This window comes from Opisthocomus hoazin, chromosome 8 (assembly GCF_030867145.1).
Source record: "Opisthocomus hoazin isolate bOpiHoa1 chromosome 8, bOpiHoa1.hap1, whole genome shotgun sequence".
NCBI classification, from domain to species: Eukaryota; Metazoa; Chordata; class Aves; order Opisthocomiformes; family Opisthocomidae; genus Opisthocomus; species Opisthocomus hoazin.
Window position 1 is genome coordinate 40,070,026 of NC_134421.1, and position 70,808 is coordinate 40,140,833.

General features: G+C 41.4%; 3 protein-coding genes across 6 annotated transcripts; 2 read left to right on the plus strand and 1 right to left on the minus strand.

Annotated features, from left to right (window-relative positions):
* The first annotated feature begins 416 nt into the window (after nucleotides 1–416).
* On the plus strand, nucleotides 417–18,635 carry TWF1 (twinfilin actin binding protein 1). The gene is made up of 9 exons (XM_075429265.1): nucleotides 417–482; nucleotides 3,616–3,693; nucleotides 6,157–6,335; nucleotides 7,740–7,835; nucleotides 9,827–9,931; nucleotides 12,860–12,985; nucleotides 13,179–13,329; nucleotides 13,760–13,881; nucleotides 15,555–18,635. Exons 1-9 carry the CDS (start codon nucleotides 458–460, stop codon nucleotides 15,723–15,725), a joined length of 1,053 nt encoding a protein of 350 aa, XP_075285380.1. The 5' UTR covers nucleotides 417–457; the 3' UTR covers nucleotides 15,726–18,635.
* A 408-nt stretch (nucleotides 18,636–19,043) lies between these two features.
* On the minus strand, nucleotides 19,044–35,350 carry IRAK4 (interleukin 1 receptor associated kinase 4). Of its 3 annotated transcripts, none has more exons than XM_075429263.1 (12): nucleotides 35,319–35,350; nucleotides 34,133–34,302; nucleotides 32,932–33,077; nucleotides 32,409–32,606; nucleotides 31,449–31,609; nucleotides 30,696–30,760; nucleotides 30,260–30,374; nucleotides 28,128–28,237; nucleotides 25,464–25,647; nucleotides 24,519–24,581; nucleotides 22,533–22,691; nucleotides 19,045–22,438 (listed from the first exon to the last, which is right to left on the minus strand). In XM_075429263.1, exons 2-12 carry the CDS (start codon nucleotides 34,291–34,293, stop codon nucleotides 22,406–22,408), a joined length of 1,395 nt encoding a protein of 464 aa, XP_075285378.1. In that variant the 5' UTR covers nucleotides 34,294–34,302; nucleotides 35,319–35,350; the 3' UTR covers nucleotides 19,045–22,405. The 3 variants fall into 3 exon arrangements, with proteins under 3 accessions (XP_075285379.1, XP_075285378.1, XP_075285377.1); XM_075429262.1 differs by lacking the exon at nucleotides 35,319–35,350 and adding an exon at nucleotides 34,529–34,710; XM_075429264.1 differs by lacking the exon at nucleotides 35,319–35,350 and having other exon boundaries at nucleotides 19,044–22,438; nucleotides 34,008–34,150.
* On the plus strand, nucleotides 34,644–47,920 carry PUS7L (pseudouridine synthase 7 like). Of its 2 annotated transcripts, none has more exons than XM_075429261.1 (9): nucleotides 34,644–34,799; nucleotides 34,990–35,885; nucleotides 36,572–36,731; nucleotides 38,475–38,670; nucleotides 40,927–41,025; nucleotides 42,545–42,626; nucleotides 44,094–44,371; nucleotides 46,090–46,143; nucleotides 46,783–47,920. In XM_075429261.1, exons 2-9 carry the CDS (start codon nucleotides 35,015–35,017, stop codon nucleotides 47,104–47,106), a joined length of 2,064 nt encoding a protein of 687 aa, XP_075285376.1. In that variant the 5' UTR covers nucleotides 34,644–34,799; nucleotides 34,990–35,014; the 3' UTR covers nucleotides 47,107–47,920. The 2 variants fall into 2 exon arrangements, with proteins under 2 accessions (XP_075285376.1, XP_075285375.1); XM_075429260.1 differs by having other exon boundaries at nucleotides 34,785–34,799; nucleotides 36,413–36,731.
* Nucleotides 47,921–70,808: the final 22,888 nt, after the last annotated feature.

Consider the following 70,808-nt stretch of genomic DNA (forward strand, 5'->3'; position numbering starts at 1 on the left):
ACTTCACACCACACTCAGGGCACACACCGGCAGCTCCGTGTCCCCCCCTGCGGCTCCCTCCCCGCCGCCCCAGACTAGGAGCGGGAGGTCTCCACCACCGCCGTGGGGCGCCGCTCCCGCCCCGCCCCGGAGGATGCCGGCAGGCCGCGGGTCGCGCCGCGGGACGGCGGGAGCAGGGGGGCGGCGGGCAGGGGGGGAGAGGACAGGGCCGCAGCTCGGCCCCGCTGGGACGCACCTACAGGAGCCGTCCGCCGGGGGGCAGCGGGCCCGGGGAACGCGACCCGGTGGGCGCCTCCGCGGCCGGCCCGGCCCGGCCAGGCCCGAAAGGCGGTGCGCTCCCTCCCGGCCGCTGAGTGGCGGCGGCGCGTCACGTGCGTGCGGCCGGGGCGGGGCGGGCGGCGGGGGTCGGGGCACGGCGTTGCCCCGGGCGCGGCGCGGAGGGGAGCGGCGGCGCGACATGTCCCACCAGACCGGCATCCAAGGTACCCCCGCGGCTCTCCCGGCCGGGGCTGACTGCCGCCTCCGCGCCGCGGGGCCCGCCTGCCCTCCTCGCCCCCTGCTTGCCCGCCCGTCCGCCGGGCGGGAGGCGGGCGCAGCGCCTTTCCCGGGGGTCGGGGCGCGTTTAACGGGCCGTTCCCGGCGGAATTTTCTCGCCCCCCCCGCCGCACTCTTTGTTCGCTGCTGGAGGGGCCCGTCCGGGATGGCGGGGGAGGCTGCCGCTTGGCTTCGGTCCCTGAGTTGAGCCCAGGGCTTCGTCCCCGCTCAGGGCGAAGACCGGCGGGGTTTTCCCGCGCGGCTGACGGAGACCCGTGGGTGGCGAGGAGGGCCGTGTGTCCCCCTTTGATTCCCCTGGGGCGGGCGGCCCTGCTGCGGCCGGCTGGGCGGGGAAGTGGGAGCCGGGGGCTCCCCGGGCACCCCCCGGCCTTCGGAGGAGCCGCCGCCTGGTGCTGGGGGTCGGCGCGGCGGGTTCAGCAGGGCCGGACAGCACTGGGTCGCTGCCGGGCCCGCGGTGGCGGGAGCCCGGAGGAGAAGCGGGAGTCCCGGAGCAGGGAAGCCCGCTAAAAAGCCCATCGCTGGAGGCCACGAAGGGGAGAGGTGCGGGGGAACCTGTTTGTCCGCGTGTTTCCCGGCCTTGGAGGGTGCGAGGGTCGTTTAGGAGAAGACAGCGTGCTGTTTCTGGGTATTACCGGGCCCCCTGCATCTCGGAGCCGCTAAGCAGGGATTACGCTGCCGGATTATGGAGGGGCTGGGTTGCACTGTCCCGATTTCTGCGGTCCTGCTCGTTGGGTGGCTGCTGCCGCGCACTTTGCCCGCTCTGCCTTATTTATTGTTGGCGGTGACTTTTGTCCCAGCCACCGCAGCCCTTTTCTGCTCTTCTGTTCCCTGTCTCCTCCGTTGGCTGCGTTTGGTCTGCACCCCTTCGCCGCTCTTCTTTTCCTTCCCCTGCATGCCCTGCTTTGCTCTTTTTTTGCCGCTTCTTGAGTTCTTCGACGCTTCTCAGGCTAGAGGTGCATCTGGGAGAGCTTTTTCTTCCAAGCTGGGGAAGACTTGCGGTGGCTTTTCATTCCCTGGTTGCCACTCCTGGCAATGCTGGAGGGAGGAGTAGAGGAATGTCCCCTTGCTTACCGCAAGCAAGAAGAGTGGCTAAGCCTCTTCTGCCGCTCTCCTGCGTGTCTTTGAGAATCTTTTGTCCTCTGAGGAGAGCTGTGGAGGTCTCAGCAGCTTCGCTGCGCAGATCCTGCCTCGGCAAGCACTAATCAGGGGTCCTGTGTGCAGCAAAGCATCCACTGCTGCAGTTTGGAAGAGGAATGCACTTGTTGTGCCATTTTTGGCTGTAGCTACAAACAGGCTACTGTCACTCATAAACAATTGCGAGATTTGGCAGCATTTCTGGAAACAGAAATGAAGTCATGGGGACAATGGTACGTACCAGGCTGTTGCTAAAAGGACTAGACTTTCAAACAGGTCAGTGCGGATAAATAGTGTAGGAAGTCACAGAATGCATTGAGCTGTTGGGAAAAATCCATTAGAATATGTTCACAGTCTTCTAAATAATTTTGAAATAATATTTCCTGTAAAATATCTGTGAAACAAACACAAATTTTAATTCTGTAGGCCTCTGCTATGCAGGCAGTTTAAGTAGAACATAATAGCAGTCTTGTGAATTTTCAAACCTTTATGATAAAAAAAGCGCATCGATCCTGTGACGGTGAGATGGTTTCTTAGATGTCTTGTCTCAAAATGTGACTTCAGGAGCTGTTGCAGCTCTGATATTGGTGCAGGGACTGCTGTGTTTTGGTCTTGTTTTGGTGCATAGGGTTGAAATGGGAGAATAAAGAACAAGAAGATAACAGATGAGAAGAGGACAGTAGAAAGTCCTGGGGGAACCGAAAGGTCTAGAAAGTGGCACAGCGTGTGCATGCTGAATGGAATGGTGGGGACCGGCAGAGACGATTAGAAAAGCTGTCAGCAAATCACAGTGAGGATCTGCAATGATTAGTGGAAAGATGTTAGCTGGGATGAAGCTGGGGTTGGACTGGTAACCCTAAACAGTTCAGTTTGTTTAACACTCCCTTTCCCTCCCAAGCCATTTTTGGAATTTCAGAATGGGCCAGGGCATCACTTTGATGGGCATAGATTTAAAATGTTTTGAGTATGGGCAGAAATGTTGCTGGATACCATCTGACCATCTGTTCAGTTGGCTTCAACCTGACTATAAATAATCCATTTTATTTGTTTCCTGGTTTGATGTTTGTTTTGCTGGTGCTATGCTGTATGCGGTGGGATTACTGAAAGGACCAGTTTGCAATAAATGTTCTTCCATAAATGCTGTACAACCCCCTGTCTACAGGATAATTAAACTGATCTGCAGTTGGATTATTTAGCAGAGCAGCTGAGATAAAGATTTTCATGTGACTCAAGCACAGTTCTTCAGTGTGCTTAGAGAATTGAGTGTATCACATCTGCAGTATAGTGTCAATGTGAATTACAGACATTTTAAAATATTTTTTGTTACTTCTTTGTAAATTCATTATAAAGCTATCCTGTTGTGATAGGTCAGGGTTTGAACAATGTCATCAAGATCCAAACAAGGAGATAAGGTGATACGAAAGACGAGCAGCGAGTGGCAGCCTTCACTGGTGCTCTGCAGAGAGGTGTCCTCAGGAAAGACCAGCACTTTTCCCAGACAAACTCTAACATTTTCCTGGCAGGCGTAAAGCTTCTGTCTGAAAGTTTGTACTAAGCCTTGCAGACTTCGCGAAGCTATTGTAATTTGAGATGCATCATATTTCTATTGTGTTGCTGTGTTAAGTCTGAAACCTGAGAGTGATGATGTGATGTCATCTTTAATTTTCACAAAGTTGAAAATCATACGGTATGCTAGAAAGCAGGGCTGTTCTGTGATTTTGCCTGTCATCTTGCCGTGGCATGCCAGTGGCGGGAACAGTATCCGGCACAGGGGGAAGATCACTCCCGTATTCCATTTCTCAGTCCAACTGTGTAGTGAAGGGCCAGTTGTACACTTTTCCAGTGTTGTTCTGGCCTTTGTGAATATTCTTTGTCCTAGGGAAGTGAAATGTGTTAATTTGGTTACTTCTGTTTTCTCTTTTTCAGCTAGTGGAAGTGTTAAAGACACCTTTGTTGGAGCCAGAAATGGACAATACAGGCTTTTAAAAATAGTCATTGACAATGGTTAGTCAAATTTTAATCTTTTTCTCTGATTCTTTCAGATGTTTTCCTAGCTGTTTTAGTCACTTACATGTGCAATTGTTAAAAAAAACAAAACTCTGCAAAACTTACTGTTACTAATGCTTTTCATATACAGAAGGTAAGATTTAAGTTTTGGTGATGCTAAGCCATTCCATACGATGCTACTGTGTTTTTGCATTTGAATTTTTCTTCCAAATGTCATTTCGTATTTTACCAAGAACTGCAGTGTATTTCATATGGAGAATACAAGTGAGCTTACTCTTCCTTCCTTACGAAAGAAAGAGCAGAGGAAAAAAAATTCCACACCTGTGTAGTGTTTTGGCACTTTGGTTACTTTTATTAGACAGAGAGATTCTTATGCAGCAGCTAGTCACTTCAGATGAAGTATAAATGTTATCTGCCTGTATATTGTGATCAGCTGAATGTAGAAAGTCCTATTAAAGCATATTTTTAAGTAGTAATCTGGCTACATGGAAAATATCTGTAAAAATCTGTAACTTTGTACAAATTTGCAAAGCTAAAACTGTTCCTTGAATCTCACATGTGTATATATAAATAAAAAATGACATAATTTCTTGCAGGACTTGAGCTTGATCTTTGAACTTCTTGGCAAGTGATCAAGGCTGCAAACATTACAAGATAAAATGCATAATTACTTTTTTTTTTTAATAGCAGTGCTGGTTGACTGTATAAGACACTTCATAGTTTAGTCCATCTTTTCAAGTACATCAAATGCCCACCTTGGGTTTTTTCTTATTCCTAGAGTTCATTCATTTACAGTACACTGAAATACCTGTTAGGTGGAGGAAGGTACATGTGTGTACATGTACTTGGGTAAATAACCTACTGTTACCTTCTTTGTGTTTACTTTTCTTAGGAAGTCTTCTGCCATTTTTGTATTGCTTATATTAAAGAAGTGGCAATAGTAATATTATAGGCAGGTCACTGTGGTAAAGTCTCACTAGCACAGGGTAGCAAATGCTGGCATTACCGTCAACTTCCCCCCCCCCCCCGGAAAGGTAAAACAATATGCTTTTGTATGTATGCTACTTTTTAATACAAAATGGAGCCTAGAAATAAGATACAAATGAAGACATTTCCTATATTTTTTCCTTTGTGTGTGTGTGTATAGATATGCATTTTGTCGCTAAGTAGAAGCGGAATCCAGTCTTTGATACTATTTTCCACAGTTCAATAAGAAGCCTCTAAAACTCCTAGAATACTGGAAGAGGGACAGTGGCCTCGTCTGTCTACAGGAGCATTCAGCAACTGCCCTTAGTCAACAGACAATAGACAAATCGAGTTCTGCTAATCTGAGTGAATAAGAGAAGAGGTTTGCTGCTGGGCAAGAGTTCCTCTGATTGTATTTTTCTATCTTAAATCCAAATGAGTGTAAAGCCACTTAGAGTTCAGAATTGGCAAGTACATTCTGAATACTCGGGTCTAGGTGCATGACTTCAGCTGCTTTGCTTCTAATTCAGAGAAGGGCCTTCTCCCTGAGCTGTTTGTGTTCTGTGACTTACTGTGGTAGAGTGATTTACTCTGAAAGTTTTGCTGTAGAGGGATTTGTGTACTGTTGTACTTTTGTCTGAAGTTTGAGAACTTCGGTCCTAGACTTTCAAAAGATATTTTGTATACTAGCTGCTGTGATGGTCCTCCAAGTGTTGTAGGATCTGATTTAAACAAGGTATTTCTGTTTTGATTGTGGGGGCTAGAGACACTGTAGTAATACTTCCCTTTAGAAGCTGAGATGTGATTTATAAATCAGAGAAAAATCTTGTTGCCACAGCTGTTCACATAATTAAATCGCATCTGAAGTATTCTGTACAGACTTAAGCCAATTATACATAGTAAACAACTTCAGTCATTTTAAGAGACCATAGTTATCAAGCTATATTAGAAAGAGGTTTATCTATTTCCATGGTCAGGTTAAAGTGATTAGTGCAAGCATAGTAATTCCAAACTCTTTTCACTGTGTAACAGAGTTATTGACTGCTTACAATGAGTACAAACGCTAATATGTTAGAGCAAGAACATCAGTAATTCTAATTCTAAAATTTAAAAGCTTACTCTCATCTTGTTTCTGCTTAAGTATTCCAATTTATAAATAAACTAACTGGCAGAAGACAGTTTTCATTTCCGTTTTGTGTACATTATGCTAAAACCACTAACATCAGTATTATCCCTTCAGATCAAAGAATGTGATGACAACCAGCACATTACTTCTCAACTGTTTGTATTTGGGTTAAAGTAAGTTAAGGTTTGAACACACATAGCTTTTGTAGGAATTCACCTGCTTTCATGCTGACTGTTCTTGACTTCCATTCTTGTGGACATAATTATGAAAGATGAAGTGTCTGATTAACTGTGTATTGTAATTGCTAAGTTTGAAAAACAGCATTAACTGTCTTGTTGCTAACCTGTAGCTTTGCTTATTGGTTATAGAGCAGCTTGTTGTGGGATCCTCCAGGCGGCCAGCTGGATCGTGGGAAAAGGATTATGATCCCTTTGTCCTTCCCCTTCTTGAAGACAAGCAACCATGTTATATATTATACAGATTAGATTCTCAGAACGCTCAAGGATATGAGTGGATCTTCATTGCATGGTCCCCTGATCATTCTCCTGTAAGTAATAGTTATCAGAGACTCCATGTTAAGGATTTTTTAACAGTGCCATTTGATGTGAATCCTAGATAGGAAGGAAAAGGATTTGAGCAGTGAAGCATTCCCCAGCCTGAGAACACATCAGTCTTGAAGCTGACCGAGAGCAATATCAGTGGGTCTAGATGGAGTGCAGCTGATCCAGTTTATTTCTAGTCTGACTGGAGGAAACAAGACAATGTTTTTGCTCTGTTTGTTTAAGTGTCTTTCTTTCAATGTTTCGTGGAAGGATATGGGACAGAATCACAGAATGTTCGGGGTTGGAAGAGACCTCTGTGGGTCATCTAGCCCAACCCCCCTGCCAAAGCAGGGTCACCTACGGCAGGCTGCACAGGACCGCGTCCAGGCGGGTCTTGAATATCTCCAGAGAAGGAGACTCCACAACCTCCCTGGGTAACCTGTTCCAGTGCAGAAGTCTCAATGGGTGTTATCATAGAGAGAAGGATTATAGCGTGAGCTCAAGCTGTTGGTTCTGTTTGGCTTGCTGGCTTCCCAGCTGGTACTCGTGAATCTGTGACCTGCCATAGAATATACTGTTTCTTAGTAGCTAGAGAACATGGGAGGGAACTGAGGTTAGAGTTAAGGATTTCTAGGAGAAAGTAGGATACTGTGCACAGGATCTGGGGATGTGAGATACGGGAAAACAGAAAGTAAACTTATTCCAATATTCCTACGGGTTTAACTAGCAGTTAGAAAATAGTAAGGCATAGAGAGTGGCGTGCATAGAAGAGAGTACACGGGAAAGGGGAGGTATTGTGGTGAGGAGGGCACAACAGTGAAATAAGGTGGGAAGATGGGACTGTTGAGAGAGGAATAATCGACTATGTTAGACATGAGTTGATAGGGAGCAAGCGTCATTAGACCTTCTACTGCCAGAAAGTTTCATTTTTCCACTCTGTAGTTGAGCCAAAACTATTTGGAGTCACCATCAAATCAAAAATAATAATGAGTTATTTGCAGTCTGCTTTTTCTCTGTCTGTTATATCCATTAGTACACAGACCAGTGACAAAAGATCTGAACAAGTGTGGGTTTTCCCATTTTAAAATTAGTAAAGATTGTGTTGACTTTTTTTTCCATTTGGAAAAAAGGCTCATACTCTTACTAAAGCTGCAATTTAGTTTCGGAATGACTGTGATAATAATGCATAGTATCGTGCCCTTGAGAATTTAATAGTGTGTGTTAGTATCATGATCCAGTGCTCATTCCATGGAGTTTACTAAGAATTACAACTTCATAATGCAGCTTTGACACTTAAAATATTTGTTCAGGAAAGTTGTTTGTTAGTGGACTTGGTACAGCTAGATTCTCTGTGTACACCGCAGAAAAAAGAAGTGAGCCCAAACCAACACTCTTTTATTATATGCCAGGTTCGTCAAAAAATGTTGTATGCAGCAACCCGAGCAACACTTAAGAAAGAATTTGGAGGTGGTCATATTAAGGATGAAGTGTTTGGAACAGTACAGGTACGTTTTTCTTACTAAAGTCAGCATGTTGACTTTAAATACTAAGCACAGTAGCTGATGTCATTGGTATGAATTTGTGGTGTTTCTGCTCTTTTTTGATTCAGGAAAAAAGAGTTAAAAGTTCTGTGTATTATTGTAGTGTTAAAATGTAATTGCTCTCATTTGAACAAGTAACTAAGTATATTTAACAACTTCAGGCTAAGAAGTCCTTGCTTCAAATGGTTAAAAAAACTAAATAATCTGGGCATAATAGGAGCATCCCTTAATCTCACTGCATGCATGTGAATCCTCCAAAAGCTGTAACACTCTAACTTTCAGGCCGATTGTATACACAAGCCATTTTGGATGTATGGTTCTGAATCAGAAGCAGGCTAGAACAGCTATCTGTAAGCCGTTAACATCTGACAACTGTTTTTATCTTAAACCACGGATATTAAGCTGTCAGTTCTTTAGAATTTGACTTAGAGATCCAAATTATCATTCCCCTTTTCCTTCTTCAGCAAAGACAGAGAGACTGCAGCAGTTACCTTCTGTTTGGCCTGTTAATTACTTCATCATATGCACAATTCAGAACCAAAGCACCACCACTATTGATGCAGGGAGCTGGTGCTGAAGGAAGGGAAGGAGTTGGAAATTTGGGCAGGAAGAGAGGATATTGTACTAGAGAAAATCTGTGGAAGAGACATGAGCTGTTTTGGTGGACACACAAGTCCATAAGGAGGTGATGCTAATAATTCTGCTGCTCACCAAGTAAATAATTTGTTATATTCAGCATTAACCTGTGTTGGAGGCCTCATTATCCTAACAAACATACTAACAAACCTCTCTGGAGAGGCTGTATTCTAGATAAGTAGATAACCAAGTTGCTAAGAGGGTTTGCTGATAAAGGTCATGTTATTTTTTTTTTCCCATTTAATCAACGAATCTCTCACTATCACTTGCACCAAACCATTAGCAGTCTGTGTAATGTGTAAAATTTGTGCCTAGCCGTGCAAGTCGGAGCCCAAGTCTGAGCTTACATCTCAGTTGTAAAGAAGGAGCATTGCATTTGTCTATTACTGTTATTTCAGAATGTGCTTGGGGCACTGAGAGAATGGAGTCAATGTAACTCACTTTTTCCAAGTTCATTATGTTGCAGCTTATTGTATCTCTAAATTGTTGGTTTCAGTGTCTTTATAAGCTTCTTAATTGTAGCTAGCATCTAATGTTCATCTGTGTGAAAATCACAGCTTCTTCGAGGTACTCAGGTCGTCGTGTTTGGCAAGCTATGTCTCTTTCAGAAAGGGGTGAGCTAAGAAGGAGCTTTCTTTTTCTCCTCAGAACTTGAGTATAAAATCACATTTATATGATTACATAAAGTCCTGCCCTTTTCTGAGTGACCACCTTAATAATAAACACACAAGAGTATTTGCCTCTGCTGTCAACCTCTTTGGAGAGGGCCAAAACTGACACTGAGGATTAATGAATTCCCCAGAGTGGTTATCAGAATTCATCACTTCTGTGACGTTGCGTTCTAAACTATTTGCAGTATCATGTGCTTACTTCCTGACCTAAGGTAGCATTTCTATCTCCCATTTTTTATGTAGAAAACTATCAAGAAGTTACCAGTCTGAGCATGCAAATTTTATAAGAAAATAGATTTATTATTATTATTATTATTGGTTATTAGAATTGTGGCAATTCTGTGAGGTTTTGACCAAGAAGGCTGAATAACTTCATGCATACAGTCTTCCTTAATGCTAATTTTTGAATTAGCAAGGTAATTTGGGGCTGATTGTGGAAATGCTGCCCATGGTACAGTCAGGTACAAGAGCAGCCCAGTGGACCCTGCTATACAGGAAGATGAGCTGAATTTGCAAATGCACCTACACTTGCAATCTGTTCAAATAAAATGACCATGACTGTATGGGAGGTAACTGCTTTTTTATGCTGCATCTTTGAAGAAAACTTTTTTTATCAAAAAACTATCAATACTGATATTGTGCTTTCAGGATGATGTTTCATTGAATGGATATAAAAAATATTTGATATCACAGTCCTCCCCTGCGCCTCTGACTGCAGCAGAAGAGGAACTTCGACAAATCAAGATCAATGAGGTACTGATAATGTCTTCAAGCACAGGTGGGAAACTGGGTGCAGAGTTCCAAACGTATTGTAGGGACAAAGTCTTTCTAGGATAGAAAAGGGCAGAACAGAAAATGGAAAGTTTCAGAAGGTTTGAGCAGATGAGAATATAAATTTATTTCTCAGTGAGCTGAGACTGCAGGATGATGATGGCTGGAGTTGAAGAGGCATGATCTTGCTGAGTTTGCAAGGCCTAGCGTCTGAGTCAGAGGCCTCGCAACTGCAGAGCTTTTATTGTTGCAATTTTGGCCCTTAACAGGCTTTTAATATCACTGAATGTGTCTCATTGTGAAGGGCAACCAAGGTTGGTTGGCACAGGTTTCCCAGAGAGGCTGTGGAGTCTCTATCTTGGAGATATTCAAAAGCCACCTGGATGGAGAGCTGGGCGGCTGGCTCGATGTGGCCCTGATTGAGCAGGGGGTTTGGACAAAATGAGCTCCGGAGGTGCCTTCCAGCCTCAACAAGTCTCTGATTGTGCACATACATTTCCCATGGTGGAAAGAATTGTAGACAAAACACAAAATAGTAACCGTTGCAGTGAATGATTGCCAGGAGTATTTCAGCAGCCTTATTCCTAGAGGAAATGTCCTCCAGCGTCAGTGCACTTGTCTTTAAGACTGAGACAAAGTGAATAGAATTCCAACAAAAATAAAATAGAAATCCAAAACAAGAGACTGATTTGCTTTTGCTACGTATATGCTTTATAGAAAAACCTCTAACAAATGCCTTTAACCAAATCATGCGATGATTGCCAGCTAGCTAGTGACTGAGAAGTTTCAGAGGATTCTTTTCTCATGTTTTTCCTTCACTTGATCATTGTTTGTGTTCAGACATGGAGTAAAATGGGTCATAGGCTGATCTTGTTAGTTCTTTCGGTTTGTATTTTACAGCCATGGTACATGTGTTTGAAATACGGTTTGTTTCTGCAGCTGGATACCAGCAAATCATCATCTTAAGAGAAGATACAGAGCTGCATTTATGTTTTCACTCTACTGTGTTTTTGCTGCAACCTTGTTGTTTATTGACTGGGGTTTTTTTCCCAGTGCTGTCTTTTGTTATTTTTTCCATGTCCAATTTTGATTAATCCAGTGTAGAAATGCATTCACCATCGTCAGAGACTGCATTTTATCTGAACAGCTTTAGAAAAACCCAAACACTAGCGAATACAAAACTTCTGTGGTATCAGTGGTCCCTCCTGTTATTGGTATTATCTCTTATGCGCTGTATACGTTGTGTTTAACAGCTGACTCATGCACACTAAAATGTTATGTGCTGTTATAAAACTTCAGCAGCAATAGCTGTGCTTTTCAGAGCTACATAAACGTAGATTGCTGCCATTTCGGCTTTGTTTGAAGCAGCTTGTGACACATTAACTTACATAATTTCTCTCTTCATTGTTTCCGCCATTATGAAGCCTGTAATTAGACTCGGAAAACTAAAAGGTTTCTGATTAAAAAAAAAAAAACAAACCCAACAAAAATACCCAAACAACAACCCAATTTGAGTTTTCCGTGTGTATATTCTTTTATAATTACCCTAAGAAATATTGTCCCTGAGTGAACAACAGCAGAAATCTAGGAAGGGTGAAAGAGCAAGGCAAGGCGGCTATGATAATTCCCTTGAACACTTTTCTGTTGCCTCAGCGTTTGCAGGTGGGGATCTTCCTGAGCAAGCGATGATGTTTTACTATATAGTTGTTCTTAATGGGTTTTTCATCCGTCCTCTAGTCTTGTCATTTTTATACATCCACATAAAGTTTTTGTTGGACACAGACCCTATGGTAGTGTATTCCACAGCTTGACAAAGAACTATGTAAAGAACTACTGCCTGGTATCTACTAGTTTATTCTGATATCCCTACAGATTGTATGGGGAAGGCAGAGAAAAGTCATTAAGTCATTCCTCAGTTTCCCGTCCCCTTTGATCAAGCCAACCGTATCCCAGAAGGCCAGCTGTGTCCTGGGTTGCATCACAAGCCGCTTGGCCAGCAGGTCGAGGGAGGCGATTCTGCCCCTCTGCTCTGGTGAGACCCCACCTGGAGTCCTGCATCCAGCTCTGGAGCCCCCAGCACGGGACAGACACGGACCTGTTGGAGCAGGTCCAGAGGAGGGCCACAAAAATGATCCAAGGGATGAAACACCTCTCCTTTGAGGAAAGGCTGAGAGAGTTGGGGCTGTTCAGCCTGGAGAAGAGAAGGCTGCGGGGAGACCTTATAGCAGCCTTTCAGGACTTAAAGGGGGCTTGTAAGAAAGATAGGGACAGGCTTTTTAGTAGGGCCTGTAGTGATAGGACAAGGGGTAAAGGTTTTAAACTAAAAGAGGGTAGGTTTAGACTGGATATAAGGAAGAAATTGTTTACAATGAGGGTGGTGAAACACTGGAACAGGTTGCCCAGAGAGGTGGTAGATGCCCCATCCCTGGAAACATTCAAGGCCAGACTGGATGAGGCTCTGAGCAGCCTGGTCTAATTGAAGATGTCCCTGCTTGTTGCAGGGGGAATGGGCTAGATGATCTTTAAAGGTCCCCTCTAACCTAAAGTACTTTATAATTCTGTGAAATCAAGCTCTTTCTTCCTGGCTTACTGTATTTTTATACCAGAATTTAACTTAGAGCTTCTTCACTGACATTTGTGCCAGTTTTCCCTCTGATGATTCTGTTGGCTCTGCAAAGCGAGCAGTTTCAGAGATATGAAACTGTTTTTAGGTTAGCAAGCAAACATGACCGGTAATTAAAAAATGCAAATCTGTTGTATATGAGGATGATGGTTTAGGGTAGGTTTTTTCTGGAATAGCTACTGCTAACTCTGTGTGTAACCATATGCAATGCATTGTCAGGGATTGTACGAAACCAAACAAACACTTGCAAAGGTTTCTGCTTATGTCTCAATTGACTTGTGTTCCAGGTGCAGACGGACGTTGGTGTAGATACAAAGCATCAGACATTGCAAGGAGTAGCATTCCCCATCGCTAAAGAAGCTATTCAGGCTTTGGAGAAATTGAAAAATAAGAAACTCAATTATGTACAACTGGCAAGTATAAAATACTTTACCTGTTAGTGAGTATAAAATAGATTACCTGCACATTAAAACCAGTGTGCGTTGATGACATACACTGATAAACTACCATTCTGTATTAGATCAGTTCAGGTTTTTTTCCCTTCCTGTCATGTTCTCTGTTTTGTTTTCTCTGTATTAACTATATTCAGGTTTGCTTTGTTAACAGCAAATTGATATGAAAAACGAAACTATTATTTTGGCCAACACACTTCATACTGAACTTAAGGACTTGCCAAAAAGAATTCCAAAGGATGCTGCGCGTTACCACTTTTTCCTGTATAAGCATGCCCATGAAGGAGACTATTTGGAATCCATAGGTATGAGACAATTTCCCAAGATGAAACTTCATTGGCTTGTTTCAAGTAGTTTAGTAATTTTGAGGCAGAGAGAAAAATGTGTCATAAAAGTAATCTCTCTATTAGCATGATCCTAAATTTCAGAGTCATTTCGTTGTGAAACTGACTTCTGAAGAGTCCTTATGTTTAGAAAGTAGAGAGCTATCCCTTTTGATTATGAACACCCATAAATCAGTCATCGTGAAAACCTGAAGACACTGGCCATTCTCTCATCCCCCATTTGAAATGAACCACTTGCTGAAGCAAAAGAGATCCAGAAGGGTGTTACGTTTTTTCCCTTTCAGACTGCATAATTGGATTTGCAATGCCTCTCTGCTGTAAATGATTTTATGATGCAGGTTTTGATGGAGTGTAGTTATGGTCTGATTTGTGGTTTTGTTTTTTTCTGCAGTTTTCGTCTACTCTATGCCAGGGTATACCTGTAGTATACGAGAACGAATGCTCTACTCTAGTTGCAAAAGTCCCCTGTTAGAAATTGTAGAAAGCCAGCTGTGGATGCAGATAATTAGAAAGGTAAGTACACCGGGTATACCAGTATTTTCTCCATCCCTCTGTTCCCTTATTAATATCTAACTGTAACTGTCTCTGCCACCACTTTCTCTAAGCAATGAAAAGTGTTGTGTAACTATTGAAGTTTGTCCTGGACAAGAAATACTTGTGGATAAAGCTTCAGCTACAAAGTTAAGTCATGCAGGCTTTGCTCTGGTTCATAATTTCTGCATGTTCATAGCTCTAACAAACATCTCCTTGTGCATTGAGGGAGTGTTTGACAGTGCTTTGAAGGACTATTTAGAACTAACATGATTTCTTACTAAAAGGCCTGTCATGTTTCGGACGACAACACATTGCTGTTGTTGAATGCTAAGTTCCTTTAAAGCCAAGGTTATTTAAGGATTTTCAAAATAATTTGAAGCTGCAATTCTGGAACTTAAGACTGCTGTCTTAGGAGGCCTTGATGGGGCAAACAAGGATTTGCAAGTAAGCTGATCTTTTCACACTGTATAGATTTTAACACTATGCAGTAAGTTGCTGCTCACCTCCATAGGAATGGTCCATTTGTGGAAAATGTGACCTATGGTTCCATTATTAACACTTGTGCTGTAAAGTTAGAAAAATTTTGAGGCTTATTTTCTGTGGGTATTATGTCTACCTAAAAGTTAATACTAACTGTTTTTACTGAGGTAAAAACAGGTAGATTATCGCTACATATTTTTATATGTAATTATTGCTCAGAAATTTCCTTTCTATAATGAAATAAATGCACCATGTGACTTCTGAAATTCCCATAAACATATTTCTAAAGCATGTACTTGTAACAGCAATACTGTGGCTGGGAAGTCCGTCAAGTGCTGTGGTTGGCAGGCCACGAAGTGTTGAATGCTCAGCAGAACGGGGCCAAAGCATTTCTCGGGATTCTAAATTCCTGCAATTCCAAACAGTGGGGTTTGGTTCGAGAAAATATTTTCCTTCCATTCAGGCTTATATGCTTAAATTTTAAAAACAAAACCACTCCCCTTTTGTTCATTAAACTTATTTTAGCGTTTCCCTGGCTTGGAAACTTGCTGAGTTGCAGTAGCCAGCTAACTATATATAAGCTGTTTGTTCCCCCCCGTCTGTCTCAAGAGACAACAGTAAGTACGCACATTGCTTTTACAATTAGTGTTTAAAGCATGTTTTTGTGAAAAATTTTAATTCTTAAAACGTGGAGATCACGTTGGGACAGTGAAAAGTTTTTATTTTAGACGGGAGAATAAAGAAAGAGAATTGTAGTTCTGAAAGATCCGCATGCTGCTTTCTTACCTTTTATTAAGGAAGTTGCTTTACAGATGAGTGAAGAAGCACTTGTTTCCACATGGAATGTGCAGTCCTAGTTAGTGTTAACATCCACGCTGTGCTAAAGCTTGGGACAGGTAAATTTTCTTCGTGTATGTACTGTGTAGTTGGGCTTATATTTCAGGAAAAATACTTAAGTCACACAATACTGGGAAGAGTATAGTGGATTCTCAGAAAAACTCTCAAAGAATGCTCAGGGCATTAGGCACGAGTTGGAGAACGATTCATGCTGGACTCTGAACATTATTGCACATATGGTTTTCATATAGTATTTAGAGCTTCAGCAAACTTTCAAAATGTTTTGAAATATGTCTTTAAGATGAATATTATAAATGCTGTGGTTTTTTCCCCAGATTGAAATAGATAATGGTGACGAGTTAACTGCTGACTTTCTTTATGAAGAGGTTCATCCGAAGCAACACGCTCACAAACAGAGTTTTGCTAAACCAAAAGGTCCTGCGGGGAAGAGGGGAATACGACGACTGATTAGAGGTCCAGCAGAGACTGAAACACCTAGTGACTAGAAACTGTGGTGTGCATTTGTTATAAAATATTACAGTAAGAAATGAAATTCAGGCTTTTGGTAATGAACTGAAATCATTCCATTCATAGATGCTAGGAAAAAAAAAAAAGGCTCTTTTTACTCTGCTCTCTTCTGACCTAAACACTTTTTATATTGTTACATGATTATATTTGTTGACCATGTTTCATGACATGTGGAAGAGCTCATTATTTTAAAGCTAGAAGAGGAAAACTAAGTCAGTACCCCTTTATTTTAAATTAGAATCCGTTATTTAATAGCTGTACATGTGATCATAAACTTTGCGGTCATTAAGACTGTTAACCCCATGTATTCTTGGGTAAATTGCAGCTGTACGCCAGGGTAACAAACCTGTACTCTCACGAGTAGCCGATTGAAACCCCTAAGAGTTTCCATGTGAGAAGAGCTGCAGGACTATATAGCGTTAGCCCAGATAAATCTTTATTTTTCCTTGTAGCTCTGAAGTACAACAGGAGGTTTTCTTATTTTCTCTCTTGACATGATGCATTGTTGGGTTTTGTTGTTGTTTTGTTTTGGGTTTTTTGTAATAGAGAAGATAAACTAAAATCAGTTATCCATCAATTAAGTGTTCAGGAATAGCTGGATATTTTCCCATGCAAAAGCATGGTCATTTCAAATTTATAACTAATTTTGTGGACTTGTCTTTTAAAGAAATCTGACATAACACCACTGTAGCTTTTTCAGACTTCTGTACCACTCATAAGCCTTACATAGTGAGTACTGAATGACCAAGTAAAAGGTGATTAAAAGTGCATGAGTTAGTATACTCAATAGTTACAGAGCTGCTTTCAAAGCAATATGCTTAAAGTTTCTACTAAATAATGGATTATGTGTGCACTTGGATCTAAAACTGTGCAAGTTCAGTAAAAATTGAAATAGACTTGCTTCATCATGGCGAGTTATTCTTGAGATCCTAGTGTGTTTGCAGTATCTGCAGTTTTAACTTTCAATGTATTCTGACTTTTCCTAAACGTTTGAACTTCAATAGTAACTTAAATCTGTAACAAAATCTAACTAGGACTTGAATAACTGCTGGCAGCACCTCGTCAGGATTTTGTGGTGTGTTTTTTTTTTTTTTTTTTTTTTCCTCCTTCTCCAAAATACTAAAATCGCCCAGAATAGCCTAAACTTGATTGAACTATGAGTAATGTGTTTAACAGGGAGAGGAAAGATAGATGATTTTCCTAAGTGGATTAAAGAAGAATAAGATGAGGAAATCAAGTATTGGATGACCTTAAATATTTAAAATTTTGTAATGAGGCAAATGCTAGTGGATAGATTATATTCCCCAGTGAGGACTTGGTTTTTAGCGTCCTGTATGTGAGCTCTGTGGGTTTTGAATTTGTTGTGTTGTTTTGTTGTTTTGTTAAAGCTACATGGGAATTGCAGGTCTTGGTTCACTGTGTGTTATTATAGGTGCTGGGTGTACACATTATATAGCTGAATCATGTGTTCACCTGGTGGAAGATAGATTTTAATCTAGTTTTGTGGGGAAATAATGCTTTAACACTATGAGTTCATGATAAAATTTGGTTTATTTTATATATTATTTTGTTTGGAGATTACTAGCTTGTTACTGACATCTGAGATTGCACTATATAATGTGAAGATTGCAATAGTTGTTGGTTTAACTGTTTTTTTTAATATGCAGTAGAAATTTGCCACCTCAGCTTTTCTCATTTAATCTTACACACTATATCAATCCAGTTTGATAGCTCTTGATCCTCAGCTAATCTCCTGCTTGCCCTTAGCGACTGTGTTCCTACGCTGCCTCTTGCCTTCTCCCTCTAGGGCAGGGAGCTGGGCTTGGAAGTGTCTTCTCTGTGTGCTACCTGTCGGGCTTTGAGCATAGCAGTTAAAACTTATGGCTAGAGGGTTTGGTTTGAATTTAGTATTCCTGCCCACGTGTCAGCCATACCAAGAGTGCACATACATTCTTGCACTTACTTGAGCCAGTAAAGTAGTTCAGCTTTTTAATACCAAATGTTTTAAATAGTGAACGATTTGACCTGATACAGTTACGTGTGTGTTTGTTTGTTTAGGTTTCTTCCTAACCCTGCCCTAGATAGATGAGGATAGGAGGTAGAAAGCTTAATCTGGAGGATGGTGAGAGCTGTTTAAGTGATTATATGTGAGGGCATTTATAATGAGCTGCTTTAGAGTTTGGCCCAAACCAGACTTTGTCATTAGTTACCTTACTTGAAAATATTCTATGTGGGTATACAGCCCCCTGACCAGCCAGCAGCAAGTCACGTCCTGAACACATTTCCCCCTCACCTTTCCCCTAAAAGAGAAATGTCTGAAGTCTTGCACTACCTACTGTCTCCTCAGGCCTCTGGTAGCTGTTCTCACAACAAAGCCGTAAGAAGCATCTGATCTTTTGGTGACATCTGTCACGTTTACATCTGCGTGGTTGCCTCACGTAACACTACTCCTGTTAATGAATGTGCAGAGCCAGCACAGAATGCGGGCATTAATGAAAGTCACTTCTTTACCGCCTCTGATCATTTAATAATTGAAAGTGTCCCTTCAGAATTGTTGTTGGCCTTCATAAAGCCCAAAAGCAATGCAGCTGCTTGCAGTCCATTCACAAGCTATTACATAGTTGTCAATTACCATCACAGGTAATTATTTTTGAAATGTTTATCTTGCAAGGTAGGGAGAATTTGATGTTTTAAAACACTCCTAGCAGAGGTTTGTAAAACTAATCAAGGTAATAATTGCTCTATTACTTGGATAAATATGTCGATAAAGGAAGCTTTTGATTTATGGTGTCTGTGTATTAAATGAAAACCACCTTCAGATGCTAAAATGAACTAGGTTTACCTTATCTATTTTGTAATTTACTTTATAAATAAAGATTGATGCTTTAGTTTGGTGTTGTCTGAATAATAACCTCTGTAACAGACCTGTATTCTAACTTCATGATGTGTAAGTAACAGGCAGTTCCCACAGGACTAGAAGGCAGTATAGTAAAAGGGATCGCGGGGTAAGGCGGGAGGAGGGCAGAAACAGAATTCCTGGCTTTTGCGACTGGAGAACCACTGCTATGTTAGAAACTGCTGCTTTCCTGTTGCCTTACAGAGGCAGCACAGAGGCCCCCATGGCAGGAACCAAGTGCCTTTGTCTCTTGAGGTTTCTATGCTTTCAATAGTAAGACCCTTCAAAAGTTCTGCTGTCCTTTTAAAAGGCTGAAGCGGTTGATGAGTGATTTAACGGTTCTGTTGTTACTTGCTCACACTGAGGCTGTACAGTTAAACTACCCAAATGATGTTGTTCCATTAATGTTTTTTTGTCTAAACTGGAAGTAGTTTTAAGTCTTCCTATTGCTCTCAAAATTCAAGCCAAAAAGAACTTTTAGTGGTTTGGCTTTTCTTTTAACTGTCCTGCCAACACATCCCCGTGGGGAAATTGGCGATACGGCAGTTCTGCAGTGGAAAGAAGGAAACTTGAAGATGTGCTGAACGAGGATTTAAGAATCATTTTAATGCAAAACGCTATGCAGGAAGCAAGCTATTCGTGTCAGAGGAGCAGGAGCAAGGTAAGAGGTGGAACAGGTGAGGCCTCTGTGTGGCCGCGAGTACCAGCAGCAGTTTTGTTTGCCTTGCGGTTGGTGGATGTTGCATAAAACTCTCAGCTGGCCAGCCCAAATAAAAGATGAGGCAGTTCTTCCCACTTCAACAATATGAAATACTATGGCTGGTAAAAGGTGTGTTGGCTCAAAAGGCAACTGGACAAACTGATCAAAGAAAATGTGACAGAAGCTTAATAACCAATGAAGGCCTTGGCATCCTTTTCAAAGTTAATGAGCCGCAAACTGTACAACGCCATCAGATGCCAATGTCATCTCTCTACACACGTGTCCTGTTCCTGCCCTCTTTCCTTAGCAGCCACGAAGGGCTCACTGTGTGCTGGCGCCAGGGCCGTGCAGACCCCTCCGCTCGGACTCTCAGCAGCCTTTCTCTTACCTCCTGCTGTAGCCAAGGGCAGAACTGCTGCCCTTCAGAAGAGTTTTCCTTTACAGCAATTTTCTGTGCCTCATCAGCATTTGTTTTTGTCCTGATGCTTCCTTCTAGTCTTCGTTGGAATTGCAATAAATCACTTCTGCTGGTTTTTTTGTTCATCCTTCCTTTCGGGCATGACTGATCTGCTGAATGTTAACAGTTCTCTACACCCATACCATGCAGCAGGCTGGCTCCTTCACTGGGGACAGTGACCCGCGGATGCCCTCCATGGCACCTTCCCTGCCAAGACGGGACGTAGGCCAGCTGTAAGTAGCCCCACTTTTATCCCCAGAATGTCTCCCATGTGCAGCTCTCCCCACCCACCAGGAACTGTAACGATTTTTCTCTCGCCTCCAGTTCTATGGAACTAGATCATCCTTTTACTCACAAAGAACCTGAATGACTCAAGTTACCGGTTTGTGTCCTGGACAGCTTTACTATAATAAATAATACAAAGAAGTATGAGTCCCAGCATAGTTAAATGCTTTTTGCAGGGAATAAATGAAACAGAAGTCACCTACTCTTCTCCCCTGTCAGTGTCTATAGGTGCTAACTTTACTGTACAAAGACATAAAAAAAATCTGGGGGTGGAGGAGAAAGGGAAGTTCCTTCTTGCATCCCGTCCATTTTTTTTTTTTTTAATTTGCCAGGAGTTAGCTAGCTTTACCTAATTACTTAACACCTCACGTTTTCATTCCTCACTAGAATAATATTAAGGGAGCTCAATAAATTTTTCTCCTTTTGTGAAATGGTAGCTAACATCCTTCATTTTCAGTAAGTGAGGGAAAACTACTGCCAAAACCTAGGTACTGACAGCAGCACTGCAGATAGTGATGGTCTAGTACGGCAGAAGAACAGGAACGCACGTGCTTGTAGCCAGGGCTCTCCTAATACTTGGAGCATCACGGCTGGTGCATGAACAAACTTGTTCCACTGCACGGGAGGTGAACAGCGCTGACTGGGGAGTTACTACAGCAAACGTCCTTCAGGGCAACGCTACGGCTGCATTCCAGCTCCAGGGAGTCGTAAAAAGCAGACGTGATCTAATCAAATATCCACACAACAGCTGGAGGAGATGTTTAAAACTGAAGAATGGCTTAAGCAGATCTTATTCTAATTTAGCTTTACAGCAGCTTATTTTCTCCACAAGCCCAGGCTGAGAGCTGTACAGCTTTATTCCATGCAGTGAGGTTAGCATAACGGTATTATCAGAAATGGCAAGCAACGGAAAATGACTATGGTTCCCAAGGCTCAAAGTTTTAACAGTAGAAATAATCATCTGCAATGATAATGCAGAGTTTTTATTTATGTTAACAGCTTTTTACAATTTATGCTCAATAAAACTAGAAGCTGTTTAGGTGGATACCTTTTTCTAAATTAAACTATCAGTTTTAAAAGGCAATACAGAATGAGTTAATAGCCACAGCTCTAACGATATAAATACAAGTGTTAGAAATCACGTGCTTTCTACAAAGACATATAGATCTGTGAATGCAGTCCGATCATTTCTCACCGTTTCCTCTTTCTTTGATAATCACGGAATTTCAAATTTAGCTGTAAGCCAGACTATTTTCCTACCCCTAAGCTGTCAAGAAAAAGTTCACGAGGTGCAAAAAAGTGCTACATGAAAATAACCCCTTTCATTTACAATGGTAGAGTTTTCATACCTACTTAGTCCAAGGTACCTGGAATCTTACTAGTCACTTTCATTCCATTTTTAGTCTGCTTTGATCTGTCAATGTATCTATTTTAAAAAGCATTCCACATTGCTTTTTTAAAAGCATATTTATTAATACACATACTTTTTTGTTGTTTTTAAAATGAGCTTCCTTATTTGACTACAGAAAATGCAGAATTGGTCTTAGAATTATTATTCTGGCCCCATTAATAAAACATACCATCTGTATTTATAATCCATACGGAATCTTCTAAAATGTAAAACATTAAAAGTACCTACGAATCTTCCCGTGAACAAAAACTAAATGGTTTCTCATCATACAGAGTTCACTGGAAGAAAGCTGTATGTGTTTTTGCATTTGCACTGCCAAATAATTATTTTGCTTGTGAATCCCTGAAAGCAAAAAACAACCTAGAATGTGTCTTCCAGCATTTATTTGACTAGAACTAATCCCAAGATGACTTTCTGAAAAATAGTCACAAACATGACCAGTCCATTCACACCAATATGAACTCTCAAGTTAGAATGCTATCTATTCAATGTTGTCTTCAACAGAAAAAGGTCTAGTACAACTGAGCAAGAAAGCAGTTTGCAGAAAAAAACATTCTACCCTGTTACTGTCACATGCCTTTGCAGCAGATACACTTCATACTAGGAAATCAAAAGAATCAAGTAGATTCCAATATGGCAATGCGTTTAGAATGCTGTGCAGTAGATGTACCACCACTGCAATTTGTTAACACAAAAAAAGTTTTCCCGTGTTGAGATAAGGATATGTGAAAAGGCTGCTCAGTGAACAAAACCAGCACAATGGTGACAGGCTAGCAGCACACCTTATATGCAGACCAGAAAGTTCTGGAAAGCAGAAAAGCTGACAATGTTGCACTAAATACTAATAAAATACTTGCTACTGGTGTCTATTTCATTTCAAAAACATTTGTGCATCAGAAGACAGACATATCAAGTTTTTATCTCTTGTAAATGCTGTTGGACCTGCAGGAGAAGAGACAGAAATATGAATAACTGATACTGTAACCACACACCCACGCACACTCAAAATAAGCCTTCTATCTGAAACACTACGTACCCTCTTAATGTCTGGCCTTCTGGTTTTTTTCTCATTCAGACACTGATTTGCAACTGAATACATTTTATGAACTGAAGGTGCATCCCAGTCGCTCATCTTTTCATCAACATAATCCTCAATAGTTGCTTCCTCATCCTCGATTTCATCTTTGATACTTAACTACGAGAGAGTTTGAACCATGAGCAGATAACATTGCAAGCATCTGAACACGATGTATTCCACGCTCTCACGCTTTGAAAACTGGCTTCTGAGTGCTTGCTTCTTTTCTCAACCACTTTTCTAGACAGAGTGATGACAATGGTTCAGCAGCATAATTATTTATCAACATCTGCAGAAACAGCCTATGATACTATCAATGACTATACATTTTTATTAGTAATAATTTCTAATTGCATTAACACAAAATTGTAAAGCAATTTTCTTTAAGCTGCATCATACAGCTTCTAAGCTTCTCCCAGTTCAAGGCTTAGTTTCGTACTTTAGTCTCCTTTGTAAGAGAAGCAGCATGATCAACATAAAGTACTTATTTTTACTAAATAACCCATAAATACGCAAGCTTAAGTGTGAACAATTTCTTTTTTTGTCAACTTTATAAAGCTGCCTCCTGTAAACTAATGCCTTCTGTCACCAGCCTTGGTGGCTGCTATATCTATTCTGAAGAAATTCCTAGTCTGAAACAAATTTTAAAATCTGTTTTAGTCCAAAGCTCTCCAGCTCCAACACACTTGAAACGCATTGTCTGTCATCACAAATACTGTTCGAGCAATACCTCAGACAAGTCAGCATGCTAAATGAAGTAAGAAATAAAAAGTCAGCGAGCAAAGGCAGGTCTTCTGCCTTCCCCTATGGGTCAGTCTGAAATTGCTGACTAATGTTCAACTACCTCAAAATTTTCAAAGCTAAGGACACCACATTATCTTGAACTGACCATTCGCTTTACGCTTCCAAAAGTACATTTCAAAGATAAACTATACCAGTCAAATCATACTTTATATTCCTTTTTATATCCTATCTCTGAAAAAACCCGCTTCAAAAAAACCACAAAACCTCAGGATTCATTTTGACAGGGACTGAGTTCTCCAAGGTCTTTGCAGAGCTCAACAGGGTAAGCATTACGCACTCCAGAAGATACAGCTTAGAGGAAAAAAATTCTATCAATAGTACACAGGTATTCCTAGCGCTATGAAAGACAAGTGATCTGCTATCAAAACTTATGGAACAAAAGCAACCCAAACCTCAATGCTATTTCCTACTTAGTAAATAAGTAAGTTTTTTATGTAAAAAATATTCTAGGAAAACCTTGGACTAAGTAGTTCAGACTTTAATGTTAAGCTAAATGAAAGGCTAAATTAAAAAGCAGCCTTGTAAGATTTTTAGTTCAAGAGAGTGAACTCCACGACATTAGTTACCTTATTAGTAGACTAAATTACTCATAGAGTAGTCAAAAAGAAATAAAAATTCAACCCACTCCTCACCCTGAAAAAAAAGCCCTTATATACCTAAACTTTATACCTAAACTTCCTTTGGGTTAAAAACACAAGGTATTTGCAAATTATTAGTAAAGTTGAAGAGGATGAAAATTGATGCAGGAATGGTAAGAATTATAAAGAATCACAAAGAAACCACCGAGAAGAGTACTTTAAGATGTTCTGATAACTTAGGAACTGTCAGGGTAGCTGGGTATAACAGGAGTACGTTGACAAAGCATAATGGTATTACAATAAGAAGCAGTAGCAAACCAAAGAGAATTACACTATCAAATGGGAAGATGACCTTGGAGACTGAACAATCTTTTACCAGCCAAGAGACAAAAGTTTCAGCCTCACCTCTAAGGCAAACACTGACACAAGAGCTGTTTTTGTAACTATGTATTTTGATGACTAATTTGATTGTCATGGAACCTATTAACTGATCATGATTTCATACACAGTGATCCTGGAGCAGGGGGAGGGGAGGGGAGGGGAGGAGAAAGCAAAAGGAACGTACCAGTAACTGTGGGTCCCGCTTTTCATCTACTGGAGGAAGACCTGTTATTACTTCTAGTAAGACCTAGGAGAAAAAAAAAAAAAAAAAAAAAAAAAAACGGAAGAGAAAATGAAGCATAGACTAATCCTTAGCATGTACACCATTCACTAAAAGGAGCACAATCCCCAATCTTTCAAAGAAATGCTCCCAGGATCTGTATTTGTCCAAAGACAGCTCTCTATACAACTGATTGTTGTTGCTGTTGTTCCTACCTTTATTTTCATTAACTTGTTATCAGCAGGGTGGTTTATAAGTGTCATGGCAAGATTTTCTCACCCTACATTGTATTGCTTCAAAGCAAAACAGAAGGATTTCCAGAGTGTTCAGGCACAGCACCTGGCCTAGCTCCCCGTGAAACGAAATGCCAGGAAGGAAGGGGCCAACAGCAGTTAGGGTCTTGGATCTATTCAGAACGGATTCATTATTCTCCCAAATATTAAGCTCATGTCTTTTCTGTAGTCAGCTTTAAGGCAAATCCCACATGGACAGCATACTTTTCATGCTTAAAAACAGTAAAACACAATTTTGGAACATTTTCTTTATTTTTTTTTTTTTCCCAGGCCGAGTTACATTTTTGGGCATTACTATGCAAGAAGAAACAATGTTCCACATTACTTCAAACTACCTTTAGCTAGAACTTGGAATGTTATTTTACTCTGGTCTTTCACAGGCAAATTTACATTTTAATATAATTACTGTAATCATTAACAAATTCAATGTTTTAATCAACATATCCAAATCATTTTAAACCAATCAAAGTTTAGAAACACTATCTTTAGAGCACATCTACTGGGGAAAGGAGAAATGACAGATCATAGTGGATTATGTAATTTCAGATATTCTTGATTTTGTATGCTTTTATAATTTACAAAAAAAGTCATCTATTGCTTCCCACATTCTACTTACTACTCCAAAACTGAAGATATCAGACTTAGGTGTTATCTCTCCTCGCAGAGCTTCAGGTGCCATATAGGCTGCTGTTCCAACAATTCTTTCAGTCATGATTGTGTGTGTGAACGTTACAGAAGCTCTTGCAAGTCCAAAGTCGGAAATTTTGGGCATATACGTATCAGTTAGTAAGATGTTTGCACTGGGGGACAGAAGAAGGGGGGGGAAGAGAATTTTCCAAACAGCACAGAAATTAGTTTTATAACAGACTAATAACTCTTTAGTTACCAAGTGCAAAGTGCTATTTTTACTGTTTCTTGAAATCTGAGATTCATTATTCATATAACAAAAAATGTAAGCGTTAGTTGTGTTGGAAATTGCTCGATTTCAAAATTAATTGCTCTAAATACATCGGCTGCCAGGATCCATCCATATTTTTTCTTGTAAAAAAAAACAAACATGGAAAAACCCACACAACACTACCCCTACCCCACTCCCCCAATCCTACAAATACAAAAATTTCTTATAAGAGACCAATTATGTTACATGCGTGTTTTGGATTTGAATATTCTTTCTTTGAGAAGGATGGCAGATAATACTTGGCTCTGATCAACTGTACTGGATCACACTACAGTTCTTAACTGTTTAAATCTCTACTCAGAACTAATAAAAGCAGGTTTTTATACCTATTATTTAATACTATGTCAACCATTACAAATTCACATGCCAAATGAATACCAATAGTCTTCTCTTGGAAGAGAAACATCTTATTACAGCATTAAGAATTTTTCCATGTGCTGCGTTTCCACTTGATCTCCAGCTTCTATCTCCGTTAACACCCCCCACCCCCACGAACGATGTTCGTCTAAAAGACCTTAACACTTTCATAAAATACTCAGTGGGATGAATTACAGCATAAATCTTCTACTGTTTTTCAAACTTGCAGCACTTGGAACCATTTTAATACCACTTGATTTAACATTTCTGTAATCCGCCTCATTTTCTGACCCCCTTACGGAACTGTAAAAAAATCACATAGCCAGATACAACGTGAAACAGCTACTAGAAATCTGTATTTCTAACTTGCCTTTCTTGTTGACCAAACTTTCTCAACAAAAACAACACAGCAGTAAGTTACAACAGATCACTTGCTATTAGAACTGCTGTAAATAGCGTTCAAGACGACTGCAAAAGGCCAAACATTAGTCAAAGCACCATACACTGACTGGTTTTGTATTTAAAGCTGCACTTCTAAAAGATGGAAGAATAGGATCAGAAATTCATAAATCTGAGCTTCTGATCAACTTGAGTCAAGCCCAAAGTGCAGTCACTTTTTTGAAACACCAAAAACAGCACTACAGAAGCAAATTGTATGGCAATTGTCAAGCTTCAACAGATAAATGAACTATTTCCTGAGCACAACCAAGCCAAAAAAACAAGGACAACTCTGAGAACACCCATCCAATGTCTCCTGTAGCCTACGGACAAGCTGTTCTAGTGCCTGTGTGGTTATGAATTGTCTCCACATGTCTTCATAGCAAAATGAAGACTCACATACACCACCTTAGATGTCTCTTCACCTAAGTTTTACCTGGGAATGGCAGCACTACTAATAACACCAACCAAATTTACTGAACTATTCACACTGCAAGTGCAAGAGGTTGCAAAATGGAATCCAAACAAAAGAAAAAAACAAAACCCAATCCTGTAGTATGATCAACTCACAGCAGTTAGAAGGGTAGAGTAGCATAAGGTTAAAAATGCGTCCCTTCCAGTCATTTCACTTGTCCAGAGGCTTAAGCAGGGAAGAAAGAAGAAACATACATTGTCAAAGCAGCAAGCACATTCTATGAGGCAGCTGAAGTCAAAGCTTGTTTCTGGCAAGCTGGAAGGTCACAAAACCAGTGTCTTGCATTTAGCAGAGTTGCCAGAGGCCAGGAAGTTACTGAAACATTCATCCATGACACTCCATCACTCAGTTGCTCCTTCTTAACCCACAGAAGGAGTAAGGCACTTGGGGCTTTTCTTGAAATATTTGGACTGCTTTGGGATTTAAAAAAAACCCAAAAAACAACACAACAAACTGTAGCAAGGAAGGGGGAAAAAATCCAGAAAAAAACCCCATCAAAACCTACAACAAAACCATCCACCTTTTCTGAGCTCTTATATCCCTAGAAAGTATTCTGGTGTAACAAACAAGCGAATATACATTATCCTTGAAGAACCGTGAACTTCATAAATCTGACTGAAGTAATTTTACTGCCTTCGTAACAAACAGCAGTAAATCAAAGGAGACACTCTGAAGAAATGTTCTAGGAAAAGGAAAAAAAAAAAGGTGGGTTTTCATCTGAAAAAGTCCCCATTTAAAAAGTCATTGTATTCTCTAACAGCAGCTTTTTCATTAGCAGCAGTTATGAAAGAACAGAACTTCTGGGTGTCCTCGCAGCACTCAAATAACTATTTGATAGTAACAGATTACAATAGCCTCATAATTATCTTTAGAAGTCTGTACTGGTCATGTCCTTGTGGCACAGCCAAGATTACGGTGATGGATGTCACTTGCAGAAAAGATTGCCCTTGACTGAAGCAATGCTTCACGTGGTTTGTTCTCTCTAAAATGGCTTTAGCTGGGGGGGGAAGAAAAAGGGGGAAATGCAGCCAGCGATAGTCAGCAGCTTTTACCTTTTAATATCTCTGTGAATATGATTATTTTCATGCAAAAAGTTGATGCCATTTGCTGTACCTTGAACAATTTTACATCTTGTATTCCAAGAAATTGGTGGAGTGCCATCCTTGAGTAAGAAGGGAGAAAGGCAAGTAGAAATGTGAAAATCCAATATATATCTGCCCACATAAAACAGAAAAAAAACCCATACAAAAAGCCCAACAATCCAAAACCGACCTCTGCTACATTTTGTGGTTTTCACATACATCATTAAAAAGACTAATAGCATACATTTCTTAATTCACTTGGGCAGAAATACATTCACCCGTTGAAAAAAGTGTTCTTGGTAATATTCGTCTCTGACCGTACAACGCCAGCTGTACTGCAATGAACTACCTGTATCTACTGCATCTTCCACTTTGTACCAGCACTAATACCAGAGCTTTTTAACCCGAAGCAAATAATTCAAAGCAATCAACAGCTTTTACTAACAATGAGAAGTCAATCTTCTAGTGTTTTTGAATTTACCACTTCTCAAGAGTTTAGCTCGGTTCACGTATACTAACCAGACCTCAGAAATGAGGACACCTACATTTCAAAACCACTTCTTAATCTTGTCAATTGCTAAGGGAAGAGGATTAGAGTATCTCATCGTTCTACCACCTCCCTCACCTGCTCCTTAAAGTCCAGATGAGAAGATGACATAAACAAGAGGCCAAGGCTCAAATACATCCAGTGAAGCCACAAAATGAAGTTATCAGCAAGAAGTGACATTCAGTAAGCACACTCCCCACCTATTCGACTTTTATCAGAAGATTCCTTCCGATTTGTAGATTCTGATTTAGATTCTTTATGATTTATACCATAAGTTTGTCTCTTGCTTGTAAAGGGCTCAGTTATTTCTACTTTAGCTTTCGATTACCACCAATCTTTTAAGCTCACTTGATGATAACGGCCAAAGTCACATGGATGAACATTTTCACATACATCCCTGCCAAGCACTGCTCACTTCTACACATAAACTTGTACTACCTCAAGTAAAACTTAGTCTCTCTCTTCTTCACTGATTCAGTTAAAAAAAAAAAAATTGCAAATACCTAAGTGTGTGCAAGCAAATCAACCAAACCAACTCGAGGCAGAAGTCTTGCCTAACATAACCAGCCCTTTCCCCAACCACCGCTACTCATTCTCATCCTAACACCACTTCTTTCCTGTTGGGGCAGAAGTGTTTGTGCAGCCTTGCAGAGGAAGTGTCTCCAGGTGAAAATTAAAGATTTTTTTCACCGAGTACTTTTGCAGCCTCATCAGTTCCCTAACCCAGGTCTTTCTCCAACTACTAAATGCTTGAGCCAGTACAACAGGAAGATCAGTGCAGAAAAAAGCAAAACGACATATTTCAGGTCTGGGGGCATGGGGGGCTGAAGCAGCACCAGTTTAAAATGTTCACCAGCTACATTTGCTTAGCATAAAGCAGATTTTTTTAACTACTTCAACAAACTAGCACGGACACTCATCTACTAGGTTCAGTCTGGCTTACTATTGGTATCACTCTAACAAGGAGCCGTTTGTCCTTCATACGCAGAGTTGCCTCACCAAAAACAAAGCAACTTATTATTTATTAAAGTCCAAGGCTAGAAGAGATGTCATTTGATTAAATCAGAAGAAAGCATTGCATTCACATAAAATACTGATTAAAAAAAAGTACTTCCCATTTATTTAGGCACTTAAGAGATACGCAGACTATGAACATTGTGTTAAAGTCGCTATGACAAGGGCAATGAACTATGCGCAATTTCACAATGCAGAATCTCAACAACCAGCAGAGAACATGCCCATGTCAGAACCGGGAACAATCCTGCAGCACCCTCTGCTCCGCTCCATACAGGCGCAGCAAGTCCAAACTGCTGTGCCACTTCAGGCGCAGGCAGGACATTGTATGGTCAGCCTGCTTTCACTATAACATGTCCAAAACATTTGTATAAAATGTTATTGGAAGAATACTTGTTATCACATTTATCTTCCAGAACACAGAAGTAAGCAGTAAAACGTCATTTGGCCATTACAGTTCAGTACTGTTTCAAAGTTCTTTCATGGATATCTATACTTCAGCAAAGTAAGACAACGGGAAACTAGAATAGATTTTACTTACCAGACAAGCAAGCCTGTCAAGCAATGAACCATTGGGCATGTATTCATACACCAGACAGGGCTGAGCACCATCACTTGAGAAACCAAGCAATTCTACTAGATTCTCATGCTGACACCTACAGCAAAAAAGAAAAAAAAATAAAAATCTATTCATATAAGCTTTGAAAGATTCCCAACGTTGGAGGAAATACAAGGCACAGGGAACTTGATCCCCAATTACTTGTTCCAGCCCTACTGCACACAGCCAGGTTTCTGCAGTGGTGCTTTAAAACAAAACAAAATACTGTCATGTTGTATATGAAACATTCTCACCTAACGTGAAAATCGTTAAGTTATGCTAGAAAGACAAAAATAAGGGATCACACTAGCTAACGTGTTATCTGCCAACTTAGATTCTCATAAAAGGCTATAATGACATTATATAACACTGTACTCACTTTGCCATCGTTTTTATTTCTTGATCAAATTGCTGTTTCAACTCCTGAACACTAACATCAACCATCTACAAAAGGAAGCATTTGACATTAAAATTGCTGGCCATATTCAAACGCACAGTTGGTCATTAAAAAAAGACAGAATTGTAAGCCTTTCTTTGGATTTGTTACACATAACAACTACTTCACTGTTTACGATATTTCTTTTACTTAACTCAGAAACAAAGTATCAGAATATGATTTTTAATTCCTTGGAACACAGTATTATTAGACAAATGGATCTGGTTTCAGCACAGTCACCAACTTGTCCGTTTTATTTCATTGCAGTTACCGACTAAGAGCACTTATTCATTACAAAATTCATTATTCACACAAACCATCGGTTATGAAAACTAGAATTCTGTGGGTACCTATTTAGCTGTGAATCATTCATCTGATCCTGAAAGGGAAACCTCCCTAGCACCCCTTCACTTCTACCACTTGTTGTGCGCAGGGGAGGGAGGGGCACTGGGGGAGCACTCTGCTCCTCCAGACAACTTGCCTGCGCCGCTCCACAGAAAGCTACAGAAAGGGCAAGACTTCAACTCTGGTGACGGTGCCGACTCGCACCACTCAGGGGGACTACAGGAGAAGGTTCTCAACCCAACCAATGTTTAACACTGTGACACTTTTTGAAGTGTATCATTCAACAACTTCCACAAGTCTGTACTATAGAGTACACAGTCATTAAAAACAAAAATGCCCAGAAAAACTCACAGCAACGAGCTTCTTAATAGCCACATTTCTGCCGTTGATGTAGCCTTTGAACACAACGCCAAAGCCACCTTCTCCCAGTTTATTACCTCCAACTGATTCTGGTCGTGCATCAAAATTATTTGTAACACTTTCCAAGTCATGAAACCAAAAATTATGGAAATCTGAAAGACACATTTTCCATTTAGCACAAGTATGTTTTCACTTAAGAACAAGTGCATTGAACAGGTTCTCTGCTTCAGCTCTATTAAACCAAAAACTCGCTACCATGCAAATCCTGACATAGTGGAGCCCTACTTCCAGCACCGTGACGAAGATACCAGAAAAAAATGAAATGCAGATTAATAATATAATAAGCTACACATAACTTTATTCACAACTAGCACTGTAGCAGCCTTCTGATTGTATTTTTTTGTTAATAATTGTAATACAGGTAATAGAAGTAAACGTGAAGCAGTCACAGAGAGCGCCACGCTGTGTCAGATGTAAAAATAACAATTTGTTTCTGGCAGCAACCCAAAAGTGGAACTTTAGGAAGGAACAGACCAACCATACACTTTCCTATAACGCTTTCTCTAATTATCTTTTCTCCAACATTCTTAGTAATTTCTGATACGTAAAATCCAGCTTTAAAACAAAAGATGCTAAACAGGCTACAAATTCAGTATCTAAAAAGGGCAACAGGATTACGTGTAGCACAAAATAAATTGCAATTTAACTAAAAGTCAAGTTTTCCACAACAGTAGCTGCCTTCGTGGCAAGGTACAACTCATATTTAGACATCTTGTTACCCAGGCTAACTTCACAGTCACACAGAAGAAGAGCAAAAGCAAGATGCCGTTTCCTATGGACGCACGATAATACAGTCATTACTCTAATGCATTCCTATCGTTTATTTCACATGGGGTGAAGGACAGATCAGCAAAAAATACTGTACTTAAATCTACCAGATTAAGTCCTTACCTGTGTTGCCAGACTGTGAGCTGCTATTTTCTTGACTTAAGTAGGAAGGAGCGGAATGTTGCTTCTCAGTGCTCTGAGGTAAAACAGGCTTTGCAGATGCCACTTCTTTTTCCTGTATAGGCAGTTGTTTCTGATGTATGGGCAAGGTTTCCTGTGAAGAAAGAGGTAATGTAACTTCTTGTGCCATCCTTACAGCTTCTGAAAATGGAATTTAGAAAAAAGTGTTAACCGTATTAGGAACAAGAAAAAACAAATAACATTAAGCCAGTATTTACTAAGATTAGGAGACACGTAAACATCATGAGAAGATTACACTCTGCCACCATGTGTAAACTGTAGGACTCTTATTTAAACTTCAACCATACTTAACAGTTTCTCTAAAACTGTTATTACAAATAATGGAAAATACATCCACTTTTACTTGTTTTGACCTAATCTTTTCTGATTTTCAAATTACTGTGAAGCTCTTTAGCATCTTAGAATACTGAGAACACAGTAGAAAATGTAGAACAGTAACAGCTACCTGGAAGCAAAAGGCTTGCTGGTGCTAGGAATTGATTCCTAATCAGCAGATCCACAAGATCACCAACAGTGCAGTTTGATGTTCCCCAGTCATAAAGCAATTCACACGTGGGGCTCCTTCCCATTTGTACAAATGCTTCAAACCTCCTTAAAAGATAAATTAAGACCAACATTAAAAGAAGTGATCTTGAGAACCACGCAGAAGAGGAAGAGATTAAAGGTAAACAAAAAGACGCTAAAAAAAAAAAAGTACTGAACTGTTACTGTACAATTAATTGCAAATCTTCTGAAAATGCAGCTAAAAAGCCCTAAAGAAATTCAAATTCAGGGGAAAGTATGGGAAATATAGGAAAAAAACTCAGGGAAAAATACGAATAGATGGCTTCAACATTTTGCCCAGAAACCATTATACATCAGCACATGGGACCAACAGAGCAGAGAATGCCAGCGAGAGACAAGAAGGCAAGTGAAAGCCAGATCAGATGTGGAAAAAAAAGTTTTTCCATCCATTTAGCATTCACACTTTCAGTATTTCAAGATGGGTATTAAGCAGAAATCAAGATCCATTATTCTGACTGACTTACTATTATTCTAGAAAGACAAATGAAGATTTAATGCTAACATCACTAAAACGACTGTAAACCCAAGATGATATATAAGGTATTAAAAATCTCATCACCTTTGAAACAGCTTAAGGATTCAACAAGCCCTTCAAGCAACAAGGTGTTCACAAAATACTGCTGACATTACTTCTCAGTTGAACTTCTTAGTTTTAGGCCCCGGGCACCTCGGATTTGTTGGACATTTTCTTGGGAACAGCGAGTTAGGAGTTACAGCCCAGCTGCCTCTCGCGCTGTTCTTGTGCAAAGATGCACAACGGAGTCAATGCTTACCAGTCTCTAGGGTGCAGAGTTACACAGCCAACGTGGTATCACTAAAAATATACATCTGTGGCTGTGGTTAATCCTAATTTCTTCAGTTGATTTTCTTTGGCTACAGCTTGTCTGAAAACTGGAGAACAGCTAGGAGCAACTGCCATGAGCTCCGTAAGGAAACGGTACTGTGAGGCGCAAGTACCTGCTGGCACACAAGCCGCACCAAGTTACACTAACAGGACGGGCAACGGGACGGGATGACGGGACGGGCAACGGTATTTGCGCTAAACGGTCAGCAAACAAGGTGATGCGACCTCTGCCCAGCACCTGATGTGCATCTGGTTGTATCTGCCTTCACCGGAGGGGTCGGTGATATCCATCGCCAGCTTCTTCCACCCCTCCTGCGGGTCGATGAAGTCCGCCAGCCGCCTCACCAGCCCGTAGCCAAGGCGGCGCACGTACGTCGAGGCCGTCACCGGCTCGCTCATCCTCAGCTCCTGCGGAACGCAAACGGCGCCGTTACCGGAAGGGTCGGCAGCGGCTGCGGCAGCCAGCAACGCCCCAGGCCCGACGCCGCGCCGGCCTCCAGCCCCGCCCGGGGCCGCCCCTCCCTCACGGCCCCGCCCGGCGCCGCCCCCCCCTCACGGCCCCGCCCGGCGCCGGCCGCCCCCCGGCGAGCGCCCCCTCCCCCGCGCCCAACCGCCGCCTCCCCCTTCGCCTCGCCTCGCCGCGAGCCCCGTCGCTTCCTGGCGGCCGCGCCCTGGCCGCGTCACTTCCCCTTTAAGAGGGAGGGACTGAACCCCCGGTGACGCTGGCGTCACCGGGACGGAGGCGGTGGCCCGGGAAGGAGAAGGCGGAAGCGCGGGACTCCCCACGCCGCCTTGCCACGGGCTGCTCGGGAGAGGCCCCGCCCCCTCCGGCGCGCCCTATGGCTGGCTGGGGCGGGGGGTGTCGGGTCGCTTCGCTGCCTCTCCTGCCCCGCACGCTTGGAGAAGTTGGTCCCGTCCTCGGGCCCCCTCCCGCCGTGGGGGCCGGGGTGGGTGGTGGCGCCCTCTGGCGGCGTGGGGGGCACGGGAGAGGAGCGGGTGGCCTCCCCCCCCCCCCCCCCCCCCCGCCATTCTCCAGTAGTTGGTATTTTCAGCCCCCCCCCCCCCCCCGCCCTTTTTCATTTTCTCCTCTCGCAGGTGTCGCGGTTTCTGGCTGGGAGCCATGCTCCGGTCCTTCAGTTACGCGACCGATCACGCCGGCTTCTGTGGCACCATCAAAAACTCCCCGAACGACTTCGTGGTGACGGAGCTCGGCATGGCCGAGGAACGCTCGCCCGGGGACGCCCGGCCACCTGAATCGCTTTGGGACACCGGCGAAGCGTCAGCAGGGCGAAGCGGGCCCTGCCCGCAGCAGCCCGAGAGGCCGAGCCGGGAGCGTCCGGCTGCGGGCGCCGAGGGCCGCGGCCCACCGCCCAGCCCCGCTGAGGGTCACCCAGGCCGCTGCCCTCCGTCCCCTGAGGGCGAACCTGGGCTGAGGTCCGGCCCGGAGCAGGCCGGTGGGTTGGACACGCTGCTGGGCGAACCCACGAGCGAGCTGCTTGAGAAGTTTGCGAGGGAGCTGAAGGGCGCGTGGGGCCTGGGAAGTAATGGCGATGCGAGCGCTGGGGAGCTCTCGCTGGGGCCTGTGCTGGAGAAGAGAAGGCGAGCTGATTTACACAGTGCCGTTAGGCAGAAATTCCCCTTTCTAGTCACTGTTACAAAAGGCAACGAAATGATTGTAAGAGGAAACGCCGATTACAGAGAACTTTGTCAGTTAGTGACTGAAAAGGAAACAAGTGATTTCTTTAAGTTTTTAGATGCAAAGCTAGAAAATTCTACATTTTCTTTTGAGCCTGATGCAAACAAAGAGCACAGAAAAGTAGTTCACCACTTTATCAATAGAAAATTTGGAAAACTTTTAGAAACAAAATCTTTTACTGGGACAGATGTCAATGATCAGCCAAATATGTCAATAATGGTACGATTTCGAGAAAAACGTTGGTCCAGAAAAAGGTCTGCTGGTGGTTTCCAGGAAAAACAAGATCTTTATACAGGTAAATACTACATTTTTAGTGAAAGTGTCAGGTATTACAGTGTTCTTTAGTAAGAGTGAGACTTGGAATCATTTTTATGTGATGTGTAGGCCTGGTTGACCCATTGTTTGTGCTGAAATAAATCATCATTAATGCAGTGTAGTTACGTCACTGGAGAATGAGATGGTGAATCAGGTTACTGCAGGGATTTTACACAAACCGTTCAGTGATAACGGGTACAGTTCTTTTGGTTGTAGCACTAACTCTGTGTTATTCCGTGTCTTCTAGCCTTCCCTTGAAAGTAACTGTGGGGTTTTAGAACATGCATGTAGATGTTGGACAAGTTAGCAAGGTCAAATTTGATTTATGATCTCATTCTTTAAAGCAGTTGGTTTCTGATATAGAGTATGTTTCTAGGAATAAGTCAATAGGTGTTCATTGAATTGTGTTGCATTTTATCAAGTACTATTTTTAAAGGCAGCAGGGGTTTCTTTTTGTTCCAAGAGTTTTGTTTACTGTGCCTTTATTTTTCTCTTTCAATACTGCAGAAGTCCCATTTCCTTTCGTCTTGGTGGGTGGGAGGACTGTTTCTTTGCAGCTTCCATGCTACTATAGTTTGAAGGGAAGAACCTGCCCATCTGCCATGGCAGAACATCTGTATGATTTAGAAGTGCAAATTCCTAATAATTCTGAGATGATTGTTTCAGCTTTCACCCTTCAGAAGGAAAATCTAGAGACATTAGAGGCAATTGGCTTCTTGGCTGCTGAACTTGGTGTTCTTCCTTCGGACTTCAGTTACACTGGCATCAAAGACAAGAAGGCTATTACTTACCAACCCATGGTTGTGAAGAAGGTGACTCCTGAGAGGTACTAACAAGCTGGGTGCATTAGCTTTAGCACATATTTGTGTATATATATTAATAAGCGTCAACGTGGTACGATCTTCTGAAATGTTCTCATTGCTGTGTGTTCCCTTCTCCTGTATTAGAACACAGTGGAAACGGCTTTAATATTTTCATAGAATCATAGAATCATAGAAAGTTTTGGGTTGGAAGGGACCCTTAGAGGTCATCTAGTCCAACCCCCCCGCAGCGAGCAGGGACACCACTAACTAGGTCAGGTTGCTCAGAGCCCTGTCCAACTTGGTCTTGAATGTTTCCAGGGGTGGGGTCTCCACTACCTCTCTGGGCAACCCGTTCCAGTGTTTCACCACCCTCATTGTAAAGAATTTCTTCCTTATATCCAGCCTAAATTGTGGATATATATCCAGCCTATTTGTGGCTTTAGGGAATATACAGCTTAGCGTTGAAGTCCCCCAGTGTTTGAATTTAAAGAAAAGTCTCACCTTTCTCTGTATTGTTCATAATATGAACATGCCAGATTTTCTGGGACAGTATCCTTCCAAATCATGCTCATGGGATCCACTTTACAATTTTTTAAATACCATCCACTAGATGGAACCGAGAAGAAGCCCATACTACAGGATGCAACAGGTTTCCACGTACTGTCAAAGTATTGTCTTGCGGTCTACAGACAACAACTTAAAAGCTTTGCACGGCTACAAAACTAAAGTAAATCATTACAAATGTACTTTGGACAGATGCTGTCTTAGAGTGTTAAGTAGCAACTTCTATTACATTGTCTAGTTTAGAAACATGAGACTAAATAAAGAAGGTATCGCCAAACCTGAGTAACAGTCAAAACTATAATTTATTTCTTCCCCAGCTTTAACTTTATGGTGCTTTTTGGTCTTGGCAACAAAGTACACTTTGCAAATAAAGGAAAGTAGAATTTGGTTTTTAACAAAAATATATATTAATAGTAAAATTCCACTGCAAACTGGGCTGTAAGGCCAGTTGTTCAAAAGATAATTAGCAAAACTTTGCATTAATGTTTAAATGATTAAGCAAAGTATTTAAATACTTCCAAGCCACTAGCATGACAGGGAAAGTAAATAATTTTTATAAATAAATAATTTGTAAAGTCATTAAAATATTGCTTAGAATGTAAGCTCTTATGCTGAAAGTTTCCTTTGATTTGAATGACTAGTACTTACACATAAGAACAAAGAGATTGAGTGGATACTTTAAAGGGCAAATACTTGAACTGTCAGCTGTGTTTCCAATTACAAGCATATGCAGGCATACCCAGAGAATCAGTGCAGAGTTTGTTTTTGTTAAGACTGACCAAGAAAGAGCAATTGTGTTTTGGAGTCTGCTAGAGCACATTACTTTTTTTTTTTTTTTTTTAATGAAAAGCAGATTTTTAGGACTGAAGAGTAAATTACTTGGTTTTTTTTTTTTTTTTTTAAAAAAAGCAAAATTCAGTTGCCTTGAGAAAGATCAACGAATTTCTTCATTCTAATATCTGTCGGGCTATAGAATATAAGTGCAAATAAGGCAAACATTTAGAAAGTATTTCTGGACTACAAGTAAATTTTAAGACTTCCATCTCTGCATTTGTTTTGGTTTTCTCATAATAATTTGTTTTAAATCTCTTTTTATTTTTTTATGTGTTCTAATTATAGCACAAAGGTGAAGAAGACAAGTACTAGAAGTTGGATAGCTTTAGTAGAGGATGGTTCATAATTTCTCCAAATTATTTATGCAGGTTGAAAGAAATTGGAAGCAAAATGGAAAAAAAGGGCATGAGAATACACAACATACGTTCAGCATGCCAGCACCTTAGACTTGGTCAGCTGAAGGGCAATCACTTTAATATAGTTGTGAGAGATCTCAAACGCCACAGTCATGACTCTTCGGCAGATTTGAAAGAGAGAATATCTGAAGCAATGGAAAATGTTGAGGTAAAAAAAGACTCATAGAATCATAGAATGGTTTGAGTTGGAAGGGAACTTATAGGTCATCTTGTTCCAACCACCTTGCCATGGGGAGGGACACCTTCCACTAGACCAGGTTGCTCAGAGCCCCATCCAACCTGGTCTTGAACACTTCCAGGGAGTGGTAATCCACAACTTCTCTGGGCAACCTGTTCCAGTGCCTCACCACCCTGACAGTAAAGAATTTCTTTCTTCTGCCTGATCTAAACCTACCCTCTTTCAGTTTAAAGCCATTCCCCCTTGTCCTATGACTGCATGCCCTTGTGAAAAGTGCCCCTGCAGCTTTCTTGTAGGCCACCTTTATCTACTGGAAGGCTGCTATAAGGTCTCCCCAGAGCCTTCTCTTCTCTGGGCTGAACAAGCTCAACTCTCTCAGCTTGTCCTCATAGGAGGGGTGTTCCATTTCCTCTGACTGTTTTTGTGGCCCTCCTCTGGACCTGATTCCACAGGTCCATGTCTTTCCTGTGCTGAGGGCTCCAAAGCTGGACACGGGACTCTCACCAGAGTGAGTAGGGGGGCAGAATTACCTCCCTCGACCTGCTGGCCACACTTCTCTTCATGTAGCCCAGGATATGGTTGGCTTTCTGGGCTGCGAGTGTACACTGCTGGGTCATGTTGAGTTTTTCATCAACCGGCAGCACCGCCAACTCCTTCTCATCAGGCTTGCTCTCAATCCATTCTCCTCCAAGCCTGTATTTGTGCTTGGGATTGCCCTGACCCCTGTGCAGGACCTTGCACTTGGGCTTGCTGAACTTCATGAGGTTCGCACGGGCTCGTGGTTGCAAATAATCAGCAGAGTTTTAGTTCTGTGCTGTAAAAAAAAAAAGTTCTTTTAAAGAAAATGCTTGTAATAGCGCAATAATGGCACCATTTCCCAGTTTTGATACTTTTTGCTATATTAGCATGAAAGAATATAGTTGCACATATCAACTGGTTGTCTTTTTCGTCGTGTGACAAAAAGGTATGGTTGGCTCATGTGAAAAACTCTGTACTTTCATAGCATAAATACATGTGAAATGTCTGTAGCAGAGAAAGAAGATCCCCTGAAATTCAGTAGATTTTGATAGCTGTTATCCTTAATCCCTGAAGAAAACCCGGTCATCAGACATTCTTAAATCACTGAGGAAAGTAAAAGCATATCATGGAAAAGAAAGACTTCAGGTGTTTTGTACAGCAGTAATTTTCTTGCCCTATCTTGCTAAGTAATAACCATAATGCAAATTACTTTAAGAAGATTAATCCAGGAATAAAGACTTGAATGAAAACTATCCAGTGTGCAAAAGCAAGATACATTACGTGTATTTTGGAAATTATCTTTATTATTGAATAAAGCGTTCAACTCATACTTAAATGTTTTTTCTCTCTCTCTGCTTTGCCTGACTTTTTTTTGGTTTACTGTTTGGAAAATGAACACTAATTCCTATGACTGTGTGTCTTGCTTTATTAGATTTAGCTTACTGGTCAGATGATGAATGACAAAACCAGAATTTGTGTTAATCCAAAATACGTATTTTCCATCTTCCATGAAAACAAAATCATGTATGGGACCTAAGGATGTCTGAAGCAAGGTTATATAATTTGAACTGAATAAGCATTTCCAAAACAAATACCGTATGTTTTTTGCTTGCATACTTATTATTTTCTAGAAAAGGATGTTCTTACTGGGTCACAGGGCTGTGATTTTACTGCCCACGTGTGACCTAGAACTCATCAGGAGACTTAAAATCCCAATTAGCAGAAGTGCTCACTCTTGGTATTACTATTGTAATAATAATACAAATGATCTCATGTGAAAAATGATTAGTATTTTTAAGAAAAAATATCCAACAGTAGTTACTGTTCATTACCTGTGCTATGCCACTTTTGTTTGAGTAGAGATTTCATAATTTGGCACATATAAAAAGCTCGATTGCTTTGACTTGACCTGTAGTTGTATTTATAATAATTAATTATATTGACATAATTTTGTTTCATTTGCCTATTTTTTTATGGAAGTGAAGACAATGGTAGGACTTGGTTGTCTTTTTAGATGTTTCTAAATTAGGTGCTAAAATACTGTAACGAATCATAAGTTACTGTTTTGTCTTGTATTATTTCTGATTAAAAAACCACTTTGTATGCATTTTGGATGTAAATGTAGATGTACATGTGTTGTATGCTTAGTCTTACTAATTGTACCTGATACTTTCATGCTTTTAACACATTTATTCTTTATCGTTCTAGACAAAAGGCTTTGTAAATTACTACGGACCTCAGCGATTTGGACAAGGACAAAATGTTCAGACAGATCAAATAGGATTGGCTTTACTGAATGAAGAAATGGTATTTTCATTTTGTAATTTAAGTAGTTACTGTCAAGTTAATTTCACATTACCGTTGCAATGTCTAGCACTGGAGTTGACCTTCCCAGTGAACAATTTCATTTGTGAGATAAACCCATATGTGTGCTGGACGTAATTGCCAGATCAGTTTTGACAGCAACATCAGAATGAAGATTTTCAAACTGAAACAAGAAACATTTCTTAAACACCAGGTGCAGCTTTAAATAGTTCAAGAAGTGATTTTTATGTCTGTGGTTGGTATGTGATTGTGATCGTTGTCATGCCACTTGGCAGTAAAGTGGCTGCATTCCATACAAGGTTTGAACACTAAAATGAAGCAATCTTTATACAATGTTTATCCATGGTCCTGATTGCCTCCTAACCTGTAGCCTCTTTACCCTGCTGGGGGTCTATATACTTCTTAAAAATGTCACAGGATATTACATAGGATTGTATGAAAGGATTTGCTTTTTCAATACCACAGTAATTTATCTGCCAAATAGAAGAGATTGCTGCTTTCCATTATTCCTTGGCTACTTTCCCAAGCTCTTGGTTCTGAGCGATTGCTCCCATGTAAGATAAGGAGAGCTTATTTCTTAAGTAATAATTCATAAGATGAGTCATGTACTTTTCAATGTTTATAGTATAGTACTTGGCACAAGTCTAACACAGAATCAGACACTACGAAGTCAAATGAGTACTTGAGTATCCTTTGCTTCTGATCTTGTTTGGATTCTGAGAAAAGTCAGGAAAACTTACGCTTCAAATATAAGAAGAATCAAGATTTGGGGGCAGCCCATAAAAGTTACTGTTGATGTATCTGACATTTTGAATTCTGGTATGCTGCCAGGCGCCAGTCCCTGAAGAGTAATGATTTAAATCTCTAGTCTTAACTCAGGTACTTTTTGATTTAAATCATGTAGGAACTACTATTTATATTAAAAATGTGCTAGTATATGCTTGCACAGTCCAACATAGAGGAGGACAAGAACCAGATGACACAGGTTGGTATAAGCGCTAGCAAATTGTGTGGCTCTGCTGATGCTGAAGGAGCAGAGGTTAGTGTAGTGTTTTCCCTGTCACAGTGTCATCTAAAGTAATACAAATCAGTAGGAAAAAAAAAAAAGATTGTTGTCCCTCTTTGTGAGACTGTGGAAGGTGTTGAATCTAAATTTTGCATGAAACATGCAAAAGGGAGAGAAGGAACCTTCCTGCTCAGGATAGAATGATGGCATTACAAAGTGGAGGAGTTGTAACTGGATGTTCGAGACGAGTGACTGATTTCTCATAGAGCTTTGAAAGCTGTCTTGTGTCTTCTTTGTGACTAAACCCTTTAATCTGAGAAGGAACACAACCACATTGGTTTACTGTTCGTGGCATCTTCTGTGAAAGGGAGAATTTGACTTTGACCTTAAAGAGCTGGTATAATTTTGAGAATTGGATGCATGATTTTGTGTGTAGTTGACAAATAGTTATATTTAAATGCAAAAAAAAAAAGTTATTAACATTGTTCTTTAAAGGTGAAAGCTGTGAAGTTATTCTTCACACCCGAAGATACTGATGACCCTGTAAACAACGCAAAAAGATACTTTCTTCGAACTGGTATGTCCAGTTAAATTGTCTATATATTTATTCAGGGTTGGTATTATGAGGGATTAAGGTGTTGTCACAGAGAGAGATACTTTTTCTTTTGCTGTTGCTTTATACCACTTCATAACTTATTCTGCAGAACTCAGTGGAGTTGCACAGTTTAAAATTAGGTGAAGATGAGGCCCTAAATGTGAAAAATAATGTAACACTAATGTACTTCAGGTGCAAGACAGTGTAGAAACAAACGCTGTATAGCATAATACTGGAAGGGACTAAGATAATTTTATCAAAGCAGTTGTAGCCTCCTTCCATCTGTCTACTTTTGGAATAGAAACTTCTCCTCCCTAATAAAGGAAGTATACAGGAATACCCAGCTTGTAGTTAGCACTTACCAGGTGTGGGCATCTAATTTTCTGAGATTTCTGTAACAACCTTAGCTCTTGCTTTTTGCATCTTTAGGCTTTGCTTTTACATCTCTTTAATTATGTATCTCTTCCATGCTTTCCTGTGATCTGCCTTCTTTCTCTCTTGAACTCATATCAACAAACTATGTCAAAGGCAGAAGTGTGCTGAGTAAAATGCTCTGTTTGTCACATTTATTGTTTTTATCATTCAGCTTAACTTCTCTCCAAATCTTAAAATTTGGAGTTGCTCTTGACTTCAGATATATTTGTTCTTTTCAAATATCCCATATCTATTAGCCTGCTTATCACTCTAGATTGACAGAACAATTACGATATTTAGCTTCAAGAGACACATACATTTGATTTCACAAAAATGGTACGGTGAATCATTCTGTGCTATGCATTGCTGTGTGATGCATGGAAAGGCATTGATGCGGACTCTGAAAACAGCTGCTTGCCTCTTCCTGAAAGGGAAAGGTAAAAGGCTATGCAAAAGGCTTCATCAGATAATCACTTGTAATAAGAAAACATGTAAACCATAACATTTTAAATATACAACATTTATATAATGCAGTACAAATTTGATTAAATGTATTTTCAACTTGGTTGAGGGTCAGACTTCCAGTGGCCAATGCAAACTGTATCTTTAAAATAAATGCATATATTTTAATCCCTATGAAATACACATTCATGAATGATGTAGAGGTTTAATATTCTTTTATAGCTTGTCTTTTATTTTCAGTTACCTGATCTCAAAAAAAACTTTGGAGTGATGAAGTACGTTTCTGAAAAAAAAAGTAATGCAAACTAGGCTGAGTAACTGAATGACAGCTAGTTTAGTTTATACTGCATGAAATAGAACAGAATTCATGGGACTGTGTTGATAGGCATCTAAGATGGAATTTGTCTAACATGACACATTGAAAGAAAGTGAATAATAACCTAAAAGTCAGCCTAAAGAGGTTAGGTTGACACCATTTTCCCCTACCTGATTATTTCTTAAGTGTATTTTTCCCTGACAGATAATACGTGAAAAATCAAGGATTATTTATATGGTTATTTTTGTTTATGTCAGAAGATGCAAAGGGTGCACTCATGATGCTGCCGGAATTTAAAGTGAGAGAGAAGATGTTGCTGCGAGCTTTACATCGCTATGGTGTAAATCATGAGGGTTGTACCAAAGGATGGCTCAATATTCCTCATTCCATGCGCATATTCTATGTCCATGCTTATTGCAGTAAAATTTGGAATGAAGCAGCATCATATAGGCTGAAGATTTATGGTTCAAAAGTTGTTGAGGGCGATCTTGTCTTCTCAGAAGAAAATGGTGAAAGCGTTTCCCTGAATGACAAGGTGAGTCTTTACAAAACAGCTCTTGTAAAAAAAAAAAAGAAGAAAATAGCTTAATGCACTTGAATACATACTCTAATGCTTTTATTTTGGTTCATTCATTGAAATATTTAATATTAGTGACAAAGGTGAAAAAAGTGATGTAGCTTTTCTTGATTTACCATAAATAGGCATATAAGGTAGGAGTATAGTAGTAGCTTTTGTCTGTTATGACTGCTCATTTTATTGAAGTGAGAAGAAGGAATGGAATGTTGAATTGATACATGTAAGAATTTAGCCTACATGGTATATAATGCTCTTCTTAGGATCTGACTGGGGAAAACCTTGAGAGTGGACTCTGGGTGTGATTATATTATCAGTCAGTGCAGATCTGTCTTGCTCTCCAGGTCAGACCTTCCCATTAGAGATACCTTCATGAATGTAAGCCCATGGTGAAAGCTGAGCTCAGACTGAACTGGTAATCTCATTGCAGCTACACAGTCAAAGCATGTGTAGCACAATTTCACTTACACAGGCAATTAAAACAGATTCACAGTGGGTGTAAACTGCTAGCAGCTGTTCAAAAACTGCAGCAGTCTTCTTGGAAAAGTAGTAAAGGGCAAGAGAGTGCTTCTGCTTGCCCACAGCACAGCCTGGGTGCTGTGAATGGAGCCATGAGTGAGCCAAGGAGCAGAAGCCAGCAGCAGAGTGTGTGCTGGTCCCAGGTCTTGGTGTGCTGAGGTCCATTCTGAAGCCATCTCTTCTTTCAGGGTTTGCATACCTTCTTCTTATTGTGGAAGCAGTTGTGTCTCTTCTCCCAAGTAGCAAGTGATAGGACAAGAGGAAATGGCACCAGGGCAGATTTAGATTGGATGTTAGGAAAAATTTCTTCACTGAAAGGGTTGTTAAGCACTGGAACAGGCTGCCCAGGGCAGTGGTTGAGTCACTGTCCCTGGAGGTATTTAAAAGATGTGCAGACGTGGCACTTAGGAACATGGTTTAGTGGTGGACTTGGCAGTGTTAGGTTTATAGCTGGATTCAATAATCTTAAGAGTCTTTTCCAACCTAAATGATTCTATGATTCTGTCTTTCTCTTAATCGTCAGATAAGGCATAGAATTTTGCAGTGTTTTCCTGGGTAATAAACAGATGTGTGCATAGGCAGAATGTATCTGATTTCTTTTGGGTGAACATACCACAATCTGAAAGTGAGAGCACTTGTAAGGTTACTGAATAACTTCCAGTCTCTGAAGAGCGGCTTCTGTTTCCATTGTGATTTTTCTTCAACAATATTTCTTGAGAGTGAATGTTAATAAAACAAGTAGATAAAATAAAATTAAAAGCAGAGGTATCAAATTCAGTATTGAATTACTGAGTTTAGTATAGATAGATACCTATTTAATATAAAACATTTTTCTAAGTATTTTTGCTTTTGCTGATGTAGCACAAGATTGCATTGGCACAGTTAACTTCAAACTCAAAGAATATGAGTTTGTAGTGATAGTTTGCTACTTCGTGGTAGCTAGCATTGGTAAATATTTAATGCAATGCCATTTACGAGTAAACAGATTATATTAAGTATCTCTATCATTTTTCATGCCTGAAGTAGATTATTCTTCTTGTAGTGGTCAGATAACTTAGAAACCTTTACAAGTTTGGGACTACAGTTCATAATTCCTAAAAAAAAAATGTATGTTTTATTTTCAAAAATTTTTTTTCTTAACTTCTTAAATGTCTTGTCAGGTTCATGTAGTCACTGCTCCAGAAGAGTCAGCTAACAAATACTCTATAAACCAAGTAAGTCTGTATGAAAAATTCTGAGTGGTTGATCCCTTTATTTGATTTAAATGTTTCCTTTTAAACATGGCGTGATAAAGTTGACCAGTGCAGTCTTCTTCCTTGCCAGAATGCACATTAAAGAAAACACATGTGAACTAATCTCCACTATCATAACAAACAGAAGGAAAGAATATTTACTTTGTAAAGGAAATAAGTACAGTGTCATTTGCAGTATGGCAATATTTATCTTGAAGCTGAATGTAAATACTTTGAAAATTTTTTCAGTCCGCTGGGAAGAGTATTCAAGAGCAGCTGCCATTCTAATTTTTGAAGGTTCAGAGTGCGTAGTTGTGAAGTCTTATGTGGGCAACGTAACGTCTTTGTTATGGTATCTTTCCCAACAAGCAAGGAAATCCATGTTAGTATGTTTCTAGTTTGTTTTAGGAATCCTGGTGCACTGATTGTTTTTTTCTGCTTTAATTATGTCCAAGATACCTGTCTTGCACAGCTTTGTTTCACTAGAGAAGCTGCTGTTTTACTATTTCAGGGCCCAAACCACAAGATTTAGACATTTAAAAATGTAATCACATTTATTTAAAGGGGAATTGGTGGGCTTGATTTCAGATACGTTTTGTTGTTTTATTTTTTTCTTTGAAGGTGGTTCTTCCAATGGTGGGACATAGTATCAAGTATCCCAGTAATGACGTTGGGCGATGGTACCGTGAAAGGCTTTCTAAGGATGAGCTGCAGACGTGCAAATTCAGAGTGCCTCCATTGCAGCTGAACATACCTGGATGCTACAGACCCATTTTAAAAAATGTTCAGAATCTGTCATATTTTTTGGAAGGTAGTGAAAAAGCAATTGGAATTGAAGACAACCATCTGGATGAATCAAAAGTCTCTCTTCATGTATCATTTGACCTTGATCCTTCATGTTATGCAACTGTCTGTCTGAGAGAAATAATGAAATGTGACTTTTAAGATTGCAGTTAATGAAAGATTGCAGGAATATTATACAATGGTGATATTTTATGTATAATGCCAAGAAAATAAGGGAGAATAACAGGTTCAAGCCAGAAACAGGAAAAAATCATAGATCAAGATTCATAGTGATTAGGAAAAAACCCCACTAAAATCCTTTGGCATGTTCCAAAAACATTCCAAACCTTAAATGTAAACCCTTGGATGCATTGGAATAAAGCTGTGTGTTACGCGAGGCCGGTTTAACAGAACTTAAAGGAAGTTTCATATGTGCATAGACATCTGACTTGCAAAGTTAACTCCTGGAAAAATGTTTGCAGCAAACAAATGTATCTTTTCATAAACATTTTTTTTTAAATGGTTTATACTAAATGCTGTTCAAGCAATAATGTTACAAGTTTGCAGCCTACAGGTATCTTAACTGAAAAGTTGCTGTACCAAGGTTCACTAAATAGATTGTGTTTTCATTGTGTGCAGGCACCAAGTGTTAAAAGGTAAAAATCCTGAGTCAGTGACAAGTCATCTGATACTTTATCAGACACTTGATGAATCCCCCAACTTAAATTAATGCTAAAGATTCCAGGATTAAGCAGTGCATAGCTGTAACTTAGTGCCTATTCAAGTAAGCTCATCAAGATGAGGGAGTAATTTAACATAACTGCAAAACCACGTATAATAAAACTAAAACTCTGTTTTATTGGTTACAGGATGTAGACTTTATTTCTGTTGCTGTAAAGCCTCATGGTGGCAAAAAAAATGTTAATGGAACCATCCCTGGAAAAAAACTTTTACATTTTTTTTCTTAATTAAAAAAAACCCCAAACAGTTAACTGTGATAAAATGAGTGGATTTGTGGAAAAGGGGAGAGCAGGAAATGTCATTTACCTTGACTTCAGCAAGGCTTTTGATACTGTCCCACAATATTCTTGAAGTTCGGACATTATGGTCTGGATAGGTGGACAACCACATGGGTAAAAAAAGTGATTGGATGAGGCTCGGGGGGTCATGGTTGACGGGTCGTACCCTACCTGGAGTGAGTCCCACTGGGGTCTCTCCCGGGCCCCATCCTGTTCAATGTCTTTGTCAGTGACCTGGAGGAGGGGATGGAGTTCAACCTCACCAAATTTCCAGATGGCACCAAATTAAGGGATCAAATGGATACTCTGAAGGATCAGGCTGCCACTCGGGGAACCTAGACATGCTGGAGGAACAGGCCAACAGGAACCTGGTGACATTCAGCGAGGACAAATGCAAAGCGCTACTGCTAGGAAGGAAGCCCCGCTGCAGCAGCCCAGGCTGGGGAATGGCTCTGGGGGCCCTGTGTGCAGCTGAACACAGGCCAGCTGTGTGCCCTGGCAGCAAGGATGACCAGCAGCCTCCTGGGATGTGTTAGCAGGGACACATCCAGTAGATCAAGGGAAGGGATTATGTCTCATTATTCAGCACTTGTTAGACCACATTTAACTTCTACGCCCAGTTTTGATGCCCAGCACAAGACAGACATAAAAAAACAGGAGTAAGATCAGAAAGGGCCTCCAGGCTGTTTGGGGGCTGGATCACTTGCCAGTTGAGATGCTGAAGGAACTGGGCTTCTTCAACCTGGAGAAGAGACAGCATGGGAGGCAACCAACAGCAATTCCCCAGTGCCCACAGGGAGGTTAGCAAGAAGATGGAGCCAGGCTCTTCATAGTGATGCACAGCAGGAGAACAAGAAACAATGAGCGTAAATTGAAATGAGAGATTCAGATTGGTTCTTCCCCCGTTGGGAGAGCCAGGCAGTGGAACAGGCTGCCCAGAGGCTGTGCGGTCTCCACCTGAGGAGGTTTCCAAGACTCAACAGGATAAAGCTCTGAGCAACCTGGTCTGGGCTCAGAGGCAACTCTGTTTTGTGGAGGCAGATGGACTAGAGAACGGAGACCTCTTGCAACCTGGATTGCCCTGTTACCCTAAGCAAAGCATTGCAAGTGTTTATTCAATCTGTAGATGGCAGTGTGACTTAAAACTAAAATGGAAACGCTACTCATTTTTACTGAGAATTAGTAATATAAACTGAATTCTGTTTATGGCATCAGTCTTTCAGTTGTTGCTAACAGCTGAGTAAGATAAATCTCCCAAGGCTGATAAATAGACCTAGAATTATAGGAGTAGGAAAAATAGAAATGTAATTCACATTATTTCAGTGCCCATATAAAGCGGCGTAGCAATGAAGGATCCAGATAATTCACTGCCTAAAATATGAGGATTACTCTGTAAGTCTGTATAAGGAATTCAAAATTTGACCCTTATCTTTGATATGGGAAAATAGACTGTCATGTAAACAATAGCTACAAAGCCACTGTAAGCGACTTACAATGCTTGCTCTATTACAGCGCTTACTCTATGCCTCAACGTTATGGTATACAGCCAAACTGATTGAAAAATCCATTTACTTGCCACAACCCATCTGAGACAGCTTTGTTCCTGTCTTAGCTTTTCAGTATCACCTCTTCTGTCTTCCACATGCCCTTAAAAATATCCCTCTTCTGGAAAATTATTTTTAACTCAAGTCATTTTGGTACAGCACAGCTCAAAACCAGTTGTCCTGTCACTGCTGACATGGTAAAGTGCTCCAGTGCAGACAGCAAGCTGCATGCAGTGACAATGACCAGAAGAAATAAATTAGCACTAAAGTTCCATTTAGAGATACTACAGTGGTCGTCTTCGATGTGGCTCAATACAGCCTGGAAAACCATCTCATCACATAGAAGGTTTGAATACATAGAGTATTAGAAGTTGAGCCTTAATTTGGAAGAACACAAAAGGTCAGATTAAAAGGTTTTTGACTGAAAGGCATGCTATTTTAATATAAAAGATCAGAAGATGGTGTTAAAAGAGTTCCCCTATAATCATTTTAGGTCCATTTGTCAGTACTTCTATTGAACACTAAAACGACTAATCTTCTTAAGCAAATCATTCTTTCAGCAACTTTAAGGTGAAAGAGCTAATTATGTGTGTCCATGGGTTAAATTCCTATAGTAGAAATGTTCTACTAGGGAAAAGTCAGGTTAGCTATTAGAGTGTTTATATGATAAACATCCTTCTTATTCCAGTGGGCATTTATTTGGAATTCATTCTCTTAATCTTAGCAGCTATTTTGCAGGATTATGTACAGGAACAGTTGAATTCGGAGAGTTTTGCATGAGTGCAATACTCAGCTTCCTCAGTATAATCTATATAAGCGAAACATCTGTGCCCCTACGTTTAGAGAAGATAATCATTCTGCACTGATGTGAGTTTAAGGAAAAGACTGGTGTGTTAGTTATCTCTCATCTAAGTATTTCTATTGCTACCATCCTTTTCTGATAAGCCTTAAAGCACTTTGCTAATACTAATGAAGACAGGTCTCTGATTCTGTTTCTAACAAAAGGGGTTTTAAGTTCAGTGGCCAGTTGATTTTTTTCAGCACAGATGATAGATAATTGGGCACTTGAATGGGAAAAATGCAAATGTTCTTAATCTGTGAAATCCTGTTACTTTTAATTCATTACAAATTTGACAACCGGTATTATCCTTAATGAGAATCTACAAATTTTCAGATCTTTCAGAAGGATGTGGCTTAAAATTACATTCCTGTGATAAAGGCAGCTCAGGAGCCAGGTAGATGTGTGATTATTGGCCCAGCTCACTTATTAAAAGTCCATTAACTCCTCTCTTAGTGTCAGTGCCTGTCAGCTGGTGATTTGACCTCTCACACCTAGCTGATGAGCACAAACCTCTCTTCCTTTCTCTTGCAGAACTTCTACCCATAATAAAAGCTCAAGGGAACAAGCTGAGAAGCTGTTAACGCTTTCCTTTCTTTCAGTCCGTAGTCACGCCTTGCAGCCCACTGGGTCAGATCTAGATTCCTTTTAGAGGAAATGAACCCAGAAAGTGAGCTCCAGCTGCATGCCAAGCACACCCTGCGTCCCAAGGGAGCAACAAGGATCCAAGTGAGAGGCTGGTCGTTTGGACAGCTTCGAACCCTGTACATGGGTGTGTTCTGTTGTGGAGCCTAGGCAACGTTTAGCCCAAAGTAAAACCACTGAACCGCATGTTGTGTAAGTACAGGGCTTCAGTGCTCTAGTACCTTCATCTGTTTCTGTCATACCAAAAAGCTAAGTCGTGTAGACATTGTCTGAGAACACAAGGCAGACAGAATCAATGAAATCAGACATTTGCACCTTCTGAAGGTACATCGTTCTGCTCAGCAGAAGTCAGAATCTTATATTACAGCAGTTTAAATGTGTTTTCAGCTTATACACAAATGCTCCTACCTGCTTAGAACAGTAAGGTTTTTAATTAGCTTTAGAAATGACTGATTTAAAACATTGATTCTGTCTGTCTTTCAGAATGTTCTTGCACTTCAAAACCCAGGACATCCTCTCCCACTCCCAGCGAAAGACACTTTGTCTTTTTACCTTCACATCTCTGTTCACATCTCTACTGAAATCTTTAATATCTGTGTTGAGCTCATGAGCCAAACTTCAGAACTCTGCGTAAGAAGAACTGTAGTAACACATGGTCAAACCATTCACTTGTGAAAGCACGTCAGGAACCATTTAGTGATTTTTGTATTGATATTATATAGAAACAAATACGTAGGATTAAACTGGAGTTGGATTTAGCATTTTACAACTGCAATGGTTTGGATCAAGGCTCAGTCTTGTACCTTATCTTGTCTGCAATGGTTCCTGTAAGTGGACATGTAGGAGAGAGTAAAGCAAGGGAAGCATATGTGATATTTATCCTCCAACTAGTTTCAGTTCAGGTGATTTCCTGAGCCTGAGTGGTTTTGCCATTTAATAACTCTTAATGGATTTCTTCCCCAAGTATTTCTCATCTTTCCTTGAAGATGTTCAACCTCTTCCCAGAGTTCCATGTTTGCTACCTGTTGTATGAAGATCCACCTTTTTCTATTTTTTTTTTAAACTGCCTCCTTCTGACTTCATTTGATGATCCTTGGTTCTTGTGTATTTCAATACAAGGGACAGTAAAGACTTCATACCTATCCATCCTCTTGGTACCCAGCCATTTGTATGCTTCCCGCATGTATCCCCTAAATCAGTTACTTACCACAAGTGAGCAGTCATGCAGTCTCTGCTCCTTTGGAAGCTATTCTGTACTTACTGTACTTGTCCTTCTGTGAGCTTTTCCTGTATTTTAATGTATCCTTTTGGAGATGAGGGATCTAGAACCACATGCAGTTCCGTATTCATACCATGGATTTCTCCACTGACATAGCGATGTTTGTTTTGTCCTGTACCTCTCCTAATATATGACTTCCTTTTTGACACACCCTTCTCCCCCAAGCATTGAAGCAATGTATTCTTGGAACGAGGTATTGTAACCTCAAGATTCCACCCCAGAGTGGCAATTTCACCCTGGAGTCAGGTGAAAGCTCATTATTTTATGTGTGAAGTTGGGATTTGTTCTGTCTGTGAGTCACTTTGCATGTGTCTGCACTCCAAACATCATCTGCTGTTGTATTCACTGTCATTAGCACCATATGATTTTCTGCAGTTTTTCACTCTCCATCCTTATCTTTGTTACCCTGAGTAACTCAGTATTATCATCAGTCTCGGTCACCTCTGTGCTCCACCCCTTAATGCACATGCTGAACTGCATTCCAGGGCCCTCCAGCTTATGCAGCGACTGCTTAAAGGTGCTTGGTGACGGACTTTATCAAGTGCCTTCTGGGAGCTCCAGTGCACCATCTCCACCGCAGTAGGCATTTCCATGCAGCTCTTAACCTCTCCACAGAACTCCAAGGAGGCTGTAAGGCAATGCTTTACGAAGCCACGTCAACTCTTTCCCAGTACATCATAATTCTTTAAGTGTCTACTACTTCCATCCTCTAATAGATTTGCCCATTACAGTTCTCTGGCTTATAGGCTTGGACCTCCTCTCATTTTTTCATCCCCTTTATACAATACATAACTTACAGTGATATAGTTAAATACCTTAGATAGCTACTGTATCATGGAATAACTGCAGAAAATGCATACTGTTGTTACCGGTAATCTGAAGTTGAGTTGAAGGTGTGAGAAACACACTGAAGAAGGCATGCCAGCCTGGGGTATTTTTTAGCCTCGTTAAAATGCTCATGGGTTTTGAAAGATCTTGGTTTGGATCTGTACTCTGCCCAGTTCAAAGCAGAAATTTGAATCCATATTTCATCATAGCCTGTAAAAATAGATGTTAATGAAAGTAGTGTCCAAGTATGGCATTTTCAACTGAAAGTAAGAGAAAGACTTTCTTGAAGTTTGAATACGGGAGACAGAAGGTCAGGTTCTAATTCAGGTGGAAAAGACTTTGAATCTGTGTGCTGTAGTAACCAGATAATTCTGCAACAAGAGACTGACACAGCTGCATGCCCACGCTCCGTGTTTCACGTCCTCGTGCTGAAATATGGGAAATATTTTTCCTGATGAGAATCTTGCTTCTGAGCATCGGAGGTTTGGGATGGGGAAACAAGGAAATCTTTCATTCAGTTCCTATGTGGCCAACAGCAGAAATGAGCTAGTGAAGGAATTCAGTCTCCTCAAGGATTTGCATATGCTAAGTAGGACATTTGGGAATGTTGTTAATACCTAATCACTGCTGAGAACCCAAGCCTTTGAGGCATCAACTCACAGAAAATCAAGTTAAGCACCTAAATCAACATGTCAATTTTCAACGTTTGGGCTATAACTTGGAGCTTAACTAGATCAGTTAAGGATGCATTTTTTTAATCCTAAATTTATACCTGAAGATCTAATACAACATTCCAAAACACATGGAATTGCCCCCTGGAGTAAGCACACCTCCCTTCCTCCATCAGTCGAGGTTAAAATGGCTGGGGAAGGTGATACTTACCTCCACGCTAACCTGCCAGTGGATACATCAGATGCTGCGTAAAGCCAAGCATTTCTGGTCAAGTCATCTAGCATCCTCTCTGGGATACACAGCCCGGCTGACAACCACCCTCCAAAGGCAGCTAAAAAGGTAAGTTTTTTTACCGTGAGAAAGGGGTTTCAGGAAGGAGGCACGGAGCACTTCTGCTAGGAATAAGAACGTGCTTTGGATTCAGTGCTGAATCTGTCCACAGCCCTGACCAGCCCTGACCCTCTGCCTGTCGGGGCTCCCCCCACCCTACCCAGGCCCGTGCCCAGGGAAGCGCCCGATGCCCAGGGCTGGGGCTGCCCTAGTGCCCCCAGCTGCCCCGCTCCTGGCTGGGGCGGTGGAATGGGCTCTGGCCGTAGTATGGCCGCCTGGCAGAACCTCTCACTCAAAAAAATTTCTCCCTCGTAGAACTCTGGTTGCAGCATGTCATTTATATGATACATGCTGCAATGAGACCATATAATCAATCCCAACACTTCCTTCATAAAGCCACTTTCTTTTACACCTTGCAAATAATGCTTGTTAGCTAAATGGTTGACAAATTATTAAACTATGTTACTCAAAAAAATCCTGGAAAACTACAGGGCAGGGTTCACAATCTCACACCGGCTGTAAGCCCTAATTCTTGGCTAGACACTTGATACAGATAGTGCTTATCTCCTACCGGCGTGTCCAAGGCAAAGAGTAGTTTTCTGTTTCACAACATTTTCACATAAACACACTCTCAGGCATTTTAGCAGTGCCTCAAGCAGCCCACCAGTTACTTATTCTCCCAGAATAGCATGCGATATATGTTATAATGTTACTGTAAATGAACTCCCATCTATTTGTTTTTCACAAGGGGAAAAAAAAACATGTACTCCATCAAATTAAAAAGCTGTCTTATAGAGAGAGTCCTCCACCTCTCTTTTACTCAGCCTCTTACAGCCAAGCTGGAAGTACATCTCAGGGTGTGTAAAACTGTGTAAGATCATTTTCTAGATGAAAAACAAACTTTTGAGGTGGGAGCTTTCAACAGCTGGTCTAAAAGAAGTGTGAAGAAGAGATGATTTTGGAGGCTGGCTGACTGCTGTATCCAAAGGGGCTATCGATAAGATTGATACTCTGTGGAGTGGTGTTGAGAAAGGCTGGAATGGAGAGAGAGAGAGAGAGAGAGATGGTCTGAGAAGGAAGCAGTGCTTGTAAAAGAATGATATTGGTAAGTGAATAACATGGAAGGAGAAAGTCAGTAAGACAGTAAGAGATAAAGAATTAGATCTGCTTGTGTAAATTGACATAGCCCCATCTAATTCAATATTTCTCTGTACATAGACATCAGTTCAGAGTGTAACTTGTACTGACCTACCATTGCCTTTGTTTGGAAGAAGGAAACCAGTTTCTGAAATAGAAGTTCTGTTGAAAGCTGGGCTGGAGTGGAGTAATGAAATCAGTACTTAGAAAAATATACTTATGGGCTTGATCTGTTGCTGCCTTGCAATCTGCGCAGGCATTTACCCCTATGCCAAAACAGGAGAGTTTTGGAGCTGTGGCACAGAAGGGTGAGTGACAATGCGAGTCTGGAAGTACGCTCTGGTGGGCACAGGAGCGACCAGCTGCCGTCAGGACCTGGGGTCAGATCCTTGTCAGCTTGACTGGCAGGAGCCAGTTGAGGTACTGCAAGGAATATATAGTACAGTGGGGTGTGGGGTGTAGGCTGTCAAGGAACACGCTGATTAAAGGGCAGTTTAAAATAAAAGACAATCTAATGGAGGAAGAGCATGATTTTGGTCTATCTCACTGCAAGCATAGCCCCAGTGTGATTATAGTATTCCCAGCTTCAAATGGACCCTGAGGTTTTATTTTATGCCACTTGTTTTCAAAAGAAGCCAAAGGTAGTGTCCTGCTGTTAATTTATAGCTGCTTTTTAATAATTTTTAATCAGTAAATAGGAGAAAAACGTTATATCACAACCTTCCCCCTTCTGTCCTGACCATATCATGCTTTTTTGTGGCATTTTCCTCTTTTAGTTAACCCTGACTTCTTCATTTCACTTCCATTTAAAGCCTTTCCTCTCTCTTACATGTCTTCATCATAGGAGCAGCAAAGAACTCGTGCCCTAGTAAGCTAAAAATGTGGCCTTTTAACGTTAACCATTCCAGTCAGAGAACCTGCCGTGCTCCTTCAACGTCCCCCCCTGCCTACCCCTGCCCTAGGACTGCCGTTCAGCTTTGTGGGGCTGTGCTGGCATCCCTTTCCCATCTCACCGGTATGGAAAGGGCTCTGTACAGCAAAACTGCCAGACAGAGGTTCAGTTTCACAGTAGGGGCACAAGTTCAGACAATCACTGCCGCGTTTTCTTACTGAGCTCAGCCCTTCAGCCCTTGAGAGCCCTCCAGTACAGGCTTGAGGGTGTCAGACAGAGCAAGCGGAGACCCAGCAGCGCCCAAAGCTTGTCCTGCTTGAGTTTACACGACAAAGACTTTGACAAACACAAGAAAAATAAGCTTGCAGGAGGCTGGTATATTGGCTTTGGCAAAGCAGTTGGCCTACGGCTGATACTTTTTCTCTGAGGACCTTTTTGATGCTGATTCTGTTCAGGAACTGTGAAGTGATTTGTCATCTTCAAAGGACAGGTTTGTCTTGAGTGCTTTTAAAGCTCAGTTGAACAAACAGATGAAGTGCTATTCCTAAAATGAAGTAAAAAGTGGCACTCTGTTCAGAATATAAAATATGCTAATGAATTGAAAAATTAGAATCAGGTGAATGTGAAAACTTTTCATCCTTGAAAACTTCTCCCTTCTGCTTCATATATTAAAGCAATGCAGATGTGGAAGGTAAATCCCTTACTGTGTGGGACAACTATGTTTTATGCTGTGGTCTCTTAAGCTAACATCAGGAAAGAATTGTAAAGATATTATATCAAAGATCTTTCTTTTGTCACATGCAATCTATACTTTTTGACATAATTTTCTTCCAATGTTATAATGCTGAGAAAAGATACATGAAAAGAACCGACTAGCATTTCTACTGTCAGAGCATCAGCTGTCTTCTGAAAGACTGGTATTTACTAACCCCTTTTATGTTTTCCATTGTAATATACGAGCAATTTGCTGTGTCTTCTGACATTCCTGTTTTCAGGCAGACCAATTGTGCAGGTGAAACAATTCATAATTCAGTTTATTATCAGCATAATTGTCCATCCGAGGTAAAAACATCACAAGAAATTTGATTCTAGGATTTAAACTGCTTTTAGGCTCTAAACAGGACATTTCCAGACTGTCATATTTTTAACGAGCAAGTAAAGAATAAAACAGCGTATTGTGTTGAGGTTCTTGATGAAAGACCATCATGTGGCTGTGTAGGAATGCCGAGGTAAAATCAGAGCCAGACAGACAAATTCACCAAAAGTATGTGTGTGGGAAGGGCATTTGATTTTACATGCTATGGAGTTTAACCACAAAGGCTACAAGAGAGTCCCACGTAGGCACGAAGTGCACTGAAACAAGGTGTTCAGTCAAAAGAATTGCTGCTTTCCAGAGACATGCGTGTGGAGGAGAAACTGTGAATATAGTGAAGTGTCACATTCCTCATTTTCTGTGTTTTAAAAAGCACATTGATACATGCTTGCTATAAAATAATTCAATATATATCCCTTATTTCTAGAACATCAGATTGATACAATTCATATGAATCAGATTCCAGTAGAGACTGCACCCGCAGCTGGAAATGCACACTCCACAGAATGTTTCTGCCCTGTTTCTGGTTCCCCAGAACATCTGAGGCAGAAGGGCTTTCCCAGGGCTCTTTGCTGCCTCTTCATGGCAAGATCTCTGCAGTGGATCCCCACGTTCATGTGGAGCTGCTTGTCTCAGCTACACACAGATTATTCTTCTACTGAGTATAACAATTTGCATGACTGCCTAGTAGGAGTCAGAATGTGGGCATGATTTACTGCAGTTTTTCCCTTTTTATGGCTTAATTACCTATTTAAAAATGGAGTTATATAGAGTTAAAACCAAATCTGTATTAATGAACTCTGAAATGAATTTGCTGCTTCATGGGCTTCACAATTAGCACACCACACAGCTTCATTCCACAGATGTTTCTTTTGTATCAGTTAGCATGCACAATAGATTAAATAGAGTTTACGAGAATTTACTAGATTATTGTGGTACATTTTAGTATTGAAATTGGCAGGAAATGTGCAAAAGACTATTTTACAGGGCCTTAGATGTGATATAATTTAAAGGATAAAGGGTAAATTCCCAGGGCAAAACCCTGGGAGGAACAGTGAGCAGTTGAAGACAAAATAGTGAATACTTTCCTTTAAAAGCTGAGGCGTTCCCGATATTTCAGAACTGCCTCTGCAAAACAGGCAGGAAGCCTGACATGAAGCTGGCTGCAGAGACCTCCAGAAGAAGAGGGTTTAGATGTTCTAGATGTTTTAAAGTGAAGCCAAGCTCTTTTTTACCCAGTTTGTGTGGGTCAAGAACAGTCCGAGCCAAAGCACATTTACAGCCCCATCCACTGGCAGACACCCCGAGGCTGGCTTTTTGTAAGCAGTTTTAGTGTTCTCAGCCGAGCTACAGCAGAGTCCGCAGTCAATAATGTGGGCAGACCAGGCGTGGCTTTCCCAGCCTTGAGCCTGCTCTTAACCTTGCTATGTATGTAGGGAGGTCATGCGTAGACATAATTTGCAATTCCACATGAAAGAATTTTTGGGGTTTGCGCATGCTTTTCTTGAAAGCCTAGGAAATTACTGCCTAGAAAGTGCATTAAAAGAATATTAGGGCAGCAAGAAGAAAAATACTGAATCTGAGATTCCCTGTGCAACCTCAATTCAATCTTCTGTGTCTCTGTGATTATACAGCCCTTTATTAATTATTTTTCCCACAGGAAAATGTGAGGAAGGATAGAGTCCTGAGGAAGACCAAGAATTGTGTAGTGAAAGAGGCTTTGTCTTGTGATCTCTGCTTATGATGGAGGGGTCTATAGGGAAAGGAAAAATGGTCTTTTGTTTCAGGCAGTTGAATACAGAATTGTGAAATGTGGAATTGCAGCAGCTGGGTGTTGCGGGCTAGATTCTGTCCTTGCCTCCAGCAAAGAATTCCTGCGTAATATTTGTCAAGGCATTTACCCACAGACTTTTTACAAATGTGTCCTCACATTTAAGGAAAGCTTTTTTGAGACCATAGGGTCTGATCTGCAAAGTGTTGAGCCATGGACTGAAACTGAAAGTAATGACACCTTGGCTTTCCTTTTTGTGGAAATTCAACTGTAAGGATCAGATCTGGCACCTAAAGTCCATGGAGAATGTCTCCTTTGATTTCTGCTCCCCCATCTGGAGATAAACAATTCTTTCATTTTCTGAATTTTTTGTGAAAAATTATTTATTGTTTGTCAGGCATGGATGGTACAATAAAATAGCAAAATGCCCATGAGGAAATCAATAAATCTCTTCAGAGCAGTGTTTGAACTCTTGCATGGAGACTAGAGCTGCTCAGTGAATGCTGAATGTCAAAGGACACTTTCCGTAGCTGCCTGTCTGGTATTATGGGTATTCTGTCCCTCGAGTGAGACTGCAGACCCATGGAAACACAGGATATAACAATATTATTAAAGTTTTTTCCTAACATATTGTCACAATGGCATTTAGTGGCATTTTCTAACTCTTCATGTTTGACCTTAACATTTCTGATGCAACTTCTTCTGTACAAGACTGTTCTATGCTGGCATTGATGATAGTCACGCAGCTTTAATAAACAAATAAAACAGATCCTGAGGCAACTGGATACTATAACTCTTTTGCATATATGCTTTCTTTTCAGAAGTAGTCCCAAAGGAGTAATTTATTTTGATTGAACAAGCATTTGTTATTCAGAGATAGTCTGAGAACCTGATCTAATCATCACTGACATCAGCGTTAAATAACACATTTGTTCACAAAAGGTGATGGAGCTGACTGCTATGATGTGGCCCTCAGTTCACAGTTTAATTTGTCTGGATGTATATAGTCATTATCTCAGACAAAGAAACATGCAGTCATAAGATGGCGACTTCCATTTGCTGCCAATTTGGGCATAAATTCAAACAAATACTCTGAAATTTCTGTATTTTTCTGTTGGTCGCTAATTTTGTAGCCACCTGCAGTATCTGTTTAGATGAGCTTTTAATTATGAGAGGTAATTGAATGAAAGTGACTGACAGGAGCAATTGGAGCTAAATGCAGAATTCGGAAGGTGAAAATACTCTGCCCTTGCTCTTTTGATCCAAATTGTGGCTTTTTCAAGCAGAAGGTGATTCAAGAAAATAAGAACACCTGATTTAACTGAATTATGAGATAAAATGAAACAGCAGGTGAGGAAACCCCTATCATTATGAAAACAATGTAATCTCTTGTATTTACACTACAGCTGTCTAAATCTCCAAATGAAGGTATAACTGAGATCAAAGATATTCATACAAATGGAAAGGGAAGGCCAAAGCTCAAAGTAATAAACCAGAGAACTATACACACTGACAGCACAATGATTTTCATCTAAATCAGCAATAACACTGGTATCTTATTTCTGGGGGCTATAGCACCTTTCATTCAAAAGGATTTTCTGAAATACCCAGAAAGGAATCATTTCAAGTGGCTGCACCACTGGAAGGCTGACACCAGGTTAAAACCCAGCCTGCAGCAGGGTGTCAGGTTGCCCTGGTGTAGCCTTCTTTGAAACCCATCCTATTCTAAGAAACAGAAAGGATGGAGCCCAGTGAAAGCTTTGGATTGGGACTTAGCAGATGCAGGTTCCCAAGCATTACTGCTGTGACCTTTGGCAACTCTCCTAAATACCTCTCAGTGCTCAGCATTTAATCTTGTGGCACCTGTGTTTCCTTCTCATGTTTTCAGGCAACAGAATGCCTGTTCTTTTCACACTGAAGACGGGGTGTAGGATCAACATGAAACCTCAATCCATTTAGTGTTAAGGCAAGCTCAAACCGCAAACTCTGGTTTGCATAAGTTGGTCATTTTGATGAGCAAAGTCAAAATAGCAGTAGACACCAGTAAAAAGAAACAAAAAGGAAAGGAAAGACAGCCAAAATATTGAATACCAGCCTGACAGTCAATAATAATTTTGGTCAGTTCTCTGGTTTGCAGGCAGTTACATCTGTAGACAAATCTGCAGCCTTTCAAAGGAGAAGAAAATGGTGGCCAACCAAGCAAGCCCCCGATTCAAAAGTGGATGATACAGCAAGCTGCATATCTTAATATATGTGGCTGAGAAGGTAAGGAACAGACTTGACTGATGCTTGAGAAATTAGTTTGTTAATGCAAAGTATTTCTTATGTGATCGATAGCCTTGCATTAATTTGATAATAAATTGATACTATTTCCCATTTTTAAATTATTAAAGTAATACAGACAACAGTGAGCAGTGCTGGACTGCACAACATGACTATTCATACATTTGAATGTGTTTCAATAAAAGAAACTTCTATGTGATTAAACCAGAGCAAATCTAAAAACGTAAGGCCTACCTTCATAACCAACACAGCCAATGTGCTGTTCACCTGGGACTGTCTAATGCTAAGACCTGTGGTGGTCAGCATGGAGCCCATGTGTCTGAGCGAGCCCTTGGAGCACCTTATGCACTGCCTGAGGAGAACAGAGCATCTCAAAATGAGGTCCATGAAAGGCAAAAGCTAGAGGTGTTTCAAAGATCCATGTCCTTTGGTACTTGATTTGGGACTGTAAAGTGACACATGCTGGGCTGGAATTTATTGTCTGTACTCTGTGTATCTTCTGCCATCAGGTGCCTACAGGATTTCTACAAAACTCATGGATCTGATGTTCCTTTCTTTAAAAATGCAATTGCAGAAGATAAATGACCTGGCATATTTGTCCTCCGCAACTTGAGAGCATTTAATCCCAGATCTCCCATCTCCTAGTTATCCTGGGCTGGGTTTGTCATCTGTATCTCTTTGTCAAGCAGTGCCACTCTGCTAATAAAGGATTCATGATTCATTGTAGTAATAGATGGCAGCAAGAGTGAGCACAGGTCTGTAGTTTAATGACACGATATTCCTCTGGAAGAGAGGATACCTGCTAAGAAGATTGCTTATGAATTTCAGTTCGGGATTATTTAATTACAATCAAAATTTATTATCTTGTGGTTAGTGTGGGAAAAAAAAGCAAGGGGATGGAAACTATCAGAATAAGGACAGGTCACTGGTTTGATGACTTGGTTAGCTGCAATGATGGGAACGGACTATTTTATCATCAGAGTGGATTAAAAAGAGACAAAGTAATGCAAAAGAAAACTTAGGAAGTAGACTTAGGAATAAAAAATAAATCATCATCTGGTCAGAAAGATGTTAGAAGTCAGTTTTCTTTGGCATTTACTTAATGTGAACCCATTATTATGTGGAGGGAGTAGGCGTAGGTTAAAGGCTAGTAAGCTCTATTCCCATGTAGACTTCAAACAAGATAATAGGTATGGCATATTAAGGTTTTCACAGAATCACAGAATCACAGAATAGTAGGGGTTGGAAGGGACCTCTGTGGGTCATCTAGTCCAACCCCCCTGCCGAAGCAGGGTCACCTACAGCAGGCCGCACAGGACCCCGTCCAGGCGGGTCTTGAATATCTCCAGAGAAGGAGACTCCACAACCTCCCTGGGCAGCCTGTTCCAGTGCTCCATCACCCTCAGAGGGAAGAAGTTCCTCCTCATGTTCAGACAGAACTTCCTGTGCCTCAGTTTGTGCCCATTGCCCCTTGTCCTGTCACTGGGCACCACTGAAAAGAGCTTGGCCCCATCCTCCTGACACCCACCCTTCAGATATTTGTAGGCATTTATAAGGTCCCCTCGCAGCCTTCTCTTCTTCAGGCTGAACAAGCCCAGTTCCCTCAACCTCTCCTCGTAGTGGAGATGCTCCAGTCCCCTCACCATCCTTGTAGCCCTCCGCTGGACTCTCTCAAGTAGCTCTTCATCTTTCTTGAACTGGGGAGCCCAGAACTGGACACAGTACTCCAGATGAGGCCTCACCAGGGCAGTGTAGAGGGGAAGGAGAACCTCCCTCCTCCTGCTAGCCACACTCTTCTTGATGCACCCCAGGATCCCATTGGCTTTCTTGGCAGCCAGGGCACACTGCTGGCTCATGGTTAACCTGTCGTCCACCAGGACACCCAGGTCCCTCTCCGCAGAGCTGCTCTCCAGCAGGTCCACCCCAAGCCTGTACTGGTGCATGAGGTTGTTCCTCCCCAGGTGCAGGACCCTGCACTTGCCCTTGTTGAACCTCATCAGGTTCCTCTCTGCCCAGCTTTCCAGCCTGTCCAGGTCATGCTGAATGGCAGCACAGCCTTCTGGTGTATCTACCACACCTCCCAGTTTGGTGTCATCAGCAAACTTGCTGAGGGTACATTCTAACTCTTCATCCAGGTCGTTGATGAAGAAGTTAAACAAGACTGGGCCCAGTACTGACCCCTGGGGGACACCACTTGTCACCAGCCTCCAACTAGACTCAGCGCCGCTGATGACAACCCTCTGAGTTCTGCCATTCAGCCAGTTCTCTATCCACTTCACCGACCGCTCATCCAGCCCACACTTCCTCAGCTTCCCTAGGAGGATATCATGGGAGACTGTGTCGAAAGCCTTGCTGAAGTCAAGGTAGACAACATCCACGGCTCTCCCTTCGTCTACCCAGCCAGTCATGTCATCGTAGAAAGCTATCAGATTGGTCAGGCATGATTTCCCTTTGGTGAATCCATGCTGACTACTCCTGATAACCTTCTTTTCTTCCACTTGCTTCATGATGGCCTCCAGGATAAGCTGCTCCATCACCTTTCCCGGGATGGAGGTGAGGCTGACCGGCCTGTAGTTCCCTGGGTCCTCCTTCTGGCCCTTTTTGAAGATTGGAGTGACATTGGCCTTTCTCCAGTCCTCGGGCACCTCTCCTGTCCTCCAGGACCTCTCAAAGATGATGGAGAGTGGCTCAGCAATGACATCCGCCAGCTCCCTCAGCACTCGTGGGTGCATTCCATCGGGGCCCATGGATTTGTGGACGTCCAGATTGCTTAAGCGATCCCTCACACAGTCCTCCTCAACCAAGGGAAAGTCGTCCTCTTTGTAGGCTTCTTCTTTTACCTCCGGGGCTTGGGATTCCTGAGGGCCAGTCTTAGCACTGAAGACTGAAGCAAAGAAGGCATTCAGTAGCTCTGCCTTCTCCATATCCTCCGTCACCAGGACACCCGCCTCATTCAGCAGCGGCCCCACGTTGTCTCTAGCCTTCCTTTTGCTGCTGATGTAGTTGAAGAAGCCCTTCTTGTTGTTTTTGACATCCCTTGCCAGCTTCAATTCCAGGTGAGCCTTGGCCTTCCTCGTCGCATCCCTGCATGCTCTCACCACGTTTCTGTACTCTTCCCAAGTGGCCTGTCCCTCTTTCCACATTCCATGGACCTTTCTCTTCTGCCTGATCTCCGCTAGAAGCTCCTTATTTAACCATGCAGGTCTCCTGCCTCCTTTGCTCGATTTCTTTCTCAGGGGGATGCATTGCTCCTGTGCATGGAAGAAGTGTTGTTTAAAGAGTGACCAGCACTCATGGACCCCCATTCCTTCGAGAGCCCTGGCCCACGGGATTCCTCCCAGTAGCTCCTTGAAGAGGGCAAAGTCAGCCCTCCTGAGGTCCAAGGTTTTGATCCTGCTTATCGCCCTGCTTCCTCCACGCAGGATCCTGAACTCGACCATTTCATGGTCACTGCAGCCGAGTCCACCTCCAACCTTCACGTCCTCCACCAGTCCCTCCTTGTTTGTTAACACGAGGTCCAGCAGCGCGCCTTTCCTTGTTGGTTCCTCCACCACTTGCATCAGAAAGTTATCATCGATGCTCTGTAGGAACCTCCTGGATTGCGCCTGCCTAGCTGTATGGTCTTCCCAGCTGATGTCAGGGTGGTTGAAGTCCCCCCTGAGAACCAGGGCCTGTGACTGTGAGGCTGCTTGCAGCTGCCTGTAGAAGGCCTCATCAACCTCCTCCTCCTGGTCAGGTGGCCTGTAGTACACACCCACCGTAATGTCACCCGTGTGAGCCTGTCCCTTAATTCTAACCCACAAGCTTTCAACTCGTTCCTCATTGGCCCCCAGGCCAAGCTCAATGCATTCCAGTTGCTCCCTCACATATAGAGCAACTCCCCCTCCTCTCCTTGTTGGTCTGTCTTTCCTAAAGAGTCTGTAGCCATCTATGACAGCATGCCAGTCATGCGAGTTGTCCCACCACGTTTCTGTGATGGCGACCAAGTCGTAGCCATCCTGCTGTATAATGGCTTCCAGCTCCTCTTGTTTATTGCCCATGCTACGTGCGTTGGTATAGACACACTTGAGCTGGGCTGTCAATCTCACCCCTGCCTTGGCATTCCAAGCCTAGGCTCATCCCTAGTGAGCTGGGCAATATCCCCTTCCCCCTTCGAACCTAGTTTAAAGCCCTCTCAATGAGCCCCGCCAGCTCGTGGCCAAGAATTCTTTTTCCCCTTTGTGATAGCTGAGTTCCACCTGTCGCCAGCAGGCCCGGTGCTGTGTACACCTCCCCATGATCAAAGAAGCCAAAATTTGACCGATGGCACCAGTCCCTGAGCCACTTGTTAATCAGGTGAGTTTTCCTGCCCCTTTCAGTGCTGTCCCCTGCCACTGATGGGATGGAGGAAAACACCACCTGCGCCCCTGATCCCTCAACCAGTCGCCCCAGTGCCCTGAAGTCCCTTTTGATGGCCTTGGGACTTCTTTCTGCTATCTCGTCCCCGCCAACCTGCATTACCAAGAGGGGGTAGTAATCAGAAGGCCGCACCAGACCAGGGAGTTTCTTCGCAACAGTTTTCTTACTAGCACAAAAACCTCCTTATTTTTATGACAATGACAATGGAGGAATTACTATTTTTAAGTAAAGCAGTGGGCTTCCAATGCCTGGCAATCAGCTAATACCAGGCTGCTACGGCACCCTGCCAAAGCATCTGCATACTTTGAGCCTGGGCTAAGCCCAAATCAAAGACATGCTTTAACAGAAGCTCTTTTGACACTGTCTTCCTGCCATTGTTGCAGTAGGTAGCTGACAAAAGGTCCTGCTTTGTAGCTAAAGTCAGCCTTTGGCTTTGGTTTCAGGCCACTGGATCCATTATCAGGGCAATACGTTAGAGAAGCTGGTAAGAAGTCCTAGCATCCATCAAGGAAATGAGGGTGAACCCAGCAGTCTGAGAACCCGGGCACAACAAAGATGAGTATGTCCTCTTCTGTCAGAATTTGAATTCTAGGATCTGGCTCTGAAAGGCTACATTTGCATCTGAGCTCCTGCAATTTACAGTACAAAGGCTCCTAGAGAAGATACTGAAACCAGAAATTGCAGGAAAAACTTACTGTAGGAGTACATAGCAGAGGACTGATACTGTTGAAATGATAAAGACATACAGGGATATTACACTGCTGCTGAGGACGTGGAATGAGATTTCTAGATTGCAAGACAGAAGCAGCTACATACTTCAAACAGCCACCCACAGAGCTCCGATGTACATGTGGAAAGTGACCTGCTTGTGGAGCAGTTTCTTGTAACAGTTTTGGATTTAATTACGGATGCAAAACAACAGCCTGTAAAAACTGCTCAAGGATTTGCAGACATAAACTAATCTAGCGGAAAGAGAATGGAAAATAGAATAAAAATAGCATTCTTTTAGAGAACACCATGGAAATCTTAGGAAGATTAAAACTATGAGATGGCAGAGATCATGAGCAAATATTGCAGGCAGCTGTGAAGAAAATGGCTTTCTAAATCACAAACTGGGAAAATGCATTCAAGTTCTGCAGAGAGCTGGAGAGAGTTTCTGTCAGTTTACCTTCATGTTGTTAAAGATTAACATATTTTTTTGTATCTTTAAGACTTCATGAAAACTACCCATTTTGGTAGCTCAGATGCTACACGGACTGCACCATTACAACTCCATCTCCTTTGATCCTTGTCATTAATTCCCAGTTCAGCCTCTTGCACTGCCTTTGCTGTATTCTGATGCTGGAGTGGAGCAAAGCATTGCTCCCTTTCACTTCATGTATCATATTGGTTTAGCTGGAGCCCAATTTGATCTGCAAGGAGGGAGCAAGTTGGCATTCCATTTTGCTAGGCCACAATACCTTGGTTTTGAGTGTTGCAAAGACTGATGTCTGCACTGGGGCGGAAAGTTCTGCTTGCCCTTTATCTCTAATTGAGAGGGTTGTTCTTAGCTTAGGCCTTGATCTTGCTCTCATGTCAATAATCTTGAAGTCATTGTGGACTTAGACCATATTTTCCTCTCCAAAATCCTCCCTTTGAATGAATTTCACCTGTCACAAACTTCAGAAAGGTGATTAAATATAATGACCCTTCTTTTGTATCTGTTTACTTACAGTAAGCCTACACTATTTTTGTTCCACTATTATTTCTTTTTATTGTCCTCTGATCCTTGGTCTGTAAATGTCAATGGATTAAGAATGCTGAAAGGAGACAGTTTTGTGCTTTCAGAAAGTAGCTTTTTTATCTACTGTGAAAGCAGCCCATTGCCTTCCCCACCACAATGTATGAAAAAAGATAACGAATTTTCAGAATATTTATATATTCCCATAACATAGGTTCTGCAGATTATACATGTAATGTCTTTTGACAGACTATGGGTTTGTCCCTAATCAGCATCTCTAATTTGTGAAATCTTTGTTGTGTCCCTTAGAGGATACAGGCAAACTCCTGGGAACATTATCAGTCTTGGATGCCAAAGTGTGCCCTGAACTCCTGCTGCAGGTATGTGCCTGCATCATACCTATGACTGCTTTTTTCTGGAGGCCTCCCACATGGGAAATGTGTTCTGTCTTCCTCCAGTTCTTCAGGCTACAGCAGGAATGTGCTGCCACCTACTTCAGTTGAGAAATACCCAACTGGTAGCAAAAGCATCAGAGACACTGCCCATGTAGCCATGCCACCACAGTCACTGAGAACTGGTGGCAGTTCCTCTTTCAGAAAAAAAAAAAATACAGTCTTTTTTTGCTCAGTCAGAATGACTTTGAATGTGTTCACTGGAATTAGTTTTCTTTGGTGTATAATGGTCATCCAATGGACTCAGTCTTTTCCTGCAGCAGAATTTTAACGCTCTTCAAAGCTTTTCATTGGGTTTTTAATTTTACTAAAGCAGTATGGAAAGAAGATTATATCAGAAGAGAAATCAAAATTCCAGAAACTGATTATACAGATTTCTTGATAAAAACATTACATAATTGTATCAGAAGCACTATGAAAGAGACATTAATTTCTTAAATGACCAGCATAGTCAAGATGCCAAAATCAGTGGAAGAACGTTTTCAGTCATTTCAGTGATAAACTAGTATGTCTGTGTATTTCCTAGTGTGACTGATTATGTTAGTGACTGAAACAACAGCTAATATTTGTGATGAAATTATACTAAATGATCTTATGGGAACTACATTTTCAGCTGTAATATAGTTCTTAACAGTTTTTATCACATTGTGACTTTGCAGCATTAAGCCTTAGAAAATCTAAGTTAATTCACTGTCACTAAAAGTTCTTTCCAGTTTAGGAATCATGTTATCTAGAAATGTTGCATTTATCTTACTCTATTTATCAAGACACTTAAAGATCTGCCATGAGCAAGATATTTTAAAAAAATCTGCCTTCTTTTCAACATGTGGAATTAGATGCTTAAAGATAGTCACATATCTATGGTCTTTGCTTACTCAAAAGTTTTTTTTTTTTTGCTTATCCCTCTGTCAGGGCCATAATTCAATATGCATTTGAGACCAGCAAGAGTGACCAAGGCTCCACACTTGGCATCCAGCACATTCATAGGGCAGTAAAGGAGACCTGGATTCTGTTCTTATTGCCAAGAACAGTTTAAAGCTTTCGGTCACAAAAATGTAGGAACCATGCCAAGGTAGACCATGGACTTGTCTAGCCCCATAGCCTACCTCCAACAGTAGCAGATGCCCAAGGAGCTTAGAAACAAGCTAAGGATGTAGTAGTAACTCCCCAGAATATTTTCCTGGCCCTCAACAGTTTGTGGCTCAGGGACATCCCTTGCCAAAGATACTTTTTTCTCCATTTGTCTCAGCTGAGATGTGTTTCATTTGTTCTCTTTCCCTGGCGCAGTTGGAGACTTTTATCAGCAACAACATCTTGTGGCACCAAGTCCTACAGCTTCACACAGCTACAAGCTGTAGGGTTTCTGGAGAAACAGGGACATATTGTGAGCAACCCAGACACTCTGAATATGGACTTGATCGGTTTGTAGTAGTACAGGCTTCAAGCAGCACAGGCCTCAAGGCCTTTCTCAGGCCGGTTGTGGGAAAACAAACCTTTCTCAGGCCGGTTGTGGGAAAACAAACCTTTCTCAGGCCGGTTGCAGGAAAACAGTCGTTCTATGAATACTGAACAATCATAGTTTGAGTATTGATTATGTAACCGGGGTGTTTTGTTGATAGATGTTTTTATGTATAGTAACCAATCATAGCTGAGTGTTGCACCAAGTGTTTATGTATAGTGACTAATCACAATTAAGTTCTGTCTATATAATCTAGATTCTTTACTAATAAAGTTGACTGTTATGGATCATATTGGTCGAGTCCTAGATCCCGCTGCAACAACAAGCGGTGTTAAGAATGACCTCCTTGTTTGCCGTGAGCCTCCCTCCCTCATCTGAGGCCCCATAGTTCTGTAGTAGAAAAAGCAGTAAACTGTAATTCCCTATTCGGCTTATCCAGGGCACTTTGGGTTTTGTAGTCCACTTCCATATCAATCCTTGGTCATGTCCAGCCTGAAAGTTTTTGTCTGCTTTTGTCTGCTTGTTGTTTCCCATAGGAAAGTTGTTCAACATCTTTGAAGATCCTTGTTATTCTTCTCTGACCCTTTTTCATTTCAGTCTAGCCTGAGCAGGGCTAATTGTCTTTGATTGCTGACTTTCATCAGAAAAACGAAAAATAGCTGTTATTAGTTGCTGCACATCTAAATATCTAAGAAGAAATAAGTTCTGCTCCCTTTTCCTGCCCCTCCATGAAGGCATTCAGCTGCTGTTGTTATTATAAAAAATAATTAGTTGCTTTCTAACCAGTATAAAGAAATTTCCAGTCGGTATTTACAACTGCTTCTCAGTCATCTGTTCCAGAAGACGTGAGCTGTTGCCAGTAACAAAACATCATAATTTACTTTTACTGTGTTTTTTTCTCTCATGTATTTTACTTCATTGCAATTAAGTTTAGTAATCAATGTTAAAATAAAAAGTTAATACAGTAAAATAAAAACAATATTAAATTATAAAGTCCCTAATATTTTTTTTCTGTAGTTCAGCAGAAATTAAATTAGATTTTCCAATGCCCTACTTGAAAAGCTATAACCCGTAATTTTAAAGGTTCTGCACCAGGATACCATACAAAAGAAGGCCGTGAACACCCCCCCTGGGTTGTTTTTTTTTTTAATTCTTAAGAGAAGACTAACTCCCCTCCCTTACCTTAGGAACGTATAGAGTATCTGCGTCAGCAGCACCGGGGTGGTGGCTCTGGAGCGCCCACGGCGTGGCCGAGGCTCGGGGCCGGGGACCCAGGCAGCGGTGGGGCTGGGTGTTCTGCCTCCGAGAGGGCCAAGGGCCCAACTCACGGCCCGCGATTCCCCTCTGGGGACCAGATGCTGAAAGCTGGTGGTGGTGAAGTTAGCAACTTCTAAAGTATTTCAGTGCCCAAGGTCCCTTTGGGACCTAGCTCTCTCTTAGCAGGTACAGCATGGGGTAACAGTTACCACATTCATCGACACAGGCTTTGATGTATCTCATGCAG

Coding starts and splice junctions, on each gene's coding strand:
- TWF1 (XM_075429265.1), top strand. CDS start 458: ATGTCCCACCAGACCGGCATCCAAG. Junction 3,694..6,156: donor AAAAATAGTCATTGACAATG/GTTAGTCAAATT, acceptor TATTGGTTATAG/AGCAGCTTGTTGTGGGATCC. Junction 13,330..13,759: donor AGACTATTTGGAATCCATAG/GTATGAGACAAT, acceptor TTTTTTCTGCAG/TTTTCGTCTACTCTATGCCA.
- IRAK4 (XM_075429263.1), bottom strand. CDS start 34,293: ATGAGCGAGCCGGTGACGGCCTCGACGTACGTGCGCCGCCTTGGCTAC. Junction 30,375..30,695: donor GAAATAAAAACGATGGCAAA/GTGAGTACAGTG, acceptor TTTTTGCTGTAG/GTGTCAGCATGAGAATCTAG. Junction 22,692..24,518: donor AGCGGGACCCACAGTTACTG/GTACGTTCCTTT, acceptor ACTCTCTCGTAG/TTAAGTATCAAAGATGAAAT.
- PUS7L (XM_075429260.1), top strand. CDS start 35,015: ATGCTCCGGTCCTTCAGTTACGCGACCGATCACGCCGGCTTCTGTGGC. Junction 35,886..36,412: donor AAAACAAGATCTTTATACAG/GTAAATACTACA, acceptor TCAATACTGCAG/AAGTCCCATTTCCTTTCGTC. Junction 42,627..44,093: donor AAGATACTTTCTTCGAACTG/GTATGTCCAGTT, acceptor TGTTTATGTCAG/AAGATGCAAAGGGTGCACTC.